At 43.9% G+C, this 71,867-nt stretch overlaps 3 protein-coding genes across 4 annotated transcripts; 2 read left to right on the top strand and 1 right to left on the bottom strand.

The window, feature by feature from the left end:
* Positions 1–13,247: 13,247 nt before the first annotated feature.
* On the top strand, positions 13,248–16,716 carry NPFF (neuropeptide FF-amide peptide precursor). The gene is made up of 3 exons (XM_066593820.1): positions 13,248–13,432; positions 15,458–15,576; positions 16,455–16,716. Exons 1-3 carry the CDS (start codon positions 13,307–13,309, stop codon positions 16,573–16,575), a joined length of 366 nt encoding a protein of 121 aa, XP_066449917.1. The 5' UTR covers positions 13,248–13,306; the 3' UTR covers positions 16,576–16,716.
* A 3,754-nt stretch (positions 16,717–20,470) lies between these two features.
* Positions 20,471–41,992, bottom strand: TARBP2 (TARBP2 subunit of RISC loading complex). Of its 2 annotated transcripts, XM_066584256.1 has the most exons (10): positions 41,897–41,992; positions 39,612–39,781; positions 37,932–38,034; positions 36,702–36,779; positions 31,533–31,605; positions 31,347–31,464; positions 29,343–29,470; positions 26,899–26,997; positions 23,628–23,823; positions 20,471–21,655 (listed from the first exon to the last, which is right to left on the bottom strand). In XM_066584256.1, exons 1-10 carry the CDS (start codon positions 41,944–41,946, stop codon positions 21,498–21,500), a joined length of 1,173 nt encoding a protein of 390 aa, XP_066440353.1. In that variant the 5' UTR covers positions 41,947–41,992; the 3' UTR covers positions 20,471–21,497. The 2 variants fall into 2 exon arrangements, with proteins under 2 accessions (XP_066440353.1, XP_066440354.1); XM_066584257.1 differs by lacking the exon at positions 26,899–26,997.
* Positions 41,993–42,377: 385 nt separating this feature from the next.
* On the top strand, positions 42,378–69,502 carry LOC136583590 (pleckstrin homology domain-containing family A member 3-like). Its single transcript, XM_066584255.1, has 8 exons — positions 42,378–42,460; positions 44,144–44,260; positions 46,161–46,316; positions 47,816–47,952; positions 55,630–55,794; positions 63,018–63,061; positions 63,263–63,409; positions 69,273–69,502. Exons 1-7 carry the CDS (start codon positions 42,406–42,408, stop codon positions 63,381–63,383), a joined length of 795 nt encoding a protein of 264 aa, XP_066440352.1. The 5' UTR covers positions 42,378–42,405; the 3' UTR covers positions 63,384–63,409; positions 69,273–69,502.
* Positions 69,503–71,867: the final 2,365 nt, after the last annotated feature.

Raw genomic sequence — 71,867 nt, 5'->3', positions numbered from 1 at the left:
TTATTAAAAGTGCCAAAACTGGGAAAATTTTGGAATTTTTTTTTTTCACATTTTCAACTGTAAAATCTGAAATATGTGCAAACATATTGTACAAATGTGTGCTAAGATATATATTTCCAGCTGTTTATTTAATTCTGGTTGTACATTTGAAAAGGAGATTTTAAATTTCCCAGGCCCTCCCCAGTTTCTGCGCTGGCGTCTGCCATTTTACCAACGGGCGCATGCACCGAAGTTGGGAAAGGTTCGCAGATAAAGATCCCGTTGGGAGACATCGCTGGAGGCCTTAGGTACGTAATTTCACCTCCCCTCATGCATCAGATCCGTGACGGGAGGTGAAATTTTAACTTTTTTTTTTACTGTTATGTAATCACAGTTATCCATTGGATAGTGGCGATCACGTGACCAGAGACAGCGTACCGTGGCCCCCGTGAAATCTCCAGGCTCCCGGCTACGTTTGGTAGCCAGGAGCAGGAAGATTTTAAATTACCCAGGCAATCCACGTTTTTTCTGTGATTGCCGTTATCAATTAGATAGCAGTGATCACAGGCCTCGTGACCGGTTAACGTGGTCCCTGTAACCGGTTAATGTGGTCCCCGGTGACATCTGCTTCCCGGCTACCAGGAGATTTCAATCTGGTCTTCTGCGCATGCGTCACCATTTTTCTTTTGGTGCACGTGTAGAAGACGGCCGAAGGTCCTTTTCGGACCGGGTGAGTAGTTTCAGCGCCCCACATGGATGCGGTCTGTGAGGGGAGCTGAAATGCCAACCTTTTTCACTTTTTATTTACTTTAATGCGATCGGCGCCGGGGGGGTGGGTCTTACCGCGGCCGCTCATGACAGTTCCATGTTGTCAGCTACCTCTGACAGCCATCAGCATGAAGCTGTCACGTCCATAACCCACGTGGATTTAATCCTCAGGGAATGCATGTTTTTACGTCCCTGAGGATTAAAGCCTGCTTAGCCAAGGACATAAAAAGGCAATAGGGCCGTCACTAAGGGGTTATGGTGTGTACAGAAAGAATAATTATCATTCCAATAATGAAAGTTCAAACGCAAACCAACGACTCAATTCTGAACAGTCGCTATTTACACTGAACGATCAGCGATCTGCTCATCGTTGATGCAGCATAAACGATGGACGATGAGCTGATCGCTCAGTGTAAATAGCAGCCGTTCAGTACTGAGTAGTCGGGAAGCAGGAGATATCACCGAGGACCACGGTGACCGATCCCCAGCCCGCGATTGCCGCTATCACGGAAAAGTAGAATAAAGTTAGTTTCACCTCCCCTGATGGATCGGATCCATGATGGGAGGTGAAAATACTCACCCCCATCCTCTGCAATGTCCCGCAGCGATTTGGTCCTTCCAGGACTTCATGTCACCTTCTGCAAATGCACGCCCAATAGAAACGTTGGGCACGTGCACAGAAGGGCTCAAACCCCGGAGGATTTAAAATCCCTCTGCTCTCAGCTAGCATGTGTAGCCGGGAGCAGAGACTGGGGACCGCTGTATGCGGTTCACGGTCACATGATCACTGTTATCAATGGATAACAGTAATCATGTCAAGTAAAAAATAGTTTAAGTTTCATCTCCCCTCACGGATCATATCTGTGAGGAAGGATGAAACTACATACCTAAGGCCCCCGGATTTATCTGTGGACCTTCCCCCAGCTTCTACGCACGCGCCTGTCGCCAAAGTGGCAGACACATGTGCAAAAGCCGCAGATTGCCCAGGTAATTTAAAATCTCCTTGTTCCTGCCTACCAAATGTAGCCGAGAGCCTGGAGATTTCACAGGTGCCACATTACGCAGTCCCTGGTGATCACGTAAAAGTAAAAAAAAAAATGTTGAAAGCTCATCTCCTGTCACGCGTTCCGATCCATGAGGGGAGGTGAAATTACTTACCTAAGGCCTCCGGGGATGTACCTTGATGGGATCTTTATCCACTGACCTTTCCCAAACTTTGGCGTATGCACCCGTTGACAAAATGGCAGACGCAAGCGCATAAGCTAGGGAGGGCCCCGGAAAATTTAAAATCTCCCAGCTTCTGGCTACTAAAGGTAGCCGAGAGCCTAGAGCAGTGACTAAGGGCCACTAACAGTTAAAAACAGTTCAACTTCAATGTTCCATTCAGTTTGGGTCCCGTTGTGCATACGGGCATAAGATTAGGGCCACAATGGGTAGGTTTCTGAACACAAGACAAACAGGGGGATCTATTTTGTGGTACAAGTCTTCATTCATATGTGTGCTGTACAAAAAAAACTTTTCAAAATGACACGATTTCCAAAAAAATGAAAATCTTTTTTTTTCCCTTCTGCTTTGCTTAGATTTATTCAAAAACTGTGGGATCAAAATCCGCAGTACACCCCTAGATGAACTTGTTAAGGGGTCTCTATCATTCTCTATCATTTTGTCCGCTCAAGGGCTCTACAAGTGGGCAATTGGGGCCTAAAACACCATCAAGCTAAATGACTGTCCTGAAATAGATTGGCTGCTTCTTTCAGTTTGGGCCCCGTTTGTGCATGGAGACATAATACTAGGGCCACAATGGGTATGTCTTTGAACACAGGACAAAGAGGGGTATGCATTTTGGGGTGTAAATCCTCATATTCATGTGCACTATAGAAAAAAATATGTCTTCAAAATGATATTTGCAAAATATGAAACTTTTTTTCTCCTCTAAAGTGCATTAACTACAGAAAAGAAACTGTGGGGTCAGAATACTCTTGACTAGTGATGAGCTAGCATACTCGCTAAGGGCAATTGCTTGATCGAGCATTGCCCTTAGGGAGTATCTGCCCGCTCGGGAGCAAAGATTTGGCTGCTGGCGGCGAGCGGGAAGCGGCGGGGGAAAGCGGGGAGGAATGGAGGGGAGATCTCTCTCTCCCCCCCCACCCCCCCCCCCCCCCCCCGCTCCCCCCTGCTCATGGCCGCAACTCACCTCTCACCTGCACCAGCAGCCGAACCTTTTCTTCAGAGCGGGGACATACTCGCTAAGGACAATGCTCGATCGAGTAATTGTCCTTAGCGAGTATACTCGCTCATCTTTACTCTTGACCGCCCTCAGTGAATATATTAAGGGGTGTAGTTTTTAAAATGGGGTCATTTGGGGGGGTATCTATTATTCTGGACACATATGAGCCTTTGCAATATTGGCTTGGTGCAGGAAAATAAAGTGTTCCTCAAAATGTTGATAAGTAATGTTTAATTTGTAAGTCTCTTAAATGGTTAAAAAAACAAAGTTTTTCAAATGTGGGTCCAGAATAAACAGATTAAAATATATATCTTAGCAAAAATTTGTACCGTATGTTTGCACATATTTGAGATATTACAGTTAAAATGGGAAAAAAATAAAAAATTTTCCAAAATTTTCCCAATTTTGGCACTTTTAATAAATATACACAAGTTCTATCGGTCTATTTTTACCACCTAAATGAAGTATAATATGTGGCAAAAAACAATGTCAGAATCACTTGGATATGCAAAACCTTTACTGAGTTCTTCAATGTTAAAGTGATGCATGTAAGATTTCCAAAATTTGGCTCAGTCACTAAGACGCAAACAGGCTTGGTCACTAAGCGGTTAAGTTAATGTATCAGTGATTCAGCCACTAAGTAAAGCTTATCTTTGTTTACCAGATTCCATGCTCTCTCTCATTCCACCATTGCTGTCTATACCTGTATATCAAACTCTGGCTGACTACTGACCATGCATTGCCTTATCCCCCCATTGCTCACACTTATGTTTCGAACTCTGGTTCATTCCTGACCCCTGCTGTTACAGCAGCTGGACTCTGATCGTGAGACTCGGAGATCAAGCCCCTATAAAGACATATCTGGACCCATTGTATTTAGTTAAGATTAAATTATAGTGACACTTTTTTCCAATTCACTATGCTAAGCAATGTAATCATTTACCATGATTGTTTACCCCTAGACCACACTAGACCCCCAGGGCTATTAGATACTAACATAACCATACTAGACCTCCATATACAATGTATATCAATATTAATCCCTACGTACACAAAAAAGTGCAATTTTGGACCCATTCTTCATTTACGCTTCCAAAAACTGATGTAATATACTGCCATCTGAATGGGGCCTAAGAGTGCTAACTTTATACATAAGTTACATCATACGAAGTCCATGTAATTGGAGGATATTAACATTCTCCATTTGGGCACCAACTCACTTCGAACCCTCTCTTTGAAAATCCTCTGTTTGCACCTGTGATATTACAATGGATATGAGATTTCAATATCTTGTATCATGAGCAAACCTTATGGCAGCCGATATGTATTTATTCCTATGAAGGAAATGAGATGTTCATTCACCAACTGCTGGGTGTTAAGTAGAATCGAGGAAAGCAAACAAGTAGAATATTGCCTTTAACTAGCCACAATACCTTTATTATGTGCAGAACCCATTAGCATTATCAAGGGCCCATTTCTCATGGGGGTTATTGTTCTTGGCTGTTAATATGACATATGGGTTTCTTCACCCCAGACTGGCCTATTCTATGGGGTACCTGGTGCGCACCAGTAGTTAGTACCTGTGTTCGAGGAAACACGTTTTATACTTGTCCATGTCATGATTCACTCTAATGGGTCCTGCAAGGGAACAGATAATGGGCTTTATCATATTACAATGGCTAATTGATGAGCAATTAGTTCAGCAGCTGACATGACTAAAATAAATCGCATAATCCTATTCACTTATTGTGCTTTATTATCTGAAGTAATTCACAGTGTAAATATTTAGATATATTAGATTGGTTCTTTATCTACTAGTCCCTCAATGAGGCACTGTCGAGAATTGTCTAACCTGTTGCTGGTCAGTATTAACAAGTTAGTACAGCCTCCCCCGCCCCAGAACGATCATTTCTATATCTAGCATGTAAGTAGAAAAGTGGTGGCCCAATAGCAGAGATTAAAATGGACCATGAATTATGGTACCAACTTTTGTCACCTAGGGTAGAAGGGCATAGGATGGTTTTATATTGGCCAACTATTATCTGAATGGTCACTCGAAATAATCGGTAAAGTGTATGCATGACAGTTTGTATACTTTTACACGGCCATTATTGTTCACTTGTTCAATTTTGCGCATCTACACGGGCAGAAATTATCATTCGTCCACTAGTTAGGGGATGTGAGTTTCTTTGGTGGGTGTGTATTTGAGATTTCGACCTCTCTCCAACCCACACTCATTGGTTGCCAAGTCCAATGAACTCACAGAAGTACTTGTGAACGATCTTCAGCGAAACACTCACTCTGTGAGAGGCCGCACTATCGAGTTCTTTCAATGGCCAAACCAGTGAGTGACCCATCGAGTGAGTGCCCTTCGATTGCTCAGTCAATGATCTCTTGCACAGATCTGTGTTTCGGGAACCAATGTGGGTTAAGTTAGAAGGAAAAATGTTCAAAGGAGACAGGAACTAATTGGCGTTCAGTGGGAGCTGTACATTGAACAAGCACAAACCTCCCAGAAAAGTTGTTGGCTAGTCATTGAAAGACGATGGGTACTTGTTTACACCAGACGATCATCAACTAGCAACTATTTTTAGGTGACCTGAAACAACCGACTTGAACACATTTTCGCTCATCACCCAAGTGGTGGCTGTGTATACATAGAATAACTGGAGCTGACAATCGCTCTATGGAGCAATTCTTCTGATGACCGTTGCCCCGTGTAAGCCACCCTTAGTAGTCGTCTTCCTCTCCATCTCTTTTTCAATAGATAACCCATGAGCCAATTCCTCACCTCATTATGGAATCTACTCTCGCTCAAGCGAGAGCATCACAGGTTGTTACCACTACGGATGAAACAACGGAGGAGAAGCCCCCTCTTTCCAAACTCCCCATAGAATCCATATGCTCTACCTCCATGGTATGAATGCTCTTGTATCTAATCTTCACCCAAGTAAAAGAACAGAAGTACCAAACACGTTAACCCCCATTCACATGTTAGCGGTTAGACAAGGTCGTCTTCAATATAGACCTATACTGCTCCACCATAATATATTTCCAGGGTTTACCTTTGGGGAATTTGAGAGAGAACTACTAATTCAGTAAAATGCCATGAATCACCTTGACATTATGAGCAAAATCCTCAAGCCATTACCAGTTGCATCATGTCTAACAAATGTTTGTGAACACAGCTGTTATCCTACGTAGGCGCACTTACTGAAAAAAGTCATTTGCTGTTAATCTTGTCTAATGATTTCAGACAGGTAGTGAAATAGGGCGAGTTGTGGAAAAAATTCCTGATATTATACGCTGTACATGCTGAAGCCGGGACGTGGCATATCGATCACATAACTCAGCTATACTGCGCCGCGCAGCCCCAAATAAGCCAGAAAATCCTCAAATACAAATAACCATTGACCGAAATGTACATCCAAATGGTGTCTTCACCCCTGGTTAGTGATCGCATCTTGATGGCCGAAAAGTGCGACCAGACTGAACCCTAGACAACGCCATAGGCCGCTACTGGTAGAATGGAAGGCAAAGCTGCCAACTTGATTCCAGCATTTGGGCCAGACAGTAGTTGACTATGCTATTCTGTCTGGCCAAAACGCCGGAAACATTGACAAGTACATGATACATACTTTAAATAAATGGCAGGGTGCCCACTGAAACCATTGGGAGTCCACTGACTTGATTGAGACACGCAGATTGGGTGCCATCTTTATCTGTAAAGTCAGGAACACTATCTTTTCCCCTTAGAGAGAGCACCTAGAAAGTGAGTGAGGAGACTCAAAAGCTCATTCATGCTCCTCTGGGTAATATGCAAACAAGGGAGATGGAACAATACCTCTGCAGCACCACCTATTGGAAGGCAGCATTCCTGCAAGTCAATGTTAGACTCTTTACACAAGCTTTGTAACAATGACTGGGAATTGAAAGCCAAGCCAAAATCCATACACCGACAGGAGTTTTGGGATGTCTCCTCACTCACCTTCTAGGCGCTCTCCCTAAGGAGAAAAGATAGCATTACTGATCCATGTCACAGGCCTCTCGCTAGCCAAGCCAGAAACTGACTGCACACTGATGAGGGGCAAACGCCCCTTAACAGCTGTCTGTGTATGGATTCTGGCTACAAGGCTTGTTTAAAGAGTCTAACATTAACTTGCAGTGAAGCTGCCTTCCAATAGGTGGCGCTGCAGAGGTATTGTTCCATCCCCCTTATCTTTAATGTAACGCATATAAAAAATATTGCTATATGGTAAAATAGGATAGCTGTGTATCTGAACTAATTAAATACATTTTCCAGACTGGCCACAATGTTTACAAGATAGTCCCGGTTTTCCTCAACTCTGGTTCACCCGGTTGTGCATGCAGCCATTCCTCTACATAATCCTGTCTTGCCCATGGGGCAATGTTGTCAGCACCCCTTCTACACTCCTCTACCAAAGAGCTCTCGATATCAGGTCTGCTCGTTTGAGCAACTAGCGCACTACTGCGCCAATAGTTTGGTGGTCCAACCTCTTCCTGCTTTTTGTCTCTCCAGCAAGCCACCTTCATACCCTCCTTACAGTATACACTACCGTTCAAAAGTTTGGGGTCACATTGAAATGTCCTTATTTTTGAAGGAAAAGCACTGTACTTTTCAATGAAGATAACTTTAAACTAGTCCTAACTTTAAACAAATGCACTCTATACATTGCTAATGTGGTAAATGACTATTCTAGCTGCAAATGCCTGGTTTTTTGTGCAATATCTACAAAGGTGAATAGAGGCCCATTTCCAGCAACTATCACTCCAGTGTTCTAATGGTACAATGTGTTTGCTCATTGGCTCAGAAGGCTAATTGATGATTAGAAAACCCTTGTGCAATCATGTTCACACATCTGAAAACAGTCTAGCTCGTTACAGAAGCTACAAAACTGACCTTCCTGTGAGCAGATTGAGTTTCTGGAGCATCACATTTGTGGGGTCAATTAAACGCTCAAAATGGCCAGAAAAAGAGAACTTTCATCTGAAACTCGACAGTCTATTCTTGTTCTTAGAAATGAAGGCTATTCCATGCGAGAAATTGCTAAGAAATTGAAGATTTCCTACAACGGTGTGTACTACTCCCTTCAGAGGACAGCACAAACAGGCTCTAACCAGAGTAGAAAAAGAAGTGGGAGGCCGCGTTGCACAACTAAGCAAGAAGATAAGCACATTAGAGTCTCTAGTTTGAGAAACAGACGCCTCACAGGTACCCAACTGGCATCTTCATTAAATAGTACCCACAAAACACCAGTGTCAACATCTACAGTGAAGAGGCGGCTGCGGGATTTTGGGCTTCAGGGCAGAGTGGCAAAGAAAAAGCCATATCTGAGACTGGCCAATAAAAGAAAAAGATTAAGATGGGCAAAAGAACACAGACATTGGACAGAGGAAGACTGGAAAAAAGTGTTGTGGACGGATGAATCCAAGTTTGAGGTGTTTGGATCACAAAGAAGAACGTTTGTGAGACGCAGAACAAATGAAAAGATGCTGGAAGAATGCCTGACTCCATCTGTTAAGCATGGTGGAGGTAATGTGATGGTCTGGGGTTGCTTTGGTGCTGGTAAGGTGGGAGATTTGTACAGGGTAAAAAGGATTCTGAATAAGGAAGGCTATCACTCCATTTTGCAACGCCATGCCATACCCAGTGGACAGCGCTTGATTGGAACCAATTTCATCCTACAACAGGACAATGACCCTAAACACACCTCCAAATTGTGCAAGAACTATTTACAGCAGAAGCAGGCAGCTGGTATTCTATCGGTAATGGAGTGGCCAGCGCAGTCACCAGATCTGAACCCCATTGAGCTGTTGTGGGAGCAGCTTGACCGTATGGTACGCCAGAAGTGCCCATCCAACCAATCCAACTTGTGGGAGATGCTTCTAGAAGCGTGGGGTGCAATTTCTCAAGCTTACCTCAACAAATTAACAGCTAGAATGTCAAAGGTGTGCAATGCTGTAATTGCTGCAAAAGGAGGATTCTTTGACGAAAGCAAAGTTTGATGTAAAAACAATGTTATTTCAAATACAAATCATTATTTCTAACCTTGTCAATGTCTTGACTCTATTTTCTATTCATTTCACAACGCATGGTGGTGAATAAGTGTGACTTTTCATGGAAAACACAAAATTGTTTGGGTGACCCCAAACTTTTGAACGGTAGTGTATATTTAAAGTGGCATACACAAAATAAATGAACAAGTACACTCAGCAACATTTGACGACCCCATTACACATCAATCCCATACAACATCAACACAGAAATTCATATAGCAGAACCAAATCAGATGATGAGGATGCAGAATTAGGCCTTAGTCAGACGGGCGTTTTTTTGCGCGATTTGCGCATGCGTCCGGCGATTTTTTAAAACCATTGCTTTGCAATGGTATCGGACACATGAGCGCTTTTTATGCGCTCGTCCGATAAATTATAGAACAGAAATCGCAGATCGCACCTATCTGCGATCTGCGATTCCTGTTCTCTTCTCTATATGCGCTCAATGGGGCCGGCGGCAGCAGCGCCGACCCCATTGAGAACATATAGAAGACAAATCATTCTTCTCTGCCACAGCTGTTACACCTGTGACAGAGAAGAACGATGTTTGCCCATTGAATTCAATGGAGCCGGCAATACAGCCGCTCTATTGAAAGCAATGGGCTGCCGGCGTGCGCGGGGTGAATTGTCGGGAAGGGCTTAAATATATAAGCCCTTCCCTGCAATTCATCCAGAAAAGTGTTAAAATGAAAAATATATATATACTCACCTGCTCCCGGCAGCCGGAGTTCAGCGCTGAGCCAATCAGGGGGCAGGTCTGACTCACACCCCCTTCAAACCCACTGCAGGCCGGCTGCGCGGAACTCCGGCTGCCGGGAGCAGGTGAGTATGTATATATTTTTTATTTTAACACTTTTCTGGATGAATTGCAGGGAAGGGCTTATATATTTAAGCCCTTCCCGACAATTCATCCCACACTCGCCCGCAGCGCATTGCTTTCAATGGAGTCGGCTGTATTGCCGGCTCCATTGAATGCAATGCGCTGGACAGCTCCAGCCCGTTTCTAATGAATCGCGGCTAGGAGCAGATTTTCGGGCGATTTTCGGGCACCGGTCACGCGATTTGTGGATGCGCATCCGTCGCGCGAAAAAACGCCCGTCTGACTAAGGCCTTAAAGGGAAATATTAGCTATTTGTCGGCAGATCCTGTTGATTTCTACTGCATTCACCGACAAGATCATGTCTGGCACGGACTTAAAAATATATTATATAATCATATTTACTGTCCAATGTTGTTTTTATCCTGAGAAGATTGGCAACAGTGGTCTTTGGTAGCCTTCTTTATCTCCATGTGCTCAGGCGGGTCAAACCTGCATGCCATAGAGATTTTGTCATCTGAAATGTTGGTGTAAAGGTCTTTCAACCAAAAATTAAGTGTGGAAGCAGAGAAAAAGATTAATAAGATTAAGTTGATAAAAGAACTTAAAGGGGTTGTCCCGCGAAACAAAGTTGGGGTATACACTTCTGTATGGCCATATTAATGCACTTTGTAATGTACATTGTGCATTAATTATGAGCCATACAGAAGTTATTCACTTATCTGTTCCGTTGCTAGCGTCCCCGTCTCCATGGTGCCGTCTAATTTTCAGCGTCTAATCGCCCGATTAGACGCGCTTGCGCAGTCCGGTCTTCTCCGTGTTGAATGGGGCTGCTCGTGCTGGAGAGCTGCTCCTCGTAGCTCCGCCCCGTCACGTGTGCCGATTCCAGCCAATCAGGAGGCTGGAATCGGCAATGGACCGCACAGAAGACCTGCGTTCCACCGAGGGAGAAGATCCCGGCGGCCATCTTCGCAAGGTAAGTAAGAAGTCACCGGAGCGCGGGGATTCGGGTAAGTACTATCCGTTTTTTTTTTTTCAACACATGCATCGGGTTTGTCTCGCGCCGAACGGGGGGGCTATTGAAAAAAAAAAAACCCGTTTCGGCGCAGGACAACCCCTTTAAACATTGAGTCCAAAGAACACATATTTTACAACAAAAGTATATTGGTGTGATACTAAAGACTTATTTTTCTAAAAGCATCCTGCAATCCTTGGATTACAGCAGACTAGGAAAATTATAGGTCAATTGACACCATCGTACCAATACAAAAATTGAATCAAAAGTAGTATTTATTTCCATATGTTGATACTTAGTGGGGCTCCTTTGGCCCTAAAGACATCAGATACTCTCAGTGGTATACTTTCTACTAATGTCTGATACACTTCAGTTGCTATTTCCCTCCAAACATCCTGCAAATGTCTGGAGAGTTCCCACAAAGAAGATGGACGCTGTTTAGATTTCCTGACCTGACAAATCAATTCCTCCCAGAGATGTTCAGTGGAGTTCAGGTTGGGATTCTGTGCAGGCCAGTCCAATCGTGGAACATCCACATCCTCAAACCATAGTAAAACAGTATTGGATTTTTGATAAGGCGTGTTGTCTTGTTGGAAGTATTGCCACATTGTCGGCAGCACATTATTGTCTAGAATGTGAAGGTACACCTCCTTGTCACTACAACCACCGGACTGAGACCATGCCACGTAAAACTTTCCCAGACCATAACGGACCTGTCGTACTTAATTATTGGCACAACACACTCAGGCAAAAGACGTTCCCCAGGCTCCTCCACACCCAGGTACCTCTATCTGATGTTATTCATCACTTTATAGAACATTCTTCCATTGCTCAACCATCCACTGACTACATATTTGTGAAAAAGACTTGGGTATACTAATAGATGACAGACTGAATAGGAGTTAACAATGTGATGCAGAAGCAAAAAAGATAAACACAATTCTGGGATGTATTAAGAGAAGCATAGAGTCTAGATAATGTGAGATATTTATCCCCCGTACTCTTCCTTGGTCAGACCTCATCTGGAATACTCTGTCCAGTTCTGGGCACCCCACTTTAAAAAAGACAGACAAACTGGAGCAAGTTTAGAGAAGAGTTACCAAGATGGTGAGCGGTCTGCAAATCCTGTCCTATGAAGAACGGTAAAGGATCTGGGAATGTTTAGCTTGCAAAAACGAAGGCTGAGAGGAGACTTAATAGTGGTCTACAAATATCTGCAGGGCTGTCACAGTGCAGAGGGATCACCCCTATTCTCATTTGTACAAGGAAAGACTAGAAGCAATGGGATGAAACTGAAAGGGAGAAGACACAAATTAGATATTAGACAGTGAGAGTGATCAATGAGTGGAACAGGTTACCACGGGAGGTGGCAAGTTCTCCTTCAATGGGCTCAAACAAAGGCTGGACAGACATCTGTCTGGGATGATTTAGTGAATCTTGCACTGAACAGGGGGTTGGACCCGATGACCCTGGAGGTCCCTTCCAACTCTACCAGTCTATGAGGCAGGCCGATGCATCTTCTTTGAGAGAACTTGCCATAAGTTTTCCATTGCTCAACTATCCAGTAACTACACTCTTGTAGACCAGCCAATGCATCTTCTTTGAGAGAACTCGTCAGACGTTTGCAGGATTAATGGAAGTGAATCAGCCATTAGTAGAAAGTTTACCATGTACAGTAACTGATGTCATTAGAGCCAATGGAGCCCCATTAAGTATTAACATATGGAAATAAATACTACTTTTAATTCTTGCTCATGTGCCTAATTAGCATAGAGTTGGCCTCAGGAAGGGATTAGGGTGAAAGTTCCCTATTTTTCACTGAGGATAGCATAGAGTTGGAAGGGAATAGGGTGAAAGCTACCCATTTTTCATTCAAGCCATTTCCCCAGGCGCCATTAGGAAAAGTTTAATTCACACTGACTGGTTGGTGGAGTTTATATATGTATATTTGTGGACATCCACATCCCAAACCTTTATATGAGTTTAGTAAATATAACAATCTAATACAAATGGACAACTAGAATTTCCCGCACTCCCCCATAACTGCAGTTACTCACTTTAAAACTAAATTTCTGAGCAATACAGATGAGCAAATCATCAGGAGATCCCGTCCACTGGGACACAATAGATTAGCAGGACAAACAGCTTTCAATTAAGTGTCCAAAAAAGGGGTTTAAGCACAAATTAACTGGATTTATCACGGTAATAACATTGTGGGGAGCTTTACACGCACTCCAGGGAGGATTTCATCTCCTCAGAGCCACATCTCACCCGTCATAGTGTGGCAATAACATGTGGCACTTACACTCTTTGCAGATTAATCACCATACGCACCTTGTAGGGATGTTGGCTCCTCCCAGGTACTTCACATCTTATATACACAAGACCTGTGCCCATTCTGTCACATCTCACACATTCAGCCATGGAGATACTAACAATCATGTTCCTCGCTCTACTTTCCTGTGCCAGGAGTGCTCAACCTTACAATGTGGGTGATGAGTCACCAGAAAACTTCATGGAGGCGCCCCCAAGTTTCCTTGATGCACAGGTAAGTCATAGAGGTTCTCTGAGGGTAAGAGGAATTTTTTTTTAATTTTGTGTTTTAATCATTTTTCAAAAATCATTTGTCTGCATGATATGCCGCTGGCAACTGGACTCCTTTATTACTGGGAAATGTATTCATTTCTGACATGACACTTGGCCAACTTAGAAAATTCAGTCTCCGTGGGGTTCTGAAGTCACCACTATGTCATAGCTTCTGGTATAGGGAATGGCCAAAATAACCATTGCTTTCGAAGGACCAAGGGCAGAGATTGTTCTCACTTGATATTGGGTTTTGTCTCTGTTGGGGACTCACCATAATAGTTGGTTAGAATCACCATAATAGTTGTAGTGTAGGAAGGCAGCCAGAGTACCCAGAGGAAACGCACATAAACACAGAAGAGCATACATGTTGTCTTTGTTTGGATTTGAACTCAGGACCCCAATGCAACAGTGCTAACCACTGAGCTATCGTGTTGCCTTAGAATATGCTGATCAGAACCAAAGCAATTCATCCCTTCCCTTAGAACGCCCAGATATGCCATCGTGTAGACTTGTAAGAGTCTGGACTTAAAGAGTGATAAAAGTCTGATGGGTGGGGGTCACTGCTGAGACCCCCATTAATCTTGACAACTAGGGTTCTAAGTCCCCCTCTTCTTGTCACTGTGGACTCGCTCATCCCACCCGTAGTGACATCAGACTTAATGATGTTATCGCCACACATGCTTGGCCGCTACTCCATTCGTTTCAATGGGGCCGATAGGTGAGTACTTTGTACTTGGCCATTCCTATCTCCAGTAGTCCCATTGAAAGGAATGGAGAAGGAAGATGCATGCGTGGCCAGAGTCCCATTAAAATGTGGTGGTGGTGGTCCTGAAGTAAGCCGAAAGTCTGGAGAACAAGAGAAACGGGATCCCTGTTCTTGGGATCGGTGGGGTTCGCAGCAATGAGATCCCAACCAATCAGACTCTTATCACTAATCCGTAGGAGAATACTATGGCCGAGAAAAGATAAGACATGCCCTATCTTTCCCACACGTAGCTATGGCGTGGAGTTTGAATGGCCGTCGAAGGGGGAAGAAATTTTGCTCGTTCAGGTGCAACTACGCTCCATACCGGCGATCATAGTCGCACCTACAGCTGTCCCTTTTTACTCAAAGACACCGAAAATTCTGCACCCGAATCCACATGTATGCATGCAGGTTATGGAGCAGAAATCCACAGCTACAGCTAAAGCTGAATGGTTAGGTGCCCATTTCCATGTGAAAGCATGCTTAAATGGCTCTATTAAGTGAGGAGCAGACAAGTCTCCACAGTTGTGTAACACTTCAGTAATCGGGATCCCATCATCTGACAGATTTATGGGTTTTACAATTGATCCTTACGGCATATTAGTCAGAAACCTCTAAAGAACTTACGGCCAGTGTTCACAGTAATCAATTCGACACATCAGTCTTCCTGGCCGCAGCAACCACGATAGGAGGGAGACATGGCAGGAAGCCATTTGGGAAGATCAATTATACCAATAACCACAGCAGGGTAACTTTATAAAACTCGGACTTCAAATTGTTCGAAAACACAATACTGACAAGCTGCAGAGGGGAAATGCCAAATGTGTGGTTTTAATGGTTTCCGTGGACTCAGAACAAGCAGAGCAGTCATGGATGTAAGTTTGGTCTGGGTTCGGTATTCATATTGGGCTGTAATAAAGGGGTCATGTAAACTAGCTGGGATTCTAGTGCCATATGTTTGGGGAATGTCCACTATACATCAGCAGGCCATTTCTTTTCTAAAAAGATGGCAGGTATGACTGTAATCCACCTCCTATACTGTCTCAGCAGTCTCCTCCTTTCCCATGCTTTACACTGCATCTCAGATTGGCTGCTTAGCTGGATGAACATCGCTAAAAACGGGGAAGGATGGGAGTTTCACTTTAAGAAAGCAGAGGTGTTAGGAGATGAAAATGCTCAAACTTTTCTGTAATATAAAAAGTTTGTTTTCGCTGAACACCTTTTTTTTAACCTATTTTTCAGCTGGATGAAAGCTTTTCATCACAACCCTCATCAGATGACAAGGCTGGCCTTAATTCTTTGCTCAGAAGCATCCTGCACAGCAGAAATGTCCGCAGCTCCATCCATTTCCAACCACAAAGGTAATGGCACAATCACTGTATTACTTTATATTAGCCCTCGCCTCTTTCACATGGGGAACAGCGATATCGTAGCTGTGATTTGTGCGATATCGTGATTTTGTGGTGGAGCTTGAAATATAAGCCCTAGCTCGAAAATAGCTTGTCTGCACTTCTCCACAGCTCTGGCACTTGTTTGTAGTCTTTAGCCAGCACTTTCTGGTCAGAGGGTTCAAAAACCCCGCCTCCAGGAGAAGCTTGCTCTGATTGGCCAATCACTGCAGCGCTCAATGAACCAATCACAGTCATTGAATGTGATATTTACCATTGAAACTATTGGAAGCCCCTTTTTTCCCCCACATACATGAAAACTGCAAAAAGGCATTGACTTTGCAACCAGAATCACAAGGTTAAGAGTGCGATATTGATCTGTGTTGATCATACTCACCTGAGGGATATACCAGGAGCTGCCAGCTAAGCCATCAGCATCAGTTCCTTTTCTTCAAGGGTCATGCATTCCCATAAGCATACCTTGCTCTTGGACCCCACTACCCAACACAAAGATCGAAGGAAGTTAGGCTTTATCGGAACATAAGATGTTAAACATAGCACAAGGCATCTCTGCTCCATCAGGTTACTTAAGATCCTGAGCAGAAATGTCTTGTGATGTGTTGAATACCTATGTTCCAATAAAGTCTACTTTCCCACGGCGCTCCTCTTCTTGTGTCACGGGGTCCAAGAGCAGCACTATTTCCAGTCGTCCTTCTACAAGCTACACATTGGACAAACCTTCGAATCAGGTAGAACATTTCACTCGTTACTCTGACCCCGAACAATGTGACATTATGTTCTAGCTTCACTGTTGCACTTATATACTTTAATGAATTCCCATTTTACTGAAGGTTTGGAAGAGATGAGCGCGGTTCTATGGCAGGAGACAGCCGGATCCATTCTCGAGGATGGGACTCAGCACCACAGTTCTGGAGTATGGCTGTACCCCAACGCTTCGGCAGAAAGAAGTAATTCAAATCAATTTACAAGTGGCCTCAAGACCATCCGCAGAGCTAGCACCGGTTACATGGCACTTTACTACGTGAAGAAACCCATATGCACAATGTCAACATCAATATTTCATATCGCAGTGAGCCATATACTTGCACTCGATACAACGATCACAAATGCCCCATTGGTTGCTATGGGTTAGTGTATATTAGTATTGTGTTCGGATTGGGAACTATTTCCCACAGCAGCATCTCTGAATGGTCAAATCTTTTGTAAATCTACAATTACAGTATTTTTCAGGCTGCTAGATAACACTAAATCATTGTAACACGACTTCAGACATAATGCCTAATCCTTGTAGATAATACTTTGTTTAATGTTGTGTATTAAGTTCCCGTTACCCTTGATTGCTAAATATTAAAGTAATTGATACCTGCTGTTATTTGTTGTTAGATCAGTCACCGTTACAGGTCATTGTTACTTCTAACTTCAGGATCTGCTTTCTCTGACAGGCTTGTGGAACTGCAAGTTTAGAGCTCAGCAGATATTCCGTGCTCTTACCTGCTTTCTATATTTTGCATGCATGTTTCCTCTTTACACTCACACAGACATTGCTGTGTAAGCTAAGATTTGTGATAAAATACAGCTTAGAAGTCTGCTCATGCAAATATGCTATTTATGAGTAGCGACAGATGCCTCTAGAATGCACAGGAGCAGGTTGGCAGCAAGAAGTTGGTAAAGGGAGGAAGTACTAAGCCAAGAAATAAAAATGGTTTAAAAAGGTGCACAATAGGTTTAAAAGGGGTTGTCTGGTTACCAGATAACATCCCTTTAATAGAGGCCCCTAAAGTTTAAAAAAACAAAAACAAAACTGAGCTATACTTACCTCTCCACTGTCAGGATCCAGCCCTGCAGACACGCTCTGGTCATGGCCTTTTTTGCTTAAGTGACAGAAGTGGAGGTGACCACTGCAGCTATAGGCCACAGTGCCCCCCTTGTTCTCCTTGCATCGGCACTCACATCCTGAGCGCCATGATGCAAGGTGTTCAGGAACATGATGCGGCAGTCTGATTGGCTGCAAAGGTCACCGGACTTCGTGTGACATTTGTCACACCAAATCCAGAATGGAGCTGCAGTGATAGATCAGAGGAGTGACAGGGAGGCAAATACTGCTCAGTTTACTAATTTTACGATAGGGGCCATATTAAAGGGATGTTATCCTGTAACCAGACAACGGGAGAGTGAGCAGTAGTTTTTCTGGGTGCCATAATGAGGTGTATGCATACTTTTCCTTTTTTAAATTTTTTTATTCCTATTGGGGACTTTAAACTTGCACTACTTTACTGGGCTACGGTCATTTTCCCCATGATCATGGTGCGGGGGGGTCTATAGGGCAATAAAGGAGCATGTGCCCCATCTACCTGCTTAGATGCCCTTGTCAGCATTGACCTGCAGCAGGAGACAACCTCACTTTGTGTCACCTGCTGCAAACAAAACTTGTTCAAATATATATTCTTCCCAAATGCTATTTGTTGCCTCTATGCTGTCACAGGAGGGGGCAATTTACTTCCTCCTAGAGTCATAGATGTTGAGTAAGGAGTAGAGATGAGCGAGCATACTCGCTAAGGGCAATAGCTCGAGCGAGCATTGCCCTTAGCAAGTACCTGCCCGCTCGAGAGAAAAGGTTCGGGTGCCGGGGGAGCGGTAAGTTGCGGCAGTCAGCAGGGGGGAGCGGGGTGGAGAGATCTCCCCTCTATCCCTCCCCGCTCTCCCCCGCAGCTCCCTGCCCGCCACCGGCACCCGAACCTTTTCTCTCGAGCGGGCAGGTACTCGCTAAGGGCAATGCTTGCTCGAGCAATTGTCCTTAGCGAGTATGCTCGCTAATCACTAGTAAGGAGGTTAATCTTGGTCTTTTGAGGTGGCAATGCCTACTAACCTAAGACTTTTGGTAAAATAAAAACAGACGTACTTCAACTCTCAATTCCACTCACTTTAGCAGTGTCAGGTCTTATTGAACATATATAGGCCCATCAGATTCAAGTTCTCTTTACAGAATCCTATTCTTGACTCAGCCCTCCATCCTTCAGAGGTCGGTAAAATGTGTACCCAGCTTGGTGGGGTGGGGGGGTGGGGTAATAAATACATTACCTGAAAGTGCTGCTGAATAAGTTGGTGCTACACAAATTAGTTTTATTTTTAGAGCCCCGTGTGGCGCAGAGTGTTAAAGCAGCAGAATAGTCATTAGCTCTCACTCACGGCCTGAAGGTTACAGGATCAATCCCCGAATGGTTCAGGTAGCCGGCTCAAGGTTGACTCAGCCTTCCAAGGTCGGTAAAATGAGTACCCAACCAACCCACAAAAACAGTCTGCCAAGAAATGCCACAATGCGACGTCACCCTAGGACAGTGGTCCCCAACCTTTTTCGCACTAGGGACCGGCTGCAAGCAAGACCATTTTTACAAGGCCTGGCAGGATGGGGCGGGACATGGCCGGGGCTTTGGTTATATGGGGCCGGGTTATGAAGGGGGTTGGAGTTTAGTGCATACTTATTTAATTATGACATTTAGAATGTCCTGGCAGTACACACATAGGGCAGTATAATATATCCCCACCCCCCCACCTGGCAGCACACACAGATTATATACTGCCCTATCTCCCCCCCAGCACATACATAGGGCATCATATAATTTATCTCCCCCCTCCTCCCCGGCGGATTACCTTGAAAACTGACCTAGGTCCTAACAGGTGTACAGGCGCGGCGGCTGCTGCTGCTTGCACAAAGGCGGCTTTTCCTCCTACTCGTGGGACGCTCTGTTTGGCGCCACAGTCCTCAGCGCTTCAAGAAGGCGCCTTGTGAATGAGCCCTAATAGTGACCCTGATAGTGGCCCCAGTAAAAATAACGACCCCACAGTGGCCCAATTAGTATTATTAACCCCCATAGCAATGTTATAATAAGCAGCCCCCCAGTAATAGGCAGCCCCCCCCAGTAATAGGCAGCCTCCTCCCCCCAGTAATAACCAGCCCCCTCCCCAGTAATAACCAGCCCCCCACCCTCAGTAATAAGCAGCCTCCTCCCCAGTAATAGGCAGCCCCCCAAAAAAGCAGCCTCCTCCCCAGTAATAAGCAGCCTCCTCCCCAGTAATAAGCAGCCTCCTCCCCAGTAATAACCAGCCCCCCCCCCCAGTAATAGGCAGCCCCACCCAAAATAAGCAGCCTCCCCCCCCCCAGTAATAGGCAGCCCCACCTGAAATAAGCAGCCTCCCTCCCGCCCCCAGTAATAGGCAGCCCCACCTGAAATAAGCAGCCTCCCTCCCCCCAGTAATAGGCAGCCCCACCTGAAATAAGCAGCCTCCCTCCCCCCCAGTAATAGGCAGCCCCACCCGAAATAAGCAGCCCCACCCCCCCAGTAATAGGCAGCCCCACCCGAAATAAGCAGCCCCTAGTAACCAGCCCCCTCCGCAGTAATAAGCACCCCCCCCCCAGTAATAAGCATCTCCCCAACCCATATACTACTTACCTTCCTGTCAGCGTCGCTCCCTCTCTGCTCACGCTGAGCCCGGTGTGCGCCCCAGCTGGTAATTGCTTCAGTGGTGAGCGGCGTCGCCACGCCGCGGGCCACATAACACAAGGCAGCGGGCACCTAACGGCCCGGCGGTTGGGGACCGCTGCCCTAGGAGTCTGTCATGAGTCTGTGCTTGCACCAGGGGACATTACCTCTTCTTTGCTTGTAAGAGTAGCTATGCAATGGAAAGAACTGCTCATATGGCTACTATAAAGTCTCTCTTAAGGCCGATAAAAAGATGGCTGCCCTCATAAAGCGGGAAGAAGGAATATGTATTAAAAGTGCATGCCTATCATACAACTTTGATTCAGTTGAGCCCGTTCGACATTTTTAAATTACGAGAAGGCACTTAATTTGCTGCAATAATGGTTTATTGTAAAACCTTCAACAGTTTAAAATAAACAAAATTGGCCTACACCATTCTTGGGGAGAGCCGATCTGTGTGCAAGCTTTTGGAGGTACAAGCCCGTATTTGGTGTCTGTCCGACTGGGACAATAAGGAACTATTGGCTACAGGATAAGCCATTCATTATATCTATAGCTTTGTTTCAATGCAAGAAAACATTGCTTCTAAGGATGGATTTATAGTTACATCAGCAAATTTTGCTTTTTTTTGGTGGTTAAAAAAAAATAAATTCAGAATTCTTGAATTCAGAACTTTTAAACAAAAAAGTTTTACACAATGAGGAAAGCCTACATCTGTGGAAACCAACTTTTTCCCTAGAAACCATGAATCAGGACTGTTTCAACACAGCCTTGTACAGTAAGCAGGATGCACACAGCGGTCACAAGACAACTTCCTTCCCAAGTTGTTGGTCCAAAGTGTTAAAGTGAAAAACGTCCTATAATAAAATAAGCTATTCAAGTGTCCGAAACAGATACGGTGTTACTGCTTGAATCCATCTGTTTCATGGCAGCAGATTTCAAGTCCTTATGCTTCTTCAATCCACTCTGCTGATCCTTGAGGTAAATTACAGATACTTAGACAAAGTGCCAAAAAGCACTTAAAATAAACACAAAAAGGCACCTTTAAGATGACATAATAAAGGCTACAACATAAATAGGAACTCGTGCAACATAACTAAGCATGTGGGGAATGCCCACCTTCCTTCCCCCAGTACCATCAATGACAGTATAACCATTGAGGAGGAACGTGATTTCCAGCAGGTAAAATCTACCACGAGCTCAATGTCAGGAACACCTGATGGTAAGTTTGTGGTAGGTTTCTATAGTATCCGCACAGTTTTTAAGCCAGTGCTGATCCTATGTAGTTGGAGCGATTTCGGGAGCTTTATGGTTCGCGCACTAGTAGGCTCTTGAGGTGTTGAGTCCTTGATAAAAACTTAAGTTGTTTTTTTTCTTTACTTCCTTCGATCGCCTTCACTTACTACCAGCCATGATTTTGAGATACTGCAGTGCGTTGTGTGCAGCGTTTCCCCGCGCCGCTTCTCTTGTGGTAGCAGAGCCGTGACATACAGTGGTGGGCTGTGTTGAAAGCTCCACAAGGCATTGGTACAGGCCACTCAGACTGCGCTCATCTAGGAGAAACCGTTATGTGAAAACAGATTAGACATTAAGCAGGAAGAATAAATAACCATATATACACCCCTTATGGTCTTTAGGTTGGAGGAGATGCTGAGTATGCTCTAGATAATACTTCTAATTATGTGGTTGCGCTCATTAAGCCCTCCCAGTATTACCGATTTGCTGCTCCTCTCATTCAAGCAGTAGGTGAGGGTGGCTGACAAGACACACTGAAGACCACGGTTGTTAGTCCATAACTCGGTTGTCAGAGACTCAGACTTTTAGCTTAATGTTTGCAGGCATTGTGCAGACACCAGAAAAGGGCTGAAGCAGCCTGACATGTAGACAATTAAACCAATATCTGTTACTTTTAACCAGCCAGTGTAAATGGCCTTTATTGGGCATGAGCTTTCACGTGTATGATCATCAGCCGGGTTACGCGGAAACAGAAATGCTTTTGACGGCTGAACATCAGCCCATTCAAATGATGGGATGTGCCGTAGATAAATCCATTCCGTATATAGACGTATGATCATGATGATAGTTTGTCCCAATATCAAAAATAAAGCGTGCCTTGTGTGTAAGGCACACTTTGTTAATCAGTGCTCATTACAGCAAGCCGAGAAGAGAATGGTGCAAAACAAACCATTTTTTCTCCGATTTGAGACTACTCAAGATTCCCGAATCAGTTGGGTCTCCCCAACCTTCCCAACATCTTTAAAACTGCATACCTACCTTAGGCCCCAAAGCCAACACCACATTAAGGCCCTCCCATTTCGTGCCTATGAGGATGCAGATTCATGACACATCCTATTCCTGTCCATTTCACCGATGACATAGGACAGGCCAAGGTGAATGTGATGCCTCTGCATAAATCAGATGGCACATGGACTTGTTTATTGCGCCGGCTGATGTAAATTGCGCCTGAACCTCTAGGGCACAACTTGTACACAGATATTGCGCACCTAGTCCAATTCTGCTCTTGAGATTGCTAGTCAACCTATTGGTTTTCCAGCTCTATAGTGCAAATCTTATAGGTCGTAAAGGCTAATTTTGGAGAACAAGACCATGTCAAGTTTACATTTACATACTCCCCTTACCAATATATTAATATATAGATTTTAATGTGATTGTTGAGGAAGGTGGAAGTTTCTCGCCTGATACGAAAAACGCTTTACACCCCAAATTCTGTGTGTGGTGCCACATTCCTGGACCAGGGCATTTATATTTTTCAGTTGACAGAGCTGTACGAGGCCTGTTTTTTGTGGGACAACTTGTGGTTATTGGTACAATTTTAATGGAATTTTCTATGTTTTATAAATAGTGTAACATTTTCTAGCACAGGTCGTTCTAGATGTGACGAGACCAAATAATGTGCATTTTTTTTTGTTCTCACTCACACAGGGCTTTAGATATTGTAAGGGGGAAAAGAAAATGAACTTTCTGTAAAAATGTTTAAATGCCACATGGTCCGCAATGACTGCAGCATCTGTGGGGTTAAACGGTGTAGATGAGTGATTAGATGAGTCCTCATCAGGTCACTCCTTTTCTGGAAAAAAACCCTTATGTGACAATCAGAAAGCAAATATGCTCTCTGATGGGAGGGTGATGAACAAAAATTCATGTCACCCCTCCCGTGACAAGGCGAATCACAGATCTTATCTGCTGCCACTCAGCTCTTCGCCATCTCTCCTAAAAATGACAGCTGTAAATTCAGTATCCAACATCTCTTCAAATGGCTGTAATCTTGGTTGTGTGAAGATATGAATATGCTTTTGGTATCAAGAATCTCGGCATGTTGGTAGCCCCGATAGAACCGGAGCTACGGCCATTTAAAATTAGAATGAGATCCGTATATCCTAAATAGCGATTTTCTACAGAACCAACTAAGCGGATCCTAAATGCTGGGGGGATAAAACACCAAGCATGTATGTTGATTCCGGCGACTTCAGTGCTATAGAAGAGCAGCAAATGCCCTCATCTTACCAATATCAAGATAGCTGATCTGAAAGCTTTGCTCCTCAGAGAGATCTTGCAGGAGGGTGCAGAAGCCAGAATTAAGGATGGTGAGTGGGTGACTTCTAAGATGAAGGATCTTTTCTCCAGCAGAATTGCGCAATGAGTCCCAAGTACAGGCTACACCTCGGCCTCTGCTTCCATCAATTCTTCCCCCTCCTGTATTCTGCACATGGAAAAAACAAACCATCACTCATGTACAACCGGTCTTCATTACACAGATGGATCGAGAGGAACTGCAAGTGGAAATCTATACCCTTAGAAGCGTACACAGTCTAGATAATTACAAGCAGGCAGATCTTAATTAAGGTGGACATACACATTAGTAGACGTTGGCTGATCAAACGATCGCCTGGAGAATGACTGTTCTGCTGATGTTGCCTAACACTTTTTAGTCAATATTGGCCTTTACAGTTGCCCAGAGTAGTCATTCATGTTCAATGACACCGGGTGAAGGATGAACGATCGCTGAAAAATCATTCACATCTCACACAAAATACCACCAACTTAGTTTCAGATGACGATCTGTCATCCATCAGGCTAATAAGGTCGTTCGCAGCTAAAGCTTACTCAAACATTCATTATGGTGGAGTTCTTCCATTTTCATCAACTTTAATGTGCATGAGCACTTTTATAGTAAAAGGAATGGTTCTACTTCTATGTATAAAGGGGTTCCATTTGCAGACGTTTATTAAAAGAGGATAGTACATGGATGGACCAGGTTCATCAGAGACCCTCCAATGTTCCCAAGCCTGGGCTGAACTCTGATATCTCACAATAGCCATTCTTTTCCATGAGTGCTCTCGTAGGGCATATCCACAAGCGCTTCTAGTTTTCTATGGGTTACATATACAATATTTCTGACATGAAAAACAAGAATTATGCCAATATACAAATTCAAAATCCAGGGCAGGAAAGGGGAATCAACTACTTTGCCAGCTCCACCAATAAGCACCGATTAGCCATAATATAAAACCCTCTTAGTGTACATTGTGTAGGTCCCCTTCATGCTGCCAGAACAGCTCTGACCCATGCACGCCATAAGAGGGGTGTTGGTAATATACTGGTGTCTGATCCTACAACAGATGCTTTAAGCCCAGTGAGGTGGGGTCTCCATCCAATATGTTGCAGAACCAAAATCCGCTCACCTGACCTGCTCCTTTCTAAACAAAAGCTATCTTCCTAATTAAAGCCAGCGAGTGTAAATTACAGCCGATCTAATCTGCACGTAACAGGAAAAAAAAAAAACATTCACAAGTTTAAACTTTTACAGTATTTGTGCATCTGTAACCTACCACTGTAGAGCAAGCCTCTCTTAAGGCCCTTTTACACAGGCCGACAGCCTTTTCAGTAACTGCACGACTAAGGTCGTTAGCACTCGTGCAATGCTTTTACACTGAGACTTGCTGGATGCTCGCTGGCTTATCGCCCGCTTCTCACTCCCCGCTTCCTATGGGAAGCACTGTGCTGGGAGCTTTCAAACAACACAAGAAGCCAGCGATCCAGCAATTGCCAACGAGGTTGTTTACGCTGACTTTTCTAACAAGTGAGAAATAATTTCACGCATAACGATTATCGCTCACTTCAGCTGTTTGGACGAATTTTAAGCAATAATTGTTGCGTGTAAAAGGGAATTTACTTTGCTCGCATTCAAGTGTTTTAAAGGGAGTCAATTTATATTACCATATAGGAGAAAAGGAAAACCCTGATAAGGGTGTACAAGAGAAGTTAGTACCTCCTTGTGAAATAACCCCAATTTTCATAGTCTGTATATTGATCCAACTCAATCTCTGATGTAGTTTTACGGGTTCTGTAACCCAAACTATTAAATGCTTTAACTGTGACGCAAAAGGGGGAGAGGAAAAAAAAAACAAAAAAAAAACACAAACTTTTAAAATTGGAATTAGTCAACCCTCCCTGCCCAAATTGACAGCCAAAGAGCAGTTTGAGGTTTCCATTCCTTAAAAAGTTAGATTTCCCCCTAAAAGATTGGAAGATAATGTAGTATTTAAGAATTGCAACTTATCAGGAGGCTGGAATCGGCACACGGGACGGGGCGGAGCTACGCAATGACGCGTACAAGGGAGCGGAGCCAGAACGCCGCTGCTGCCGAACAGACCCGAAGGCAGAAGACCCTTCTGTGCAAGCGCGTCTAATTGGGCGATTAGACGCTGAAGTTAGACGGAGCCATGGAGACGGGGACGCCAGCAACGGAGCAGGTAAGTGAATAACTTCTGTATGGCTCATAATTAATACACGATGTATATTACAAAGTGCATTAATATGGCCATACAGAAGTGCTGAACCCCACTTGCTTTCGGGAGACAACCCCTTTAAAGCCCTTCTGGCTATTAACGTATCATAAAAACGTCAATCATTCTGCAAAGCCTTTTGTATTGATGGCGACGAGTACCCCATGCTGAAGGGAAACATTAAAGAACCTCCAGAAGGGTTGAAATAACACCAGATTTTGAAAGCACCCTATGGCATTTTTACACGGGACGCCAGTCGGCTAACCGACTGCATGAGTGCCGACATCCCCCCTAAGGGAGTCCGCGCTTGTGCAGAGTGTTTGCACTGACAGACTTCGCTGCTGGATCGCAGGCTTCTCGCTTAGCGCTTCATTGATCAAGGAGCGCTTACATGAAACGCCAAGCCCGTGATCCAGAGATCGTGAACAACTTTTTTTTCTGTATTTACAATTATCACTAAAATTTGTTCGTTTGAACAAAATTTGAATGCTAATCATCCCGTGTAAATGGTCCATTAGAGGCGATCTCCCATAGACCTTGTACCACATGGCTTGGTGTCAGAAACCAATTGAAGTAGGAGATGCTGGTACCACTAGACCTGGATAAGTTTATTGCTCCTTTAATGCCCATAACAATATAACCTTCTTAGAAATGTTCCAGAGTGCCCTAAAATTAGACATTTTTGCACCTAATTTCGCAATATTGAAAGCCAAATAAATTCTCACAAATTGCAACCAATTACTATATTAACATCAATCTTCATTATAACCAGGGGACGGTCCAACAGGGTTATAGGCTTAAACTTTGTATAACTGGAAAAAAATTTTTGGGCAAATTGTCAAGTCAATCCTGGGCAATGAATTGTAGTTGTAGTTGGAGAGATGCATGGCACCACTTAAATCCAAATCATTTGGCCAGTCTGTTCTCTTTAGGGCCTCTGACTCCAGTCTGGACCATAAACCTTTTATCTATAGGGTATTTATCCATACCTGCATAGATAACTCAGCTGAAGTCTCCAAAAACAAACAGCCGGGATGGAGTCCGTCCGTCCACAAAGCTCTTGGTAAGGTATGGATCCTGGGTAGGCGCTGGTGGTAAATAAATGGTAGCCGATATGCAAACAAAACCCATCAAGTGCATAAAGTAACACATCTTCCACTGCAGTCTACCACCAGCCTAAAAATATATTTAAAAAACCGAAGGAAAAAAAAACGCACAACCATAACCACCTGTACAATAAATCGAACAATGTTTATTCCGCACAGAAAAAAAAAATTATTAAAACCCTAAAAGAAAAAAGCCAAAGTGCTCATTTTGTTCACTGCACCTCACAAAAAATGTAATAAAAAAGGGAACAAAAAAACCACAAAAAAACGAACAAAAAAACACAACACCGTATATTCCCCACAAAATAATAAAAATTACAGCTCCCGACACGAAAACAAGCACTCATATGGCCATGTTAACAGAAAAATAATGGCTTTTGAAAAGTGGTGAAAATCCCCCAAAAATAAAATTGTTGCGTCCTTAAGCCCAAAACAGGGCATGTTAAAGGGTTAAATATAGTTTTTTAGTAATTTTAGTAAATTTTATTGCATGTAAAGTATTAGGTCTAATAGATAACAGGTATCTAAGCTACTGGAACGACACCAGATGGCGCTATAAAAAAAAAAAAAAAAAAAAAAAAAGAAAAAATTGAAATGCTATTAGACCAAACGTCAAACAAGGCCCATGGGCCAAATCCGGCGCACCACCTTAGTTTATGTGGCCCGTTGGCCATGCTGCAGACCCACAGGCACTCCACTCAGCCAGCCTGCAGCAGCGGAGACCATGCAGAGTCTGAGATTGCTGACCTTACCCCCCGATGTCTGTGGGGACAATCATGCTCACAGCACAGATGCCTAGGGGAGAGGTCGGCAGTCAGACTCAGCAGAGGCTGTCGATGCGCCAGACAACTAGCCAATGACTTTCCATGGACGTCTTTCTATCAAGACGATTGCTGTGCAATATTCTTGCTTTGTATATTGAACACCTCAATGGTACACTGATCGTAGACGTACACATACTGGAGCCTTAGAAAGGCTATCCCATAAAAACAACTTAGTCCCTTTCCACAGGATTGGCGATCCTTTTTTGATCAGTGGGGATCTGATTGTTGGGACTCCTACCGGGACTAAATCGGTGGTCACATGTTCATAGCCTCACCTACTTTTTCTCTGTAGGACTGCCAGAAATAACCAAACTTTTGTACTCCGCTACTGTCAAGTGCTGACATGAGATTTTACCACAAATTAGTATTTTGAAGTTATTAATGCCTATGCAGTTTTAAAACTGCGCTTATTACCTGCACATTGGCAGTTTTCGGCCGCATAATGGCCATTACATGTGAATCTACCCTTCTCCCGACAGCGCTGGGTGTGGAGGGACTTTTAACCTCTTAACATGTTGAACATTTATGGTGGAAGTTGTAAAGGAGTGTATGGAATGGGGCGTCCATACGCAGCAGGGGCCGGCTGACATCCGCCTGCAATGGCTGGGATCAGAGAATTTAGTACTCCTATTGTAGCTTGCCGGAGGTTGTTCCATTGGGGGACTAAAGTAAAAAAAAAAATTCACTCATTGAAAGGTGTGAAAAGCCACAGCATAAACAGACATACAGCGGCTTTGACTTTCATAAGAATTCTTTTTTAACCCTTTGCAATCCAATTTTGGATTCAGGGTTTCCTAGGGGGCTCTCTTTCTGCCATATACAATAGTGCCATCTGCTGGCTAGAGCCAGTACTGCAGTATGTGACATGCTGGAAAGGCCCCCCAACAGAGCGGCCAGTAATATACAGTAAGAATACCCTGCCGGACGTCTTCCGACATCGGAGCTGTACAGCCTTCAATCAGAATGCCTGAAGACGTCAGACAGTGGATTGGAAAGGGTTAAAGTAGTACAGAAAAGAAACTGAATAAATTTAGCATCACCGTAAGGACCCACACAATAAAGTAATGCTACGTTTACCGCAGTGTGTACGCCGCAGAAGTAATACCCCTGCAAGATGGCTAAATTACAGTTTTAGTTTTGTTTTCATTGTTATTCCATTTAGAAATTTGAGATCTTTTAGTCTTGAAGCCTTGGAAAAAAAGTTCTGACAACACTGAGTCAGAAGATATTGCAACATGCGTCATTACGGATCACATTTATCAATACTTGCGAATTTCTAATGATTTGTGGCAGGCAAAAAAAAAAAATTATATATACTAGATTTTACATCAGAAAGTGTGTAAATGCACTGATCATCAACTGCTGTATGCGTGCCGTATTCCTTTAAGAGAAGTAATGCATAGTTAGTTCACATGGTGTGCGCATGTGTGTCTTCAAGGATAAAAGTCTAAGGAGGACTACAACAACCCTATATAGAAACAAATCAGGCTGCATGATCGTTACCATAGAAAATTGATCTTCTTCGGGCTCGGGCTCTCCATTTTCGCGGTGTTCTGAGGGTACCCTGTGAATCTGCAGAAGCATCTTGGCCGCGGCGTTCCTTTTCGCCAACTTCTTGGAAGTGCCGCTGCCTGGAAATAAACTGTTAAGCTTATTTAACCTTTAAAAAGTTTCACTTATTTGCATGAACTGCACCGTAAGATACGGAGGAGCAGGTTTTGCAATGATTTGGCAGCCACTGAAGTAGAGCCAGTATTAAACGTTGTCGGGGTTATGGGTGACATGCCCAATTCTGAATTAACCAAGTATGAATGTATGATTTCTTATTAACAAGTTTACGGACAGATTGAGTCACTACAGCTACTTCTATACAGTCTGATTCTACCAATTAGAGCTGCACGTAAGCTCAGCCATACAACGTGACCATATCCAACACTGTTGTAAACCCAACCATGTCTTGCACCCTCCCAAAGCGGAAAAGTAAACTTTGCAGCACAGGTTGCTATTGTTTTTCTGATGCCCTAGAAACAAATAACCTGATATGATCCTCCCTTCCATTGGAACCACCTCCCTTCCATTGGAACCACCTCCCTTCCATTGGAACCACCTCCCTTCCATTGGAACCACCTCCCTTCCATTGGAACCACCTCCCTTCCATTGGAACCACCTCCCTTCCATTGGAACCACCTCCCTTCCATTGGAACCACCTCCCTTCCATTGGAACCACCTCCCTTCCATTGGAACCACCTCCCTTCCATTGGAACCACCTCCCTTCCATTGGAACCACCTCCCTTCCATTGGAACCACCTCCCTTCCATTGGAATCACCTCCCTCCCATTGGAACCAACTCCCTCCCATTGGAACCAACTCCCTCCCATTGGAACCAACTCCCTCCCATTGGAACCAACTCCCTCCCATTGGAACCAACTCCCTCCCATTGGAACCAACTCCCTCCCATTGGAACCAACTCCCATTCGTCATGAAACGGACCACAGCGATGTATCACGTGATGAGCAGGTTTTAATTTGTATATTACTAAACACAAAGACAGACTACTATATACTACTCCCAAATACATATAGTGAAGCTAATCACCAGTTGAAGTGGTAAGGTGCCTCTGGTGTCAGTAAAGTTTCTCGCTGCTCCCCACTTCCTGCTGCAGGAGCAATCAGGAACTGGTGAAACGGGAGGGGACTGAGTGAGGAGTGTATGATTTTGTGTACTCACCACCTTTGAGAACACAAAATAAGATCTATATTTAAAAAAATTAAAAATTAATAAAAATTTTAAATAAAATTAAAATCTGACCATCGACTGATGGACACGCGCCAAAAACCTGGTATGTGTAGCTCTGCATTTTCCAGCATCTTTAATTCCCTGCTACACATAACCTCCATTTTTAACTTCTTTCTAATTTACCGCACCGTGACTTCCTATACAGTTTCATCACCACCTTCATAACACGTGGAAAATTATTTTTTTTAATCACCAGACTACCATTTAATCTTTCTCCTTGGCTGCAAGTTAATTTCGTAGGGGCCCCTTCTAAAAAGAAAGGCATCACCTGTACGTCTATCACCATTAAATGCAGATAGTGACACGCTGCATTTACTCTGTTTTTAATTTCCGATTCAGATTTTAGTTCTTGATTATGGATCGGCCACCTAGCCTGAACTACTGTTAACTGCATTCAGAGATAAACCATAAAAAATAGTAGTCTGGAGATGTTCATTAGCTTCAAAGAGAGTGTTCTAGGCATGCTCTGACATGTGCAGAAGTCATTGTGCAGGGAGTGGGAGGAGGTGAGCTGTGACCATCACCTATAGTGAATCCTGGTATCTATCTATAGCTGTTACCTTTATAAGGCATCCTGTCTGTGAAGATAATAAGATGATAGCTGAAAAATAATCTCTACAGAACAGAAAGTCTCAGACTATTATGAGTCTCAATGTGAAAACTGCAGGATTTCCTTCCCCCGATGCCGACTATACAGCCGTGCTCACGTACCGATCTCTAGAAACCGCTCCACCCGGCAGGTCATGGTGAACTCTTTCCTGTGTGCCGGCCCCGACTCCTGTGTTACTGTGTATTCTGGAAGTCTCCAGCCTTTCTGCACCACCAGCTCCTAACAAAAAAAGGGCAATTAAAACACAAAAAAACAATTTAGCTAAATTACAGGACAGGATTATGTACCTGTAGCGCCCCCACAGGATTACACTCTGACTGCTGCGCGGACAAGGGCTGCTTCATGTCAATGCTGTGATTCCTAAACACAAAGAGGACATTCAGATTATCAGCATATTAATCCAATGTAGATAAGCTAAAGCCAATATGCAGAATTACCCAAGACTGTACACATTGCATTAGAGCATGATTGGTGTATACCTTGGATAAAGCTCCCACATATACAAGTGTATCTTCAGAGCTCCAAAGGTTTTACCAAAACCTAATCCTATATAGTAAGAGTTCTTGCAACGATTCTCCAGCTGTGCCTGGAATCCATCTGAAAGGGATACTTAACCCTTTCCAATCCACTGTCTGAAGTCCAAAGACATTCTGATTGAAGGCTGCACAGCTCCGATGTCGGAAGACGTCCGGCAGGGTATTCTTACTGTAGATTACTGGCCGCTCTGTTGTCAGGAACCTCTCCAGCATGTCACATACTGCAGTACTGGCTCTAGCCAACAGATGGTGCCATTGTATAATGGCAGAAAGTGAAAGCCCCCTAGGAAACCCTGAATCCAAAATTGGATTGTTAAGGGTTAAAAGAGATTGTCCAAGTTATATTAAGAGCCTCTGAACAGGTTCTCCATCGTGGACAAACAGCTGATACTCACCACTGCCCCCTCCGGTCTCTGTTATGTTGTGGTTTACAGGCTGCAGTCAGCCTGTGACTTCCTGTGAACCAGCTGCGGCAGCCAATGACCTGCTTAGGGATAGTCGCTGAGCGCTGTCATTGGCTGCAGCAGCTGTTTCTAGATGACTGCAGCCTGTAAATGTGTTAGCCAGGAGACCGGAGACGGTGGCAGAGGAGCAGTAAGTATCAGCTGCTTGTTATTTTTCATAATCGGGAACCCACTGACTCTTTATATAACTCAGACAATCTCAGCAATGACATAAGCCGACAGCTTTCCCCAACAATGCCCTTCCCAAATGTCCTTTTCAGCTAGGTGGGGTTACGTGTAGATTTTCTTGTTTTACCATTTGCCCCTTTTCAGGTTTTACGAGCAATGATGTGCATGGGGGTACACTTTAGTTCTGCTCTGCCTCTTTATTCAATAAGACACCTATTCATAACCCTTTGTTGTGTCGTTCCTCTGTTATTCCTCCTGTTAATGTTGTATATTGAGGGATCACTGCGTATATTAACAGCTTCTGGAATGACTGTTGTATACTGAGGCCGTAATGCTATGGAAAACTGGTAATTCATTGAGAAGCCTCCAACATGTCAAACCAAAGTAATAAAAAAAATGAAAATTAAGCAGATAACTAAAACAGTCAGAGATCTGCTGAATGATGTAAGCCACTTGCTATGTCGAGGACAGGAGCTTCTTCAGGGTTCTGTACAGGAAAAATAAAATTGAGCTGCACTCATCTGAAGCCAAAAGGAGCCGCTCATTCGGGTGTAAGTAAATAGTATAGAAGACATAGGACCGTACTTTACTGCAGAGAGCTACTAGACAGCCAATCAATGCATGCACTTCTGTAATACAGGGGTTTTACTAGTAAATAGTCCATACAGATTTGCTGGATTTTCCAGCAAAATGCACGTCGCAGATCCAGACCATCTGTGACATTGTATATGTTGAGTTCGGTTTGAAGATAAGGGTGCTTTTACATGGGGCGATCTATTAGGGAATAGATACCAGACAGGCCATCCCAGCAATAATTGTTTTTATGTTTTTATACAGGTACGAGCAATGCTGAGTGAATGAAGGTGGAGCTTGTTACAGCCCGCCCACCGTCAAAAGCAAAAAAAAAAAAGTCAAAGATGCTATTGGATGCTTACAAGATGAAAATTGTGAATTGGTTAAGAATGATGTTGAGAAGGCCGAACTTTTACATTTCTATTTTGTATCTGTTTTCTCTCAGAAAGTAGATGGAACATCAACTGATCTTCCCTGTGCTATTGGGGGGGGGGGGGGGATAAAAGAATGCAGGCTATCTATATGCAGAGAGATGGTGAGGGAACACATCGCTAACTTAAATGAATTCAAGTCTCAAGGTCCAGATGAATTACATCGTAGGATACTAAAAGAAGCAGTGGAGGTAACTGCTGAACCACTCTCCATAATCTTTGAAAATTCCTGGAGAACAGGAGAAGTCCCAGAAGATTGAAAAAAGGCAAATGTTGTCCCTATCTTCAGGAAGAAGGTGGATCCAGGAAACTACAGGCCTGTGAGTCTGACTTCTACATCAGGAAAGATCTTTGAACAAATTATTAAACGGCATGTATGCAAGTACTGAATGAAAATGGAGTAAATAACTAGAGCCAGCATGGGTTTGTAACAAGTCTTGCCAGACGAATTTCCTTCTATGACAAAATCACTGACTGGGTTGATCAGGAAAATGCGGTGGATATAGTATATCTTGACTTTAGTAAAGCATTTGACTAAGTATCTCACACCATACTTACTGAAACAATGACCAAATATGGGATTGACAAGGCAACTGTTAGGTGGATTCACAACTGGCTGAGTGATCATACTCAAAGAGTGGTCATAAATGGCTGCACATCCAAGTGGAAGAATGTATCAAGTGAGGTACCACAAGGCTCTGTCCTAGGCCCAGTGTTCAACATTTTTATAAAATGATATGCAGAAGGGAATTGATGGGAAACTGATTAAATTTGCCAACACAAAGCTAGGAGGAATAGCTAACACTAGGGAAGAGAGTATTTAAAAACAGCTAGAAAAGCTTAAACAGAATGGTATGTAACTAGGAGAAATGCAAAGTCCTACATCTGGGCGAAAAACATTAAAAAAAAGCACAGAATGTGAGGAATTGGGCTAAGCAACTGCACATCTGAAAAAGACTTGGGTAGACTAATAGATCATAGACTGAACATGAGTCAACAGTGTGATGCAGCAGCCAAAAAGGCAAACAATTCTGGGATGTATTAAGAGAAGCATAGAGTCTAGATCACGTGAGGTCATTATCCCCCTCTACTCTTCCTTAGTCAGACCTCATCTGGAATACTCTGTCCAGTTCTGGGCACCCCACTTTAAAAAAAAATAGACAACCTGGAGCAAGTTCAGAAAAGAGTTACCAAGATGGTGATCAGTCTGCAACTCATGTCCTATGAAGAACGGTAAAGGATCTGAGAATGTTTAGCTTGCAAAAAGGCTGAGAGGAGACTTAATAGCTGTTTACAAATATCTGAAGGGCTGCCACAGTGCAGAGGGATCAGCCCTATTCTCATTTGTACAAGGAAAGACTAGAAGCAATGGGATGAAACTGAAAGGGAGCAGACACAGATTAGATATTAGAAAAAGCTTTTTGACAGTGAGGGTGATCAATGAGTGGAACAGGTTACCACGGGAGGTGGTGAGTTCTCCTTCAATGGAAGTGTTCAAACACAGGCTGAACAAATATCTGTCTGGGATGATTTAGTGAGTCCTGCACTGAGCAGGGGGTTGGACCCGATGACCCTGGAGGTCCCTTCCAACTCTACCATTCTATGATTTTATGATTCACCTCCATTCACAGTAAATAGTTGTCCATAAGTGTACGACTGCCTGTTTATGAGGAACGATATGTTGTTCAGTTTTCTGCATGTATAAACTGAATGACAAACGAGATGCAAGAGGCTTCTCATTCATTGTTCAATTGGTGAATGCACTTACATTGAATGATTGTCTTTTCAGATTCTTGCTGGATAGCGGGAATCCGAATGATCCAATAGACAGGGTTTCCAGCAGCACTCAAAGCCCCATATGAGTGGAACCAAAAAGAGCGAAGTAGGAGGCTTGAGAAAGATCACATGGCGTGATCGATGGAGGAATAAAGGCTTTCTTTTACTTCTGCCTGGCACTCATATGCTGCTGCGGATAGGTCTTTGGGAATCTGAATTATAATGGTTGCGTGTAAGAGCATCTTATCTTGTAACTTGAAGTATCACTGTATATTGATAACACGGGTGGTACTATTCCCTTGCCAGAGGGATGTGTCAGTGTACAGTCTGCCTCTAAGCCTGGTAACATCCAAGTTTCGGTTTATACCTAAATGTTTAGGAGGAACGAGAACAGCAAAATACAGAGAAAGATGTTCCAGCACTGTTACTTGTATTCCCAAAAAAGTATTTACTACATTACCCGTGTCAGGAGAACCGACAGGTCCACTAACCAAAAGGAAAGACCAAGTTTGGCGCACAGAACAGCTCCGTATGCAGAGCATTATAAAGTGTCAAATGCAGAACGTCAGAGGCCATGAGACAGAAGCAGATGGTTCAGTTCCTTTTTATAAAGACACTCACCAGCCTTCAACAGGAGAAAGAGGCTATAGAAAAGGGGAAAGAGTAGTTGGAGGGTGGTGAGCGATGTCTTGGAAGGAAGTGAACTATCGGTTCCGGGGCTGCAGCCTCAGATTCTGGATTTGGGAGTTGTGTTTGCAGACTGATTTGAACTTGTCCTTTTACCTCAAGTGGATCCATTGAGAGAAAAATGCTGCTATCAGTTGCTTTAACCCTTTCCAATCCACTGTCTGATGTCTAAAGACATTCTGATTGAAGGCTGTACAGCTTCCGATGTCGGATGACGTCGGGCAGTTTATTCTTGCTGTAGATTACTGGCCGTTCTGTTGTCGGGGGCCTCTCCAGCATGTCACATACCGCAGTACTGGCTCTAGCCAGCAGATGGCGCCATTGTATAATGGCAGAAAGAGAAAGCCCCTAGGAAACCCTGCATCCAAAATGGGATTGCAAAGTGTTAAAGGGATTTTCCCGGGATGAATATTGATGATCTAAGGCGTCTCACACAGGCACTTTTTACCGCAATTAAAATCGATGGGGCTTTGCAGACGTGCGTTCGATCGCAGTGCTTTCCAGCAAGGCCATTTTTGAGCGCTGTCTGCTCTATATTTGTCTGTTTAGCGCACCTCATCACCATTATGAGGTGCGCTAACACACACACTGTCGGCCGCAGCGAACGTAATAATTACGGGCAAAGCGCCGCGCTTGAAATCACAGCGCTTTGCGGCGTTCCTGTGTGAGGACTGAGCTGCACTCACATGGCCTAGCAGGCATGAACCCCGATCTAGCCACTCACCAGAAAAATAATAAAAACCGACAACAGAAAAGCCCCACGTGGTGCTTGACTTTACCTTCTAAATGGGGCGAGGCACTTGGCCTTTACAATGATTTACCTTGAGGTTGATGGAGGCGGAGACACAGACTCAGTCTTTAGGATGACTTCTTCAGGGTTTTCTGCCATGCATGCGACACTACAGATGACAGAATGAAAAGTGTGACTGTTTCTGTCATTACGTTCATAAACGTTCGCTTCTTTCAGAGTCCTAAGTAGAATATTGTAATATTACACTACAAATAGGTGTTGAGGCACACTACAAAAAAATTTTTTTTTTAAAAACCACCAATATTACTTTAATTTTTAACAGGATCATTTTCATTATTTAAAGAAAAATCACATCACAGATGTCTTCATGTCCTGCCAGTCTAGGTTTCCTTCACTCATAATCAAGAAAGTAGTTTTGTGCAGTTTGGAACCATAAGGGTGCAAGAAGAAAAAAAAAATTATCGGCACCCATTGCAAATTTCACACTTTCATTGGATATGGATACCGCACAGACATTACGCAGCATCACAGATATCCCATTTTGGGGGTCCTTCTACCATCCTGGTGTTCAAGGTCCACCACTCATAGGAATGGCTGTCCTGCAATACTACATTTTCTCTACAGCGGCCACCACAAAGGACATGTAGCTGGCCACAGCTCCTCCCAGCGTAGTCAGCTGGTTGCCTGGGGTGAGAAGAGCAGAACCTAGGGCAATCAGCTGGTTGTCCCAGGCCTTGCATTCTTGGAGGGGTTGGTATTGTGGCACAACCCTTTGGGCTGTTTGGCATAGTATGAAGTTGTTCTAAGGGCTAATCCTAATGTGAGCACAGCGAAAGTATCGCGCGATGGCGCGTCATCGGCTGTACTGCGCTCACAAGGTTGGGACTCGGGCAGCGGTTCCGATAGGCGAGTAGAGGATCTTTGGGTGGCGCCATGTAGGACTCCACTGCGATATTCTGCTGGCGGAGTCCGCCACGGCCGTGGGCATGAGGCCTAACTGTAAGTGCAGTTGTAGAGTGACTATATGCACTGTCCTGTTATCAGCCCAACTCTATAGCAATTCCTACATAAAGCAGCATGATGTTTAGTCACTATTTTGACCCCGTTTAGCATAGTACATGGGGCTCAAAGGCCATGACAGGTTCCATGTAAGAAAGCAGGGCATTTACCTAGAACAGCCTTCAGCCTAGTTTGTGAAAATGGATCAGACCCACGATTTAGAGAGCCATTAAAGCATCCTGTCTATAACAGACATTAGGCACAACTAGTGTTAAAATGAAGAATAAAACTCCCCACTCACCTGTCTTCCTCGATCATATCTGCAAACATATCTCCACCCTTGAGTAAGGCGAGGGCCACTTCTGCTGCCTTGTGCTTTGCTGCTTTCTTGCTGGGTCCTTGACCTGGGAAGAGGAAGAAACAAAGGTGCTGAAACTGTCATTTGGAAGGACATTATGGAACAATCATTCTTTAACCCTTTAATGACAGGACGTAAGGTTACATCCTGCACGTTCGGGGGGTGTATGGAGGGAGAGCGCAGGATGAACCCGTCTCCAACAAAAGAAAATGTAATAAAAAGTGATCAAAAAGTCATATGTACTCCAGAATGGTACCAACGGAAACTACAGGACGCCCGGCACAAAATGAGCTGTCGCACAACTATGTCGACGAAAAAATAAAGTTAGAGAACAAGAGAAGATACATTTAAAAGAAAAAGAAAAAAAGGTAGTACAGCAAAAAGAAAACAAAAAAAAACAAAACACCTTTTTAAAATTTGGTATTGTAGTATTTGTACTGACCCATAGAATAATCATGTCATTTTTGTTGCAGTGTGTACGCCTTAGAAACAAGACACACCCAAAAATGGCGGAATTCCTCCCCCCCCCCCCCCCCCCCCATTTCACTCCACTAAGGATTTTTTTTTTAACATTTTCTAGTACATTATATGGTATATTATATAGTACCATTTAAAAATACAACTCGTCCCGCAAAAAACAAGTCCTCCTGCAGCGATGCCGATGGATTAATAAAGGAGTTATGATTATTCAAAGGGGGAGGGGAAAAAAAAAAAAAAGAGGTAGCAGTCTTTAAAGGGTTAAAAAAGATCTGTCAGCCATCGTGACGCGTTACCAAGTACTCGATGTCTCCAGAAAATAAATTCAAATGCATCTTTTATCTTATAACTTTGCATTGCTGTCCCTCTGCTATTCCTCCTGGAAATGTGAGAACAAACTGCTGTCTGGCTGTAAGCACTCCCCATGTCAACAGGCTCTGATAGTCAGCACAGATTGGACAGTATCCGTGTAAGGAAGGATCCAACTGGCAGTTTATTTACAAATTTCCAGGAGGAATATCAGAGGATTGCTACAAAGCAGAATTCTAAGAAAAGATGCTACAGAACTGTTATATGATAGGAAATCCATGATGAAACAAACATGTGATGAAAGACCGGTCCTGTAACTCTGTTCAGAAGAGCAGACACAAAATCGTGCCCTACCCGGTAAATCTGCCAAATTAAAGGGATGTTAGAAAAATTCTCCTTTCCCTCCCCCCAAGAAACAGCAACACCCTTTGCAGCTCAGCTTTAAAGGGGTTGCCCGGTTACTTCTTGAAAATGGTCATGTGTAGATGGCCCAAGATAACAAATGAAGCGGTACTTACCCGTCCTTGGCGATCCAGCGCTGCAGCCCTGCTGTTCACCCGGTCTCTGACAGCCGAAGTCAGGTGACCGCTGTCTGCCAACCAGAGGCCGCAGAGTCACGTTCACATCCTGGCATCATAGTGCCCAGGAAGTGAGCACTGATACCAGAACGGGCGGTGATGCTGTGGCCTCTGATTAGCAGGCGGCAATCACTTAACATCCACTGTTAGAGACCCGGCCACTCATGAGTTGCCACAAAGATGGGTGACACCAAACAGAAACTGGAACTATTAGTCATCAGTGCCCCACAGATGTCTGCCCACATAAAAGGACACTAACCGGTACAGTTGATGTCTCCAACAGATACACGAAATGTGAAGTTGGGTTGATGGGCTTGTCCTTCAGCTTTGAGTAGATCATACACGGGGGTCTTTCCTATCCGAGTCCCATACTCTTGCAGTAAGCTGATGGGGGTCTTCCCAGGACTCGACGCCAGCATCTGCTCTACACTGCAGAAGACAAAAAGGATAGGTTGGGATTTCTGGCACTCCGAGGCTTTAAAACACCCTCAAGTTTAGTGGAATAGCTATCTGTGTAAGACGGCCTGCACACAGAACACACCAAGATAGAACATGCTGTGGTCTTTATTGCATGAGCATTTGGCATGTCAGCGCATGATGGCGTATCTCACAGTCATGCGCAGTCTTCCTGGTTACATTTTTCACACTGATCCCTATGCAGATACTCTAAGGGGGACATCTGCAGGGTTACAGACCTGTAGTCTGGAGCAGCAGGGCGTTATAGCGGACCGCTAGTCATGTTTGCAGGGGGCGGTTTACTGTGGAGGGTCAGCAGCGGATATCCCACAGAGTAGAACCGGCCTCATTCAGTGCAGAGTCCACCCCCTCGGAGTCCGCACCACAAATCCACATGCTGCAGATTTTCCATGCAGACAGTCCACCCCATGTGAACACACCCCGAAGCTTCTCCTCCAGTCTACACAGTAAAGTATCTAGTAGGAATCGGCACAGACCAAGTAGGGCTCTTTACTAGCACACATTTAGGCTGCCATCACAGGGGCGCAGGCTACTGAATTTTTTGAACACGCAAGTCATGCACGTGGAAAAACTCACCCAACCACGCACACCCCTGACTTCCCTTCTCAATGAAGTTATACCGGTGTGATATGAGCCGTGTTCGCCCACCATAGGCACAAAGTGAGAACACGCTGTGTATTTTTTCTTGTGCAAACAAGATGCACACGCAGGATACACGCATGTGAATGAACCCACTGAAGTCAATGGGTCCTATTCACTGCACAGTGCGAGCACCTGTGTGAATAAGCCCTCAGTCCTCCCTGCAGGAAGTTCGGGAGGTGAGTGAGGGGTTTACAGACTATAGCCCTGTCTCACAAAGGCGGTTTAGTAAATGGGCTCCTCTTAGTACAAATGTAGGTTATACAGAAGGCGAACAGGTATACCGCCATGATGACCACCCGCGCCCACACGGAGGACCTCTCCTCTTCAGTCTGGAGCTGATCCGAGCCATACTGCACTAACAGGGAGCTTCTGACCACCACCGCAGCCGCCCCCCTGTTATAGGCTCCTCCCATGTGACGAGGGCCGCTCAGTAACCAATCAGTGCGGCTCTATAGGGCGGGGGAGGAGCTCAGGACACTTTATAACCAGCAGCTGAACACAAAGTTTAGGGTATGGCCAAGCAGGGTGGGCTGGGGTCATGGCAATGTGGTTTGCGCAGAGAATGGAACGCCTTCACATAAGTGCATTTTGTTTGCACAAAAAATACGCAGCCTGCTCTAAATCCCTGCTAAACGCTGTTCGCCGCCGCCATTCGTTACAACGTGGCTTCTCAGACGAGCGCAAAAGCGCTACATTTCTAATGCCGGGTCTTTCGAACGCTGTCTGTTCTACATTCGGGCGTTTTTAAATGTGCGCACTGAAATGAATGGGGAGCGTTTTTAACACCGTCCAAAAAGCGATATCGCACTCGCCAATGAGCGTTTAATTCGAAAAAGCGTGGCATCACTTCTGCGGATGCGCGGTTCTCGTGTATCAAGTGTTTCCCGTTTATTTCAACGGGAAAGATCACACTTGCACGCGCATCACACAGCTGGCACAACGCACGGCTTGCAATGTCTTTTTAGATCCCATTGAAAATGATGCACAAGGTGTTTTGAGGGAACGTCCAAAAAATAGACCATGCTGTTTTTTTTTATTTTTTATGGGAAAAAAAATTAAAAATCGGGTCATGTGACTACTGCCATCTAAAAGGGAGTTCATATTTGCGCGTTTCATGTGCGTGTGGGTTATTCTGCGGCAGCGGTTGCTATGGATACGCGGGCGGATTTAGCCCCCTGAATGGGCAACACTTTAGCTGCAGGCCGGTGAAGACGCACGAACAGTGTGCGCTCTTTCATCACGTTTGGTGCGTTTTTTTGTCCCATGTTGGGTTATTGCAGCAGGCTGTGCGGGGGCTGGTGGGTGCAGCACACAGTGACGCGGTGCAGCCTGCCGTGTGTACAGGAGGATGCCGCATTCACTATCATCTCTTATCGGCGCCATGTTTGCGGAGAGCAGCCGTGCGGGGCGGACTGCGCCTCCTACCTGGGACACCCGGGGCACGTCTCGTTCCCACAGTCCTCGGTCTCACTCATTCCCTCCTGCTCTACGCTCACCAGCAACAATGGCCGGGGCGGGAAGTAGGACTTTAAGAGGTCATATAGTTAAAAAAATGCAGGGCTCGCTGGGAGTTGTAGTGAAAACGCTTACCCTTTGTACCATTTCTTGCACACTCTAAACTACATTTCCCAGCATGCCCGTGTTCCAAGAACTCCTTCCCCAGCGGCCAATCACGTAGCGCTTTGTTATTTAAGCCGCACCAGCTCTTTCATTAGAGTGGCATGTGGTGAGGTTAAGCCACGCCCACTTATCCACGCGGCGCTAATTCTGAAAGTTGATTGGTTGGGAAGCGCTATTAATCCACGCCCTAAGCTTTATTATGGCAGATGAAAGATTCGGTTCTATATGGGACGAGCCACACCCCCTGCTTCTTATTGGTTGGTCTGAAGCAACTCACTCAGGGACGGCTCCGCCTTTGCTAAGGGGGCGTGGCAATGAAGCAGCTGGACATGGAAGGTTCTTTGCTGAAATGGACCAACTACTTATCTGGTAGGTACCGCAGATTGCTCCCCCTCCTCAGTGTCCCCAGGATGCGCTGTGTATAGTGTGCGGGCTGTGGTGCATGGAGCACTGCGTGTGATGGGGAGCAGTGCAGCACTTGTAAGGACTACTTCTGGGTAGCTGCCCTATAGTGTGTCCCTGCCTGTGTATATATGGGGACGTCCTCTAACCTGCTTCTAACATAAACCTGGCTGCTCCTCCGTCTGTGCAAGAGTAGGATTGCACGCTTGTTCGGTTTTGCGACTGCTAAGCGAATAGTTGCAAGCATTTACGTAATAAGGCTCCTTTACACGAACGTATGGCCGCAGCGTAATACCTCGTACCAATCAGCCGTACGCTTCCATGCTGCCACTCACACAAAATACGCCTGTGATCTAGATGGCAGCATGTTCTATCTTGGTGCGCGTTATGTGCACATACACGCCAAGATAGTGCTCGGCGGTGTGCCGTAAGTACGCAGTGTCATTGCGTACTTGCTGCATGCTGCGCAATTGTGTTATGCGGCTCGCACGTAGCGCATTATGCTCCTGTGAAGCTGCCCTAACAGCTATAGTATATAAGGACAGGAAAAGACATGTCCGTCCAGTTCAGCCCCGTCCGCTGTTGGTCCAGAGGAAGGCAAAAAAAAAATCAGTGAGATGGAAGCCAATTTCTCCCATATAAGGTAAAAAAAAAAAATTCCTTCCCGACTCCAAACTGGCAATCGGAATAATCCCCGGATCACCGACCATTCTGTAGTGATGAATAGGGAATATGCAGTGCGCCACAAGGTGTGTCTTAGGAAATTCTTCGGGTACCAGTCACCAATCCCCTAAGGAAGGGGAGAGCTGCAGGAGAAATCGAGGGTCTCTCCAAAACAGAGGACCTCCCAAAGACAAAAAAACAACGTACTGTTAGGAAAAGTTCAATCCTGCGCTACCGGGTACGGTACTGAGCAGGGTGTACATATACCCGATACACTCCGTGCCCCAAATAAGAAAAACACTTACTTGGCAGGAGGGGGTATGATGTCCAAACACCCCCTCCTCTAAGTGATGACTCCGAGTATATTAGTGGAACGAATGCCTCTCAGAAAGTTGTAACAGTTTTAATAAAAGGCAACGCATTTCAGTGCCCACACGTTGGCACCTTTCTCAAGCCCAATAGATACTTAGTCATTAGTTTGATTATCCTATTTTTTAATGCAGCTAGAGCTTATTTTCATGGGAAGGACTTATATTTCAAGCCCCCTGAAAATCCTGGCAAAAGAGAGCTACACATTCGCGCAACTTTGTAGCAACACCAAATTGCAATATCGCCGTGAGAAAGCGCAGCGCTATCACGTAGATCACTGTGTGAAAGAGGCCTGACCCATATAAGCTAAGCTAATCGGCTGGAGGCAGTTCACCCACTAAGTCCAGGCATGTATGTTTTATTTATTTTTTTTATACTTGCCTACCTCGTCGCCCCCCCAGTGTGGGCATTGGAAGCTCATTGCATTGCTTCCAGCGCTCACACCTGGGGCAGGTAAATATAAAACTTACACCCCTGTCCCCACGGATCGCTTACTGTCAGCTTAGTTTATAAGGCTCAAGGTAGGTGACCGATGCCCTTTAAACATGCCAACCATCATTTGAATAGCAGCTTTTCCATGGCTCTGTTTGGTAATGTTGTCCCTTCATATCTGACCAGGTTGGCAGCCCCGCTACTTTGTTCTGGACCGCGGCATCTTGTCCTACTACGACTCGCAGGATGATGTGGATAAAGGGAGCAAGGGCAGTATAAAGATGGCGGTGTGCGAAATCCGAGGTAACAAGTACTGCTGGATCAGAATACCCATTCTTGTTTACTTTCTACGGTAATAAAAGGATTTTCTGGTTTTGGGACCGGGTTCGTTTGTGCAAATTCTGTAGCAATCTCTGCAGATTTTGGACTACTAAAAATCCACAGCGGATGCGACCTGCCTGCATGTATAGTAAGCTAGTTCATTCCTTGAGCACAGTGCAAATCCTTCTCCTTCTTCTGCTTCTTCTTCAAATACAACATGCTGTCCATGAATAGGAGCATGGAGTGCTTAAGAGGCGTTACCGGACTTGTCCAACTTCTTTACCATCAGTTTACAAAGCTGTAAAACCTTATCATTCCCCTGCCGCTCCCGGGCCAATGCTTACTGCGTACCTCCTGTATCTCGTCACTCCGCTTCAGCAATGACTGGAGGTGCATTTAGATGGAACGAAGATCATTCCAAAAATCGTTCAAGTGAACGATAATTGTTCATTTTAAACTAGAGCCGATGACTAAAGAGAATTCTAATTTGTCTTCAGTTTCATAAAAATCATTGTTGGCTCGTTGGCTTCTCGTTGCGTTCAAACACTGATCATTCACTGATTCACGTAGGAATGTGAAACGCCGAACAAAAAGTTCACAGTTCCCAACTGGTATTATTGTATCTTAATGCCACCAGGAATTCCTAGTGGAGTCAAGATTGACAGGGGGTGACTTGGCAGCATTTACAGGTAACAATGTAAGGCTAACAACAGCTCCCAGCGTCGCCGTAAGGTGGACGAAATCTCTCCACTGACTCGTAGGACCTTTCTGCCTTCACCCTATCAGGAGCTGGGGGTGTGAGAGGGGCGTTCCTCCTGTCAAACTCCTAGCTTCCGGTGGTGTCAAGGTACAATAATACCTTCCCAACCATGATCTACCCGTCTAAACAGGCTGCATGTGCACAAATGAGCGGGTGACGACAAAAATCATGAAGTTCTCAGTTGATGTAAAAGAAGCCATATTGCCATGATTTGTGACCACCAAACCAGTCCTAGGGACGTCTATGATCTTGACATGTTGCCACTGATTGGCTGCCGCATATTCATGTCATTGCTAGTAAAAAGAGATTTGCGTGAAACCTGGGAAGCGTCACACACACTGTAAACTGTTGGCTGTTTGATTAACCCCTTAAGGACTGGGGTGTTTTGATCCTAAAGGACCAGACATATTTTAGAGATTTAACCCATGTGGTTGTTTTACGGACCCTTTATTTTTGCTGCTTTTTTTTTCTGTAATGTGACATATAGGACTATTTTTTTGTATATTTTTTTTATTTTTTTTTTCGTTTCATTGAGGGTAAAAAGCTTTAAAAAAATTTTTTTTTTTAAATTTATAGTTTATTTTTTAACACTTTTTTTTTATCATCTATGACCTGTGGGGGTCATTCACATGGCCTTTTTTTTTTTCTTTTAATGTCATGCTTTTCCACTGTAGCTGGCACATCTGAAAGAGCCGCCGTTACAAGGGAAAATATCCCCCTATGTCTGACAGCCGAGAACCCGACCTGCTCCTGCTTGCTTGCAGGAGCAGGCTTTAACACCACACCATACTTCTGCTATTGGCGAGGACCAAGAGCCGTATGTTTACTATGATCTTCCATCTCCATACAAATTGCATTAGTTGGCCGCGCATTCCCTGTTTGCGCTCGTAATGAGCCTGCGTTTTTTTTCCGTCCACTTAAACTATGTGATCAGTTGCGATGAAGCACTTGCCTGCTTGTTAGCGAATTGCAAGCATATTCACGTAGGCCAATGACTGGGCAAGCGAATGTTCGTGGCCAGTCATCCGCTTGCGTAAAAGGACTTTAGCTCACTGCAAAATGTTTGTTTTCGACAAGTTGTTCTCGATGTTCATCAAGTAATTCTGTTCCTTTTGCTTGCAGTGCATCAGGCCGATGGCTGCCGGATGGACCTTTACATCCCGAAGGAACAGTGCTTTTACCTGCGCGCAGACAATGCAGCTGACCGGCAGAGGTGGTTGGTGGCCCTAGGCTCGGCCAAAGCCTGCTTGGGGGATATTGCAACTAAAAAGTCTAAAGGCATGTATTCGTATCTTTTAGAATAACTTCAGAGGGGCAGTCGGCATTGTATAGAAATTCGAGTTTAAGGATTCCGACTCGCCACTTCCGTGTACACTCATGGTGGCTCACAAGAAGAGCTTGGGTTCTGTAGGATCCGTCTGGTGTTCTGCATACAGTCGGACCTCCTGCAATAAATTCTGCAGTAATCACAAGTAGTGACATAAAATGGATTTCAGGTCTTGCTGGCTCGATGTGTGTGAAAATGCAGACAAACTGGTTCACATTGGTGTTTGTGGAGTTGCTGGGAATGTTGGATGTTGTATGTCTGAAAACTGAATAGCCTCAAAGCATTACTCCCATTGTGAGGATATGCAATCACTTTTAGCCATCCAACATGTTTAGGACTCCACTGATCCTAAGAATGAAGGGGCTGCAGCATTGATTTAGTTTTTCTTGCTCAGTGGTGTTCCTGGCCTGCTAGGAGTTGCAGAGAACTGCAGCACACCCCATTCCCTGCACAGTGGGTGGTCTGGGCATGTAGGGGGGAAACTGAAAGTGACACAGCACATAAAGGGAACCTGTCACATGGAAAATGAAGTCCAGTCTGTGGGAAGCAAGTTATAGAGCAGGAGTAGCTCAGCAGATATATAATTTTGCATAAATGCACTAACATTGGCTCTGTTTATATCTGAGTCTTTCTAGGGCTCCATTAATCATAGAGTGGTAGAGTTGGAAGGGACCAGCAGGGTCATCTGGTCAAACCCCCCCACCTCCCGCTCAATGCAGGATTCACTAAATCATCCCAGACCGATGTCTGTCCAGGCTCTGTTTGAAGGAGAACTCCCCACCTCCCCATCTAGTATGCAACACTAGATTTTCAATCAGAAGGACAAGAAACCTGAATAAACCAAATTATAAGTCAGTGCGGTCCATCAGGTATCCTTTGGATCTTTGTCTTACAACAGATCCAGAACCGTTGAAACAATGAAGCCATCGTGAACAAAGCCTTAAAGGTTTTTTTTTCTTCAAGATACAAATAATAAAGAGCTTATACTTAATTGTCCCTAGCCAGTGGTTCTAGGTCTTCCCTGTGATGTATTGTTTACAGGCTGCAGCAACCTGTGATGTCCCATAAACTAGCTGCTGCAGCCTGTAGACAACACATCACGGAGGAGACCTGGAGTCATTGGTGGGGAACTTGCAAGGAGCTGGGAGAGATGAGCAACAGCTCTTTATTACTTTTCTTACAAAGTAGTCTTATCTCAGACAACCCCTCTAAGCACATGTAAAGGCCATGAAAGCAGTTTATTAGGAAGTAGGTAGTAAATAACTTGTGTAAACGGGACTGACAATGACTAGGTTAATTTTATTGTAGTCTTATTTGCCATGCTTGTGTTTTTGTTTTTTTTTGTATTTTTACAGCTTTTTACCTTGATGGTTTTGCTTTCTGGTAGGCGCTGTAATCTGTTACATGGAATCCGTTATCCTTTGTTAATCTTCTACCTTTTGTTTCCTAGATGTGCTGCCAGATAATGAAAGTCTTAGTCGGAAATTGTCAGAATTGCGTCTCTTCTGCGATCTACTTATGGGGCAAGTGGCAGAAGTAAAAGAAGCGGTGACTACAAATGAGGCAGGATCTGCGCCAAACAAGGAGGTAAAAACTGTTGCACTCTAATGTGCCAGTGACCATATTACAATACATAGTCACCTTTTAGAGCAGGAACCTCTAACCACAAGCTCTTCAGCTGGAGGGCACATCAAATATCTGCCTATATCATAGTAGTGGGTCGGGGAGATAAGAGGCTCTGACCAATAATCTCCCTCCTTGGCCTCAGTTGCCTTCACTCTCCAAATGGGAGTCTGGATTCCTGTCGCCTTACGAGATGTGACCCATGATTATGGAGCTTGAATGACGAGATGTACTCTGCAGCGACAACTCATTTGTTGCTGTACCAGGGTTTCCAAAGCATCTCACACCCTGGTTGGAAGCAAGAGGGATTACTTGAAGCCCTCTGGCACTTGAAACATCAGTTTGAGACTCCTGTATGGGCAGTAGAGAGAGATGGGACCCCTGCGGGTATGCCATAAATTATTGAAGTGGGAATACTGTTTAGTGTACCTTTATGGCATAATTATTGTTCTTTTTCCTTTGAGGAAAAGGATGTTTACACAATTCTTTAAGTTTTCCAATCCTTGTAAAAAAAAATTACAATCGCTCCTTAGATAGCTGTAGATATATAATAAATGTAGGACGGACAGAAATGTGTGTGTCTAAGGCTACATACACGTAGTATTCACAATCCTGTTTAACCCTTTCCAATCCACTGTCTGACCTCTGAAGACATTATGATTTAAGGCTATACAGCTCCGATGTTGGAAGACGTCCATCAGGGTTCTCTTACTGTATATTTCCTGCCTCTCTGCTGTCGGAGCCTATCCAACGTGTCACCTCATGCAGTACTGGCTTTAGCCAGCATATAGCACTGTTGTATAACGGCAGAAAAAGAGTAAGCCCCCTAGGAAAACGAGGATACAAATTGGATTGGAAAGGGTTAAGGATTCCCTCCCAGGACTACTTCTGTCTGTCCAGTTTTTGGACATTCAGAAATCTGGATGGTTCCATGGGCTTGTATTAGTAAAACAGACCAAAGCTGCAAACTCTGGTCTCTGTTTTAGCAGGTTTTGCCCGATTCTTGTATTTTGGTTTGTACAGTCAACTAAGCTTTGCGTCTCTGATTCACGATTAGTACTCTATGGAACCATTCAGAGTTCCATCTGGTTGCCGTTTTCTGACAGACCTTTGGTAAGGTACCCCCAAATAGGATTATGAATGTGATGTTTAATAATAAGTTATAGTTAGAGATGAGCGAGCGTACTCGGTTCGGGTGTTTTTGAACTCGAGCACCGCTTTTTCCCAGTAACTCACTACTCGGACGAAAAGATTCGGGGGGTGCGTTTTTAGCACAGGCACATTCCCTTTTCTATGAAGTCAATGGATGCATAATTCTCCCATAGGCTGGGTTCACACGGGGCAAAATTGCCAGCAGAATGTACGCAGCGGACATCCCGCTGCAGATCAGCCACAGAATGCCTGCCTCCAAACCTGCACCATTAGGTGCGGGTTTCACAGCGAACGCCTGTGCGGAATCCACCTCCTCATTAAGAGGGGGTGAGTTCTGCAGAGGAGAAGGCGATACAATTAACATGGTGCGGATTTGAATTCCGCACCACGAGGAAATTTCCACACTGGTTTTGTGCGGGTTATTTCTGCAGCATGTGGACCAGATTTTCAAAATCTCATCCGCTTTGCTACTTCTGTAAATGCAACAGTATTTCCGTGCGGAGAGTCCGTGTGAAGCCAGCCTTACTCTTTACTGTGCATGCGCTAGTAATTGGCGCGCGTGTTTACGCCAGGACGACATGGAAGTCTTTGTTTTTGACAGGTGAGACCTATAATGTTTGATTAATGATGTAGCATAAAAAGGGCATCTATAGGACTGTAAGGCATCCCTAATGAAGCAACGTGTGGAATCTGCCTTTACACAATACCAGAATGGGTATAGCATCAGATATAGCTCTTTAACCCTTTCCAATTCAATTTCCCTGCCACCCGCAAACTACCCAGCTCCTTTTTATTTTGTGTGGGAAAGCGCATTGTGGATTTCTTGAAAATACTCAACAAACAATATAAAAGGAACGGTCATCATGATTTTATTAGCAATTTTTTGGGGAAAATTAAATGTGAGTTATTAGTGTTTCACATCGGAAAGATCATTTGCAGTAATCCTGTAAATATATGTATATTAATATAACATACGTTTATATAAATCTATCTATCACAGTGCCATACAATGTGTGTATCGCTTATGTTTCTAACACTATGCAGGACAGCTCTCCGATGTCTGTTCTGCATATGTAGAACAGCCTCCTGCATCGGAGCGCTGTCTTGCATAGTGTTAAAAACCTGTGTCGGACCTCACCCAACTTTGGAGCTATGCAGAGAAATCTCAATGCCGGATGAGGTCTAACACTGGATTGGAAAGGGTTAATCTATGTTCGGCTCCTATTTAAATTGGTTCAGCGTGTCACATTGAGGATTACAAGATTTCTCTTTGTACTTGTTTGTACAGTTTCATTTGCTAGGAATCTTTATTAGCTGATGTGTGTGGTTGCTTCAATATTTCAAAGGGTAAATGAGGCAAATGTTGATATCCTTCCCCTTGTCAAAAACAGAATGGGCCGATACCTTGTTAGTTTTCTATCTCATTTCATTTGAATTGATATCTAGCATTATTATGTGGAAATCCCTGCTATTCTGTTTAGGGGTCTCCTTATCTCGTGAAGGCCAGTGGGACCTGGAAAGTCTTTGAACCATCAGTCAGCTGCAGACTGAATGTGTAGAGTAAATTTGCTCGGGGTTAGATAATTCTTGCCCATTCTCTGTTGTCTGTGTACTCGGTAACACAGAGACTTGTGATCTTTGTCACACATGTCATTTTACCCTAGCAGTTCCTTATTAAACAACATTGTCACCAAACCGGTTTAGCAATGTCCCGGGTTTTACCGCATTGTATTGAAAGTAATTTAATCACCCCAAATAACTAATTGGGTAAACAACATGGGGAAAGTTAGATTTTTTTTTTTAACCATTTAACAATGGAATTAGGTTTGTCAACATTCTGAAATTCCTGACAGTCGATAAAAATAGAGCACTTTTTTTCAAGCAGCCGTTGAAAAAAAAAATAGATGGGTCCGTGATATTTTTGAGGCTGTTGCTAATGGAGTAGGTCATTATCTCTGTAATTATTACCATTACCAGTTCATATCAGTATCTGACCTGTAAACATGTATCACTTAATGTTATCGGGCATAATTTAACTTCACACCATATAGGCTGAGTTGGCATGTATCATTTTTGGGTTATATAAATATAAAGCCTTGTCTGTTATTAAAAAAAAGTAATCAAGTCAATAACTGGTAGCCTTTTGCTTAGTCATTAAAGGAAGTCTGTCGGCTATATTTAGCATAGGGAACTAATCCCAACATAAGACTGGCCAAGTACAAGTCAAATTAACTAGACCGTTTTAATTTTAACCCATGCTATTAATGGTAAAGAAACGTCCTTTTAGCATTTCCTGTGCAGTGTTTTTGAATCGCCATCCATCTGTTTGATGTGTGGTTCCTTATCTGAAGTTGGCGAGGCTCATTCCTACACACTGATGATTGACATCACCATCTTGGGCTGGAGATGCCATGTTCTGTGCCAGTGCCACACTTCTGGCATTGGCACATGTGTGTGTCACATCAAAGCATGTTGGCTCATCTGCCACGTCAAGGCAACCCTTATTGGACAGGTACCTAGCTCTAAAAGACACATCTTTTTTAGGGCCAAAGACCTCTAGTGGACTCAGGGACAGCTGGATACCTGGCTATATACTTTCATTAAGCTATCTGGGACAGATGGGTGAATGGAGTGCAAGACAAAAGTGACGGCAGCCACTCCCCCACCAATGCAATGCATACAAACAACAAAAGTCCAACAAATAACTTAAATGTAAAAAGTGCACTTAAGCCATGGCTTCAACAATTGCAGTAACAGAAACACAGGTCTCAGAAGTCATATATATTTAATTTCTGGATAAAATTTCACAACTGTTTATACTAACTGCATAAAAATGCAAGGTACCCATCCAATAAGGTTTGCCTGGATGTGGCAGATGGGCCCACATGTTTTGATCAAAATGTGTATTAAGAACCTTGCCTGTTTTCATGCAGGTAGTATAAGCAGTTGTGCAGTTTTATTAAGATATTACATTTGTGTATGAATGCTGAAGCACGTGTTTAGGTTACTGTGTTTGTTGCAGCCATTGTTTATTTGCATCTTCACATTTAATTTTAGTTGAAAGTACTGACATGTATGCACTGCATTGATGGAGGAGTGGCTGCCCTCATTTTTGTCTTGCACTCCATTCATTCATCTGTCCCAGGTGGATTAATAAAAGTATATAGCCAGGTGTCCAGCTTTTGCTGACTCAATCAGTGGCATTTGGCGCAAAGGGATATGTTTTAGACCTACGTACCTGTCCAATAAGGTTCGTCTGGATGTGGCGAATCGGCTCACATGCTTTGATCAAAACGTGCGCTAAGAACCTTGTTGAAAGTGCAGAGTCTATTAAACAAATATAAGATTTTCAATTAGTTCTGATTTTTATTAACTGCTTAAATCCTGTTATATTAGAAGAGAAAATATGTTAAAACTATGCACTATAAGTGCACTTATTGTCAAAAAATTAAAAAGAAAGCACCTAGAAGGAGTTGTCAGAATGGAATGAAACTTTCTCTGTGTGATTGTAATGTTGATATAAGAAAGTGATTACAATATCGGCAAAAGGATAATTTATTGCAGAGAACTGACCCCCTTGAAGGAAGGCTCTAGGACCCTGTTGTACCGCCTCTAGCTTGGATACAAGATGTGATATGGGTGGCCATGGGAGCTCTAGTACCCTCGTGGGCCATCTCTAGCTTGGATGAAAGATGTGATACGGGTGGGCATAGAGGCTCTAGTACCCTGTTGTACCTCCTCTAGCTTGGATACAAGATGTGATATGGCTGGCTATGGAGACTCTTGTACCCTGTTGCGCCATCTCTAGCTTGGATGAAAGATGTAATACGGGTGGGCATGGAGGCTCTTGTACCCTGTTGTACCACCTCTAGCTTGGATACAAGATGTGATACGGGTGGCCATGGAGGCTCTATTGCTCTGTTGTACTGCCTCTAGCTTGGATACAAGATGTGATATGGCTGGCCATGGAGACTCTAGTACCCTGTTGGGCCATCTCTAGCTTGGATAAGAGATGTGATATGGGTGGGCATGGAGGCTCTATTGCTCTGTTGTACTGCCTCTAGCTTGGATACAAGATGTGATATGGCTGGCCATAGAGACTCTAGTACCCTGTTAGGCCATCTCTAGCTTGGATGAAAGATGTGATACGGCTGGCCATGGAGACTCTAGTACCCTGTTGGGCCGCCTCTAGCTTGGATGCAAGATGTGATACAGGCGGGCATGGAGGCATACAGGTTCTGTATGGTATCCTGTAGCATTTTGGTTCTCATTTGCTGTAACTGAGCCTCTAGATCAATTTTTTCCAAGCTGCAGTCCTCGTGGACCCCCACAGGTCATGTTTTCTGGATTTTCCCAGTATTGGTTATTGCACTGGTGATGTAATTATCGTCAGCGCCTCAGACATTGCCACAGGTGTTTTTACTGTAGAATATCCTGAAAACATGACCTGTGAGGGTCCATGAGGACTGGAGTTTGGGAAACACTGTTCTAGATCGTGCAAACTCATAGGCTGTAAAAGTTTGCATTTCAATGTGTCCCATACATGTTCTATTGGTGATAAATCTGGTGACCAGGCAGGCCAAGTGTGTCAATATTGCGGATGTATTCCTGTGACACCTTTGCATGTGCAGCTGAGCATTATTCTGCTGGAAAATGCCTCTTGGAAGCAACAGATGTGGCTGCAGGATGTCCTGAATGTATATCTGAGCTGTCATTGTATCTTGCATCACTACAAGGGGTGACCAACCGTTGTATTGATGGGTTTCCTGACCATCACACCAGCAGTGGTGACAGTGTGCCGCTCCACAGCAAAGATAGGATGAGGTGCTTCCCCCCCCCAGGTCTCCAGACACCAACAGGCTATCGTCAGTGCCCAAACTTAACCTGGATTCGTAGCTGTAAATGGATGTCAAAGGAAATACACATAATGCGTGCAATGAGACCAAATGTCCTTCAGCCAAGTGCCTAGAATTGGTTCCAACAGGCATAGGGGCCTGTAATGATGGTGCCACCCATTCCCTGCATGGTGGATGATGAAACAGTTGGAGCTGCTCATGTTTGTCAAACAATCCTCTCTACTGGTGGTCTGTTGAATGCATCCTGAGCCCAGTCATCTTGTGTGCCCTCACATATCCACTGGTCCCAACACCTCCTAACAGTTTGGTCAGAATGCCCAGGTGGGGGGCAATTCATCAATACAACCATCCAGGTTCTCCTATTCCAATAATGCGACCCTTTCAGACTCTGGTAACTGGGCGAAATCTCTTCTCTGCATCGTAGAGGCGTCTAGTGGTCAACAAGCCCTACACAAGCAGAAAAAGAGGTCACTACACGCAAGGAGCCTCTGAGAGGCTGATGTATAGATGTAACTGCATTCCAAGTTTTGCAGTAAAACAAGAACTCCTTCTAGATGCTTGATTTTTTTTTTTTTTTCTTTTTTAAATATCTGTAACCCAGCAACTAGAATCTGTATTTGGTTCATTAGTCTGACAACAATTGGATGCTACTTTATATGCTTCTTGTGGAACCACCTTTTCCTTTCATTTCACTAGAACAAATATATCAGTCATTTCTTAAACCTTAAGGAGTATTCCAGTGATGGATATTGATGGCACTTCCTTATGAAGTCTGATAGTTGAGGGTCTCGTTAGGATCCTTCTGTACCCTATTGTACATGAGAAGCTGTCTGACATCTGCAGCATAGTGGGAGAGAGCAGGGGAGGACCACTCTCTCCTATGAGATCTATAGGAGCTATTAAAACAGGGAAGCAAGCCATGGCTATGCCATAAATGTCATCTTTTTCGACTACCCCTTTAAAGGAGAACAGAGGGAAAATAGCTGAAAGTTGGGTTTATACCACATTTCAGCCTAAGTCCCTGGTAGTCTACATACAATGCTGGAAAGAAACAGAAACCTGATCAAATTTGGTCCAAAGTGGTCTGCATTTGATTAATGAAAGGCTTTGGTGTAATGCAGAATTCCACCTGACTGCCATTTTTGGGAACCCCCAGGATGGAAACCAGGGACATGTGCTGAAATGTGGTGTGAACCCACCCATAAATGAAGTCGAATAAATGTAACCCTTTCTAAAGACATTACGATTTAAGGCTGTACAGCTTCGATGTTGGAAGACGTCTGTCGGGGTTCTCTTACTGTATATTGCTAGCCTCTCTGCTGTCTGAGCCTATCCAATGTGTCACCTCATGCAATACGGTTTCAGCCAGCAGATAGCGCCGTTGTGCAACAGCAGAAAAAGAGTAAGCCCCCTAGGAAAATCTGGATACTAATTGGATTGGAAAGGGTTAAATCTATTAGTAAAATCTTCGTTGTAGCCAGTAAGAGCTTGAGCGCCATGGATAATCAATGGAATAATTCACTATAGGTCCATGTTTCTACCATCATCAAATTATTTATAGTTTGTTTCTACAATCCTACAAATATGTAAATGTTTTGGGACTCTCTTTTTTTTATTTTTCCTTCTTTTTCAGAAACTTAATACAGCGTGCTCCAATCTACAGGGAACGTGTACTTACATCTGTTCCACATTAGATGAATGCATTAAGTATGTCAATACTAATCTGCACAAACAAGATCCTCCTCTACCAGTCTTACCAGGAGATGTGGTTGGCACCAAACTTCCCCAGAGTCGAAAGGTATTGATATCCGTTCTGTAATCTTTCTATACGAGGGTGAATCAAAAAATTATCCGCACTCTGGCTGTAGAATTTATTTTAATCAACTTGCAGAAAAGACAAATACATTATTTTTTGACATAATCTCCCTGCTTTGCAATACACTTTGTTCATCGGTCAACAAGCTTTCGTATTCCCTCATTAAAAAATGTATTCGGCTGAGCTGTGAGCCACGAATGCACTGCTGTCTGCACCTCTTCATCAGACGTGAATCTTTGCCCTCTTAAGGCCCATTTACACTGAAAGATGATTGCTCAAAATTCCCTCAAACGGGAGTTTGAGTGATCACTTTGCATAAACTCTTAAGTAGCTCATTAGCTACTTCAGAGTTTATGAGCATGTAAATGAAGGCTGCAGATGACAGCAGGAGTGCTGTTATCTGCAAACAGCTGCTTTGTTCCCAGGGCAGTCAGCTGTATCTCGCTGAGAACTCAGCATGCAGCGCTGATGAGGCTCATTGCTGACTTTAAGCTTACTTAAAGTCAGCGATGAACAAATAGTGCACGATGGGCGCTCATTTACACATAACTATTATCGCTCAAAAGATGGCTTTTGAGCCATAATCGTTGTGTCTAAACCAGTGAGGTAAGATCAGGACTATAGGGCAGCCAGCTCCTTCTTCATGGCTGACACTTGTTTGACCTTCCTTGAACTCCTATATCCATTCATACATATTTCTTCGCAACATTTTCTCCATATTATACACAAAGTTATTGATTAATAACGGCACCAGACACATCCTCAGACCACCAAAAACAAATCGGCTCTTCTTTTGTGCAGATCACAACACTTTTGAAACCTGCACAATAGTGACTGGAGGGACAGCGATCTACACTGGAAGAGTTGATAAGACCAGTGTAGCCAACAAAAGTTTTAATTTAACTGGAGTGCGGATAATTTTTGATTAGCCCTCTTAATTTGTTTTTGTTCTTCATAGGCTCTTATATGCCTTGATGGATTTCAACTTGGTACACATACACTTCATGACCAACTTTAAAATACTGGGGAGGGGGGCTATCAACAGTCTGTTGCTCAGAGCAACCAATAACAGCACAGCTTTTATTTTACTATTGTATAATCTATAGCAAAATAAGATGCTTTTGTGATTCAATGTGGTGAATACTTTAGACTTGTGCTGGATCTGAAAAAACAGAAACCAATTGGAAAAGTCCAGCCAAAAGCAAAGAAAGTACAATTACTGTGAGTGAGACAAGTGAACAATGTGACCAATGACTTAAGAATGAAATAGGGAAATAGCCATGACATCAAGGGCTGCAGAGACCTCAGTATGGCATGACACACAAATTCAAAAAGTGAGGGAAAGAGCCAGTGCATCAAGGGCATCAGAAACCACAGAACAGCATGAGGCCAAGCCTCAAGTATTGCATGGAAAAAAACACTGCAAAGATCCCGGTTCATCATGAAGTCAGAATTCAAAAAGAGGCAAAGAGCCAGGACATCAAGGGCTGCAGAGGCACCAGAAGTGCATCAGGTCGAATTCAATAAGACAATGACAGAGCCAGGGCATCGAAGGCTACAGAAGCCCCAGAAACGCATCAGGCCGAATTCAAAAAGAGGGAAAGAGCCAGTGCTATAAGGATGGCAAGGCGTTCCAATTTGTTGCTGGAAGGTTTATAATATGATCTTCATAGGGACTGTGATCAATATCCAAATAGTATTGGACAGAAGGGCCAAATATGTAGCTACTGTCACACCAAGAAATTTAAAATGCAGCCTTTTGGAATATGTTGCAGGAATGGAAACCCAAGTAACGCTAGTTGTATAAACTAGTAGATTGTAAAAACAATAGCCGCACTGAATAAATAAAATTGTGGTTCAAGCCCAAAAAAAAGTGAACCCACAGTCCCTGTGATGCATATAGAAAAAGAGGCAAGGGCAGAACTCTGAGGTTGTATTAAGTAGGAGCTGAAACATTGCATGGGTGTGAGCAATAAAGGATCTTCCTCTGGAGCGCTGCCCATGTATCTTTTTCCTATTACGTAATAGAGGTATTATATACAGCTTGGCAATTTCTACAATCGCACGTCTCCATTGTTTACTGAGTTATGTGTAAACATTGTACTTGTAGGCTTGTCTCAGTAGATAGCAGGTAAGTATGAAGTGTTGAGAGGCTTGAGGACAGTCCCAGTTTTATGACCGAAACAGGAGAGATTACAGATGTCAGCAATGCCAACTAGAGTAAATCCTCTACCCGCCACCCATCGTTTTTTTTTTTTGTTTGTTTTTTTTTTCAATCTATACTCCTGAACTGTCAGGGACAGAATGCCACTTAAGCCGGGCTCATACAGTTGTGAGCATACAACGCTGCAGGGGGTCCCACAGTGTTTTTGCAGCGTACTCGGAGATGGAATGGGCTGTATCTCACATATATATGTAGCAAAATAGAACATGCTGCGTTCTTTTTTTTGCGCTTGCATAATACACAATTTCGACACCCTAATGTGATTGGAACTGCATAAGCAATGTAATTGCCTGTGAATTACCGTGTATCACACAGGCATACAGAGAACGTGTAACACGCAGTAAACATAGACCCATGTGAGCCCGGCCTTATAGTGTTTCTACATCCTGCATTGTTGTGGTAAGCGGGATACAGAACACATACAGACGCGGAGTACAGATAAAATAAGGGAATACACTGGGCATTAGTCTCCAGTACTGTTGTATCTTGTCTCCACCACCAATATGGGTGGAGACCTATAGAGTGACAGGTCATGCCTTGTACTGCCCCCCCCAAAGCTACGGATTGGCTGATGTCCTGCTGGCGTCCAGAGCTTCTCTGTTATGCTACCCTTGGAGGACAGAGCCGGCGCCTACGTCCATCGGAACATGGTGCTACAGGGCCCCTGTAAATCGGCGCTGCAGGAGGACTGCAGCGCAGCGGAGGCTACAGTGCCCGGGCAGGAGTGCCAACGGAACCTGGCAGAGCCATCCAGCCATGCTGCTACCGGGGCCCTATAAAGCGGCCCTGTAGCGGTGCAGCAGGAGGACTCACAGGTGATGGGAACATGCAGAGCGAAGGGTTGGGTGAGTGACAGCTGTCGGCCATACAATGTCAGCGCAGGAGGGGCGACTGGACAAGGCAAAGCTCCGGGGGTGAGTGACAGCTGTCAGCCCGGATGGGGAAATTAAGGCACAGGGGACCTCAGGAGTGGCACCTGCACATCTCCCCGTCAGGCAGCGGGACACATTCGGGCACAGCAGGGAGCAGGGGGCTGGAGAAACTGAGTTTTCGGAGAAGAGCATACTTGCCAGAGGTTTCAGTCCAGGTGTGTGTGTTTTGTCAGCAAATCCGGAGCTGTAGGCATTCCCTCTAGCTCCAGCAGCACAACCCATGTCTCCACCCATAACTGTGGTGGAGACAAGATACAACAGTACCTTAGTCTCCTACCAGTACAGGCAGTCAAGGCTGTGGAGTTGGTAAGCCGAACTACCTCGTAAATGGCTCATGTATAATAACTAGGAATACATTTATTGTAGTGAAATGGTAACTTCAGGCTGAAACGGGTTGTCAGTAGAGATGAATGAACGTACTTGGTTCGGGTGTATTTGGACCCGAGCACCGCTTTTTCCGAGTAACTGACTACTCGGACGGAAAGATTCGGGGGGCGGCGTGGTGGAGCGGGGGGTAGCGGTGGAGAACAGGGGGGAGCTCTCTTTTCTCTTTTTTTTCTCTTCCCCCCCCCCCCCCTTCCCGCACCCCCGGCGCCCCCCGAATCTTTTCATCCGAGTAGTCAGTTACTCGGAAAAAGTTGTGCTCTGGTCCAAAAATACCCGAACCGAGTATGTTCGCTCATCTCTGGTTGTCAGTTATTGAAATTTAATTAAACAAGCTTCTCATGTGTAAAATTATCACACAGGTTTATACTTTCCTCTCCCATCTCTCTACTTTTGTCCAGTGCCTTAACTCTGGGTCTCATCTCTGACATTTGTTTACAGGCTGCAGCAGTCTATTTACAAGACTTGACAGTCTGCAGCAGCCAATGAGAGAGCTCAGAGATCAATCACTGAGCTATCTCATTGGCTGCAGCAAACTGTGACATCTCGTATGCAGGCAGCTGCAGCCAATAAGCGATGTCAGAACGGAGACCAGGTGCTGTGGCGCTTGGCAAAGCATGATGCTAGAAGAGGTGAATATTAGCGAATGTATGTGAATCCCCTATCTAAAAGAATGTGGTATGAAATTTAGTTATTTACATATGAAGAATAGGATTGCACACACCCCGCAGTCATCCCAGCCCCCATGTACTATGCACACACCCCATCACCATCTCCACATACTGTCCTCTACCCCCAATCACCATCTTCATGTACTTTCCGTCCTCCAGTCACCACAGCCCCAGCATCCTGTATACCACATCCCCCCCCCCCCCCCCAGCCTGATACTGGCCTCACCCACAAGGGGTAAGGTAATTTTGATTTCACAATTCTGACAAAAATTAGAATCATGCTTCAGAAAAACGACAATTTACGCAAATGAATTTGATTAATTGCCCAGCCCTACCTTTTTAATGTATAATAATAATTTTATTTTGACGCTGGATTCAGTACACTTCTTCCAACTCTGACTCCGCAGCCCTAGTCGCAGTATAACACCTTCACCTCCAATTTGATTATTTAAGTTGCTGATGGCTTTTTACTTTTAATAGTCAATGCTGTTTAATATATATGCTCCGATAGGAGTTCGGAGGGCTCGAATGGTCCTCCGCGATGAGATCATGGTGTGCCATTTGGTTGCCCCCATTCTGTGCCTTATGAAAGCTATTTCATATTGCCTATCAAGCAATCTGATTGCCCGTCAGATCGCAATATAATGTAATACTATGGTATTGCATCATACTGCAAGAGCGATCAAACCATCGCAAGTTCTTATCCCCTATGTAAAAATCAGTTTAAAACAGTTTTATTAATTATTCATCATTTAAAAAAAAAAAATTGAAACAAAAAGAACATCTAGTATTTGGTATATCTTCATCCATAAAAGTCCGATCAAAGTGACGCATTGTTTACCCCACACTGTGAAAGTCGTCCAGGAAAAAAAATACACGGCAGAATTGCGCTTTTTGAGTAGTACAGCAAAAACATACTATGTTAATTTGGTGTCCTAGTAATCATACTGACCCGTAAAATAGTTATCATGTCATGTGTACACTGTAGAAACAAGACCTTACCCACCCAAAGATGGCGGGATTGCGTTTTTTGTTTTTTTTTTGTTTTTTTTAATCCAAGCTAGATACTCCTTTTACCAAACTCAGAGGGATGGATGGCTGAGCCAACCTTGAAGCGGCTACTTGAACCATGCATGATTGACCTCACAACCTTCAGGTCGTGAGCGAGAGCTTAGGACTGCATTTCTGCTGCCTTAGCACTCTGCGCCACAATGGGCAGAGTGTCTGCACTGCACATGAGAGCTGAATAAGGGACATTCTCCATTAGGGTTGGATCTCCAGGACCGTCCTCTCAATATAAAGGATACTGCAAAATTGAGTGAGAGCTGTAATTGTATTTTCCTGCTGGATGGGACTTCTCTGCTGCTGCAGGAATTAGTAAGTCCTATATTTATTAACCCCTTCACTGCTTATTGGCAACCGGAATATAGATTTGTGCTGCCGGCATTTGCAACGATTTTAGCAGCAGTGTGAAGCCCTATGTTAAGGTACTTTAACTGTCAAGTCACATTAGGAATTGATCAGGAACCAGGAGGCTCTTATATTCTACTGTTATCCGATTTTGATTGCCAGCGAGGAGAGCAGCAGCTCTATTCAGCCCACAAATGGTTGGGGTTTTAAGCTTTGTTCTCTCAAAATTGCAAGGTAAGTGAATTTTCAAGCTAATGAATACCGCACAATGGTGCAATAGTCAGCAGTAATTTAGTGTAGTGCATTAAATTCATATTCAGGGGAAATCCCATTATTTAGATTTCTCAATAAATGAGTTGCAGATGCATTGTATTCAAATGTTTGGATAGTTCCTGATGGACACTACTTTATACCGGGGATCCAAGAGGTAGACTTCACCATTAAGACAACTTGGAAAGGAGAATTTACAAACTCACTCGGGGATGATGGATCATAGTCCTTTTTGCTCGGCAGTAATTATAAGGCTACTTTATGAGCCCTTCACCTGTCAACAGATAGATGAGGGTGGCCTAATTTCTAAAGCGGTGCAACCTCTAATATCCATAGTAAGGGTTGCACTCCTTGCGTAGCGCAGAACATATTACACCGGTCTAAAATTTTAGTAAAGTATACCAAAAATTGCATAGCCTCGCAAATGTTTTTAAGGGGGTTGCCTGGTTTCATATTGACTTTTTAAAAGTAGAACCAAATTCGTTAAAACAAACGGTACTAGCCCGTCCTCTGTCCTGGCGGTCCACCACTGCCTAGTATATGAGCGCTGATTCCTGGGTGGTAACACCGATTCGTAGAGTGGGAGGATTTCGTGCTCTTTTGTTTTGTTTGAACTTCTTTGGATCTAATTTTAAAAAGTCGGTTAGTATCTAGACAACCCCTTTAAACAGCAATGTTCCCAAACTCTTCATAACGGAACAAAGCCCCTCCAGTAGCTTGTTAAAAGGGTCGTCCCATCATGACCACCTCTGTTAGTACGGCTTATGTACATCATACAGGGTGTTCCCATACTCAGCCGCTCTGTATCACCTATGAGCCAGAGTTAAGACACCAACACAAACTTGAGCTGTCCCTTTTGACTGGTTGTGGCTTCCCCTTGAGGTATGCTGGAGGTCTCAGCATAGGAGTCCAGCTCAATTCTTGTTTCTTCGGAGTCACAGCTGTGTTTTTATGCCATAATATTGAATACACATGTAAACAAATCTAAAATGGTATAGACTGAACGTCTGCCAAAACGGTTCTTTGAATGTCCTGCGCTACTTTGTTACGATTGTAAAGTTTAGCAGACAAGTGCAATAAAGTAAGAATCAATTGGAGTTTATTATAGAGAATGGGAGTTTATTGGCTTTTACAGGCTAACGGTGGGAGGTGATTTACTGATCTGGCATATTTGCCCAAATTGAAGATCTATAAAAAGTTTTATATGGAATTGTTGCTGAACTTTTTAGTCCCATACTAGCATCAGTACATTTTTAATGTAGTAATCTGCCCTTCTCTGTATTGATATAGCCTTTTTTTTTTTTTTTTTTTTAGGTAAAGCGTTCTCTCAGTCAGCCTGTTAAGTCAGCCCCACCAAGGTGAGCATGAAAAGAAAGTACTGTTCAGTATGGCATCCTCTTTTATGATTGGACCCATTGTTTCTATGATGAATAGGAATGGAAATTAAATTTACTGTTCGTAGTCCTCCCTGATTCTAGCAAGTTATTAGAGAATCCCGTAAAGACTTGTAAACAAATGGACTGAAGACTTTGGTGCAAATATGGCTTTTTATCTTATAGGACTTCTAATTCACCAAGGCAGGGTGATGGACAAACTGTGATGAAGAATCTGGAGCAAATGGCAATGAGGCACACTGAAGAACGGCAGTACGTGCCATCCACCAATGGATCATCAGGATAATAATTCCAGTTCTCATACAGAACAAGGTAAGAGGTAGAGGGGGGGCACACATCAGATTGGCTCCATCTCTTATTTAAATGAGTGGAAAGAACCTGGGCAGGGTTCTCTTCTCCACGAGCCATATAAAGAAGGCATAGAGATTTAAAGCTGTTGTCCACTTGCCAACTATTGATGGCCTGTTCATAGGCTTTGGACCCTGCCGATTGGCTGTAAGCTGGGCCCTAGTGTTCATGCACTGAGCTGATTTCTGCAGGAAACGGACCACTCTGTTTTAACTGCAGTGGCCAGGTTTGGTATGCTAGGCATTGAAGTGAATGGGAACTTGGCCCATGCCTGGCTACTGCAATAAGAGCAGAGCTGTCTGCTTCCTGCAGAAATCTGCTCAGTACATGAGCACAAAGGCCCAGCTTACAGCTGATCGGCAGGGTTCCCAGGCGGCAGACCCTCTCTGATCTTGTATTGGACAGCCCGTCAAAAGTTTACAACTGGACAACCCCTTTACCACAAGGATAACAGAAAGGTGTTTGGAGCTTAAACAGGCAGAAGGTTCTCCTGTGCCACTTGGCATTGGGTGTGGTAGTGTTACCCAGCAGCATTAGAGGTGCCCTGTGTTAATCTTTGCCATGAGGCCTGCTCACTTCCATTTTTTCTTTTTCAAGTGAAATCTCAAATCCACATTTGAGATGAGCCTTTCAGAGTAACACACCTTTGTGTAATGTGGGTGCCTGTCCAGATTTCACACTGTTCATGGCTTGAGCAGCATGAAGCTAATGACCACTAATATGCCACTAAGGAGCCAATGCAGGCAGTAAGGGGCTTTAGGCTAGAGTACCACCTTTTTATTTCTTATGCATTAGTCTAAATTCTGCACAGATGCCCTATGCTGGCTGAAGTGGAGTCTGGGCAGACTAATAACCGTAGCACATGAGTGGTTTACAAAGAGGGGGGCTTGCTTTGTAAGCCTATCCGGCACTACATGCATAGGTAGCTTCCTTGTCTCTCCTGTAGTGAGGTGCAGAGGACCCCCATTTTATCGATTTATGTGGGAGTTCCAGAAGTGGAGCCCCCACCTGTCGGATGATATTGCATATGCAGTCTATATCCCATTAATGTTTAAGGTGAAAATACCTCTCATGACCGTTGTGAGTGATGCAGTATGACAATGAGGATGCCAGAACAGAAAAGTTAGTGACCCCCTATGTTGGACCATGCTGCTCTAATATTGTCCAACTAAAAGATTCAGAATATCCACCCAGAATTATCTTTTTCACTCCAAGGAAATATTACAGTTTTTTTGACCTGCAGAAGGTCACAAGCTGGAATAAATCTATTGCTGGTGGGAAACAAGGTTTCCATAGGAACAATTAGTACAGATCTTTCTTTCCTTCATAGCAATGCAGTCAGCTATAAAACAGTCAATTAACAGCATTATTTTGCTGTTCATTAACTGTTATGAACAATTTAATAACTAAACATGCAATAAATGAAGTTGAGTGAAGAGGTCACCTGAAATGTGACCAATTTCACCTGGCTAGGCATGGTATTACAGGCATTGAAGTGCATAGGAACTTGGCCTGCAATACCAAGCCTGGCCACTGCAGTAAGATTGGAGATGTCTGCTTCCTGCAGAAATCCGTTTGTGCATGAACACAAAAGCCCATCTTACAGCTGAGCAGTTGGGGCCCCGGGCGGCAGACTCTTGCCAATATACAATTAATGGCCCATTCTAAGGGCAGGCCATCAAAGGTTTACAACTGGACAATCCCTTTACCACAAGGATCACAAAAAGTTGATGGGAGGTTAAACAGGCAGCAAGCACTCCTGTCCCAGTTGGCATGGGGTGTGGTAGTGTTACCCAGCAGCAGAAGAGGTGCCCTGTGTTAATCTTTGCCACACGGCCTCCTCACTCATTTTTTTTCCTAATTCAGATGAAATCTGTATCCACGTTGGAGCTGACTACCTAACCATCTTCATTTATTGTATGTTTAGTTATTAAACTGTTTATAACGCTGTTAATTGACTTTTTTATAGCTAACTGCATTGATATGAAGGAGAGAAAGATCTGTACTAATTGTTCCTATGGAAACCTTGTTTCCCACCAGCAATAGATTTATTCCAGCTTGTGACCTTCTGCAGGTCAAAAAACTGTAATATTTCCTTGGAGTGAAGAGATAATTATTGGTGGATGTTATGAATCCTTTAGTTGGACAGTATTAGAGCACCATGGTCTAACTTTGGGGGTCACTAGATTTTTTTTTGTTGTTCTGGCAGCCCCATTGTCCTATTGTGTCGCTCTCAATGGCCATATTAAAACCTAGAGGTATCTTCAGCGTAAACACTTATGGCATATCGACAGCATATGCATTAAAGGGGTTCTGACATGAAAAAAAAAAATTTACTCACCTTGGCTGGTCAGGACCGATCGTCAGGCATATCCCCTCCATCCGGCTTCTTTATCTGTGGCTTGTAGGAGCTGTCAAAATGCTTCCTGCTCTGCTCCGTCCATCAGCCACTTCCGAGGTGAACGGCCGGCCGCCCACAGCAAGCACGTCACAAGCAGTGCTTGCTGTGGACGGCCTGTCTGTCCTGGCTGAACTACGAGATTCTGCGCGTGCGCAGTGGAGACGCGGGCCGTCCTGACTCCTGTCAGAGGGCACCTCTCCACTGCGCATGCGCACAATCCCGGAGCGGCTTGTCAGAAGACCAGGGAACAATGGCATAAAAACATTATTCGTGTCAGAACCCCTTTAATATCCAACAGCTGGTGGCTTCACTTCTGTAACTCCTATCTACCAATAAAATGGGTGTCTACTGGTCCTCACTACAGAGGAGCTGAGGTAGCCACATATGCTCCCCCTACTCTGTAAACCACATGTGCTACGGTTATTAGACAGCCTAGCCCCCGCTTCAGCTAGCACAGGGCATCTGTGCAGCACTTAGACTTGAGCATAACAAAAAGGGGGCACTGTATAGCTAAAAGCCCCTTAGTGGTGATTAAGTAGGGAACTTTTCATTAAATCTGGACAGGCACCCACATTACACAAAGGTGTGTTACTCTGAAACGCTCACCTCAAATGTGGATACAAACTTTACCTGAATGCTGCAGCTTTTCTGGAGTCAGGAGCGGAAAAAAGTCATTGGGGTAGATCCCCACCCCTCATCTTCTCATCATACAACTTGGCTTACACAAACAGAGACATCTGTCGATGTAGCCTCGAAACATTACTCCGTGCTGCTCCTCGTAGAATTTTCCTCTGCCTTTGACATAGTCAATTACTTCCCTTCTGCTACAAATTTACTCCTCCCTTGGCATTGCAAACTTGGTCCTTTCCTGGATCTCCTCGTAGCTCCCAAGACTCCATTCTAGGACCCCTACTCTTCTCCATCTACAGTCTAGGGCATCTCATAGAATTCCATGGCTTTCAGTACCACTTGTTATGCTGCTGACACTCAAATCTACCTCTCTGGCCCAGATGTTGCTTTTCTTCTATCCAGGATCCCAGAGTGTCTATCAGCCATATTCTCCTTCTTTTCTTCCTTAAAACTTAACATGGAAAAAGTTGAATTGCTCCTCTTTTTCCCACCTCACTCTACACTATAACCAGACCTATCAATTGCTCCATGCTCTCACCAGTTCCACAAGTCCACTATCTGTGTTACATTTGACTCTGCCTCTCCTTCAAACCACACACACAAGTTCTCGCTTTCTCCTGCCTCCTCCAGCTCAAAAGCATCTTTTGTATACGATTTTTTTTCCTACCCAGAGTCAACAAAAATTCTAGTACGTGCCCTCATCATCTCCCGCATAGATTACCACAACATTCTCCTCTGTGGCCTCCCTTCCAATTCATCCTCAACTCTTCTTCTCCAATTATTCCCTGCCAATCGGCTCTTCTGCTTCTGCTCTTCTTTTCCCGTTACTCCCCTGCCAATCCCTTCACTGGCTACCTCTTACCCAGATAATCCAGTTAACGTTATCAATGTCATACAAATCTGCCCATAACATATCCCATCTCTGACCTAATCTGCCGATACCTCTCCACTCGCAACCTCTCGTCTTCGCAAGATCTCTACTCTTCCCTAGTGTGCTCCTCACATAATCGTCTCTAGGATTTCTCCCGTGCACGACTTACACTCTGGAACTCGCTACCTCAACCCATCAGACTCTCTGCCACCTGAGAAAGCTTCAAAAGGAACCTGAAAACCCAATCTGCTACCACAAGATGAGCACCTTCTATCCTCCCCTATTGGCTCCTCCTTCATCCCCTGTACACTATAAGCCCTTATGGGCAAAGTCTTCTCTCCCTCTGTATGTTTGTTATCCATTTAGTAGATGTTTAACGTTCCTGTTTAATATATGTAATATGTAGTAGTATTTGCACTTTATATGTAGCACAATGTAGTTTAACCCTTATTCTTCATTCGGTCAGAGCCTTGGAATTAATGGCGCTTTTAAAATAAATAATAATGTAGCCGAGCTGGGCAGGGAAAAACCAATGGGGAGCCACCCGAATGACTCTTCCAAAAAAGTAAGAGGATAGGCACCTTTCCTGGATCTAGAGAGAAGTATATATATATTTTTTTAAACTAGTTTTATTGAACAATAAATATACCATACAGTATATGAATATATAACTTTGTATACATCGTAGACTCCAAGATTAAAGGAAAAATACACAGATACATTGTGCACAACAGTAAATACATTGTATTAGTTCATTTGTCTTCAGTAGTCAGCACCCATGTTACAAAGCAGACCTAGACATAGCTCCATTCAGTAAACTTTGGAACAGATACTGTGTGATAGTTGTATTTGTCGAGCCACACCATCTCCCCCACACCTTATTAAACGTCTCCGGACATTTTGTATTTTTATAAACTATCCTCTCGTATAGCAAGGTAGAGTTAACAATATTCTGCCACCTTGAGAGCGTCGGAGGGCGCCTATCCATCCAGCGTAGAGCTATCGCCTTGCGGGCCAGAAATCGTACCTTGGTAAGAAGTACCCTGTCATGAAATTGCCAGTGCTGCTCATCTAGAATTCTCAACAAGCATATGGCCGGCTCAAGTGGAACTGGTATTCCCAATAGCTGGCTTAGAAATTCTGTGACCTCCCCCAGTACACGAGAATGTCTGGGCAGCTCCATATTAAATGATTAAGGTTTGCATCGGTGGCATTGGTTGGTAGTTATCCCATTCATTTTATGAAGCCGAATCGGTGTCCGATAACACTGGTGAAGATTATACAATTGGGTTAATTTATTATTTGCAGCTGGTGATACCATAGTATATGAGGACATTGCAGAATCCCAGTTCTCACCAGTGAGAAAAGGGATAAGCTCTCTCCAGCTCTCCGCCATTGGTATATTAGAAACTTTGAAGCATAGTAAATGGGTATATAACACCGATATAAGACCCCGAGGTCCTTGGGTGCGCAATATGCCTATCATGGGGTATAGAGAGAAAGGTTGCCTGGGTTCTGGGAATTGTGTCGCAAGAGCATGTCTGAGTTGCAAATACCTATAAAAACCAGCCCTAGGAACCTGGTACAGCTGCTGCAACTGTTCAAAGGAGGCCAATACCCCGTCAATATATAGATGTTCCAAAGTGGTAATTCCCAGTTTCACCCAGATCTGGCAGATTCACGAGATGTGGAAGCGTTCTATTATCCCACAGGGGAGCTTCCAGAGGGGTACCTTCATGTTTGGTCAATGACTTGCATGCCTGCCATACACTAACCGCCAGTTTATGAATAGGTAGCATCTGCCTAGTCAGCAGTCCTGGCCTTTCCAGAACGATCCAGAGGGAGATCTCGGAGAGAAAAAAACCATCAAATGATGTTGGGAGTTTGAGAGAGAACTATTTAATGTTTTTCTTTCTCTTTTACAGAAATACTGGGACCAATTTCTAAAAGTCTCCTTGTGTGAAAGATATGAAGATCTTCATAAATGAAGGACCTTTTCTACAACTGATTTGACTCCTTGGTACAGAAGGTTTATAGCGGTGTATACACGGTCATTTTACAATACAGTGCCGAGGGTGTGTGCAATGCAGATGATAAAAATGTATAATATATGAAATGTGAATATAAAATAAAGTCTTTTATATATTTCCAGAGATCTTCTAAGCGTGATCACTGAACTCCATATACAGCAGTCAATATATCCATATAGAAATAATACATTATTATCTATAGAGCAATAAACTAGTTCATCCATATAAAAGAAAGCCTGGAAAAGCCCACACACCCCTGTTAACCCTTTCCAATCCACTGTCTGACATCTGAAGACATTCTGATTGAAGGCCGTACAGCTCCAATGTCGGAAGACGTCCGGCAGGGTATTGTCACTGTATATTACTGGCCGCTATGTTGTCGGGGGGCCTCTCTAGCATGTCCCATACCGCAGTGCTGGCTCTAGCCAGCAGATGGCACCATTGTTTAACGGCAGAAAGAGAAAGACCCCTAGGAAACCCTGAATTCAAAATTGGATTGCAAAGGGTTAAAATGCCATGTTTTTGTCCTGTTAAAAAAATACGACACAGATGAATCCTTTTCAGGTTTATTTCCATCTTTAATGTGACCCATTATTTGTACAATTTCGTTGCAGGTGTCTGTCATGCAAAATAGCTCTTCTACCACAGGGAGGTCAGTAGGTGGTGATTGTTTCCTAGTCGCCACTTATTGGACTTTACACTATAAGTTGGTGTCTGAGCTTTAATTCCTTCTTGCACCACAATTTTAATTTACACCATTTAACGGGAGGTAGCTCAAACAGCGGATGCCCTGCCGCAACTTCCAGAGTATCCGATCCCGACCATTTCAATAACAACCACGGCATCTAAGCGGTAGTACAGAGAAAGCAGACTCCCTCTGTAAGACTATCGATGCCTCAAAAATGCGATTGTGGTGTGCTGATGGGTTGCTACAGCAGCTGGGTGCCTAAGAAAAGTGTGCTATGGATATGAACCTACAGTAGGGCCTAGTAGGCTGCCTATGATGCACTGCAATACAGAAGGTTATTGAAGTCCCATAGAAGAACTAAAAAAAAAAAAAAAAGAGTAAATGGTGATCAAAAAGTGGTATGTACCCCAAAATAGTGCCAATGAGTACTTCAACTTGTCCTGCAAAAAGAAAACCCTCATAAAAGACAGATTGATGGGTGAACTAAAAATGCTAGGAGTCTTCAAATGCAGTGACGCAAAAACAAGCTTTTATAATGTTTTTATTGTGCAATACTGATCTTATCTATATTGTATCGCCACAATCTTATCACAGATGAGCATAAAATGATCATGTGTATACCGCGTGATAAACATCTTAGAACCGTACTTCCACCATTGTTTCTGTCTCCCTCATGCCTCAAAAAGAAAAAAAAATATGCAATGCATTGTATGTACCCCAAAATGGTGCCTTCAACCCCTTCCCACTTCATGGCATAAATGTATGCTCACAGCATCCACAGCGGGAGTCAAGTATCACTGACGACCAGTCTCCAGCTGCAACAGCGAGGATCGATTTTAGAACAGTGATTCTCACTGTTAATCCCTTGCATGCTGTGATCAGTGTTGATCACAGCATGTAACGGGCTCTCAGAGAGAGGGCCGTGTAATCAAGGAAGGTTGATGGGTTGCCATGGCAATCAGGCCTGCGATCACTATCAGTAGCGATAATACATTGCAGTACAGAAATAATGCAATGTATTATCAATGCGATCATAGGGTCGCAGGTTCAAATTCCCTGCAGGGACATAAAAAAATAAAAAATAAAAATGGTAAAAAAAAAATATGTAAAGAATTGTAGGGGGAAAAAATCCCTTTGTTACACACTTTTCCCCTCGGTAAAAAAAAAAAAAGTTCTGAAAAAACTATGTTTGGTATTATTGCATCTGTATCAACCAGTACAATAAATTGAACACATTTTAAAAAAACAAGTGAAAATCTGATCCCAAATGCTTGTTTTGATGATTTCACATTAAAAAAACCCACAAAATTATCAAAAAACCTATATGTACCCTAAAATAGTACCAATAAAAACTACAGCTCGTCACGCAAAAAACGAGCTCTTTCCCATCCATAGGAAAAACAACATTTATTGGACTTTAAATGCAGTGATGCAAAATTAAATATTAAAAAAAAATTGTGTAAATTTTATTGTGTAAAAGTAGAGAAGAAAAACTAATAATTTTGGTATTGTCGTAATCGTACCAAAAAACAAGCCCTCGTACGGCCATGTTGGTGGAAAATTTAAAGTTATGGCTTTTGAAAAGTGGAAATGAAAATCCCTAAACAATTATTGTGTGCTTGGGCCCAAAAGTAGGCCATGTCACTAATGGGTTAAATAATACTGCTTGCCCCACTAAGGAAAGACCTTCTTAGGCTACATCAGTGGAAAAATGTAAAAATGTTGGATATGTAATCATGATTAACACAGCAGCGCTCTGCTCATTGGCAGTTCTAGGTCTCTAGGCATAGCCTAGTGACTTT

The sequence above is a fragment of the Eleutherodactylus coqui genome, chromosome 1 (genome assembly GCF_035609145.1).
Source record: "Eleutherodactylus coqui strain aEleCoq1 chromosome 1, aEleCoq1.hap1, whole genome shotgun sequence".
Lineage (NCBI taxonomy): Eukaryota > Metazoa > Chordata > Amphibia > Anura > Eleutherodactylidae > Eleutherodactylus > Eleutherodactylus coqui.
This window is presented reverse-complemented; position numbering and strand designations above follow the sequence as displayed.

Coding starts and splice junctions, on each gene's coding strand:
- NPFF (XM_066593820.1), top strand. CDS start 13,307: ATGGAGATACTAACAATCATGTTCCTCGCTCTACTTTCCTGTGCCAGG. Junction 13,433..15,457: donor CAAGTTTCCTTGATGCACAG/GTAAGTCATAGA, acceptor CCTATTTTTCAG/CTGGATGAAAGCTTTTCATC. Junction 15,577..16,454: donor ATCCATTTCCAACCACAAAG/GTAATGGCACAA, acceptor ATTTTACTGAAG/GTTTGGAAGAGATGAGCGCG.
- TARBP2 (XM_066584256.1), bottom strand. CDS start 41,946: ATGAGTGAGACCGAGGACTGTGGGAACGAGACGTGCCCCGGGTGTCCC. Junction 36,780..37,931: donor GATATGATCGAGGAAGACAG/GTGAGTGGGGAG, acceptor TGTCATCTGTAG/TGTCGCATGCATGGCAGAAA. Junction 23,824..26,898: donor CAGCTGAGTTATCTATGCAG/GTATGGATAAAT, acceptor TTCCATGTGCAG/AATACAGGAGGGGGAAGAAT.
- LOC136583590 (XM_066584255.1), top strand. CDS start 42,406: ATGAAGCAGCTGGACATGGAAGGTTCTTTGCTGAAATGGACCAACTAC. Junction 46,317..47,815: donor TGCAACTAAAAAGTCTAAAG/GCATGTATTCGT, acceptor TTTGTTTCCTAG/ATGTGCTGCCAGATAATGAA. Junction 47,953..55,629: donor GATCTGCGCCAAACAAGGAG/GTAAAAACTGTT, acceptor CTTCTTTTTCAG/AAACTTAATACAGCGTGCTC.